Below are 72089 nucleotides of genomic sequence, written 5' to 3'. Positions count from 1 at the left end.
AAATAATAAATGTAATAATAATAGAGTAAAATAATAAATGTAATAATAATAGAATTAAATGATTAATGTAATAATAATAATAATAGAGTAAAATAATAAATGTAATAATAATAATAGAATAAAATGATTAATGTAATAATAATAGAGTAAAATAATAAATGTAATAAAAATAAAGAATAAAATAATAAATGTAATAATAACAATAATAAAGAATAAAATAATAAATGTAATAATAATAATAGAATAAAATAATAAATGTAATAATAATAATAATAGAGTAAAATAATAATGTAATAATAATAATAAAGAATAAAATAATAAATGTAGTAATAATAATAGAATAAATGATTAATGTAATAATAATAATAATAGAATAAAATAATAAATGTAATAATAATAATAATAGAGTAAAATAATAAATGTAATAATAACAATAATAAAGAATAAAATAATAAATATAATAATAATAGAATAAAATGATTAATGTAATAATAATAATAATAATAATAATAATAATAGAGTAAAATAATAAAAAACCTTGACTCGAGTATAAGCCGAGGGAGACATTTTCAGCCTTAAAAAAGGGCTGAAAAACTAGGCTTATACTCGAGTATATACAGTAATATGTATGTATGTATATATGCCTCCCTAGCTTAGTTTCCAACAGACTTCACAACCTCTGAGGATACCTGCCATAGATGTGGGCAAAACGTCAGGAGAGAATGCTTCCAGAACATGGCCAGACAGCCCGGAAAACTCACAGCAACCCAGTGATTCCGGCCATGAAAGCCTTTGACAACACAAATAACCTAAAATGCAGAAGGAAATGAAAGTGGGATACTCCCATTTTTTGCTAATGCAAAAGGGCACCGACCTCCCCAAAGGCAGAAATTTCTGGAGCAACAGGAAGCTGGAAAGAAGGAAGACTTTCCAAGAGTTTCCTGGTTATCATTTCACTTATGGTTTAATCCAACCGTTTCATGAAGCGTTTCATTTCCAAAGGAAGAGTGACACATTTCCACTGGGCTAATTTTAACTTCTGCAACCTGCCTTAACAGAGCAAAAGGTGGGATCATAATATTATGATGAGTAGTTGAAATCCCAGTTTGTTTGTTTGTTTGGTTATCCTGGAGGTTGGCAGCATTTCCTCTCTCCTTCCAACTCAGGTAACAGGTGATGCAACCTGAGCCTGGTTTTTAGATTTCTGCAGGAAGCCAGAAAGAAGGTTCGGAGAGGTTTAAGGGAAAGCTCTTCTAGGAAAAAGAAGAAAACAAGGCCATTGTTGACATCACAGCAGGTACTTAGAATCATAGAATCAAAGAGTTGGAAGAGACCTCCTGGGCCATCATCCAGTCCAACCCCATTCTGCCAAGAAGCACGAATGTTGCATTCAAATCACCCCTGACAGATGGCCATCCAGCCTCTGTTTAAAAGCTTCCAAAGAAGGAGCCTCCACCACACTCTGGGGCAGAGAGTTCCACTGCTGAACGGCTCTCACAGACAGGAAGTTCTTCCTCATGTTCAGTTGGAATCTCCTCTCTTTTCCGTCGGAAAGGGGTCACTCCCCTTCCTTTAGTATTCTTTGGAGCAGCGATTCCCAAACTGGGAGTCGCAACGGGGTGTTAGAGAAGTCACCAAAAACCATCAGAAAGCACACTATTTTCTATTGGTCTTGGGGGTTCTGTGTGGGAAGTTTGGCCCAATTATATTGTTGGTGGGGTTCAGAATGTTCTTTGATTGTATGTGAACTATAAATCCCAGCAACAACAACTCCGAAATGTCAAGGTCCCCAAACTCCACCAGGGTTCACATTTGGGCATATTGAGTATCTGTGCCAAGTTTGGTCCAGCTCCATCATTGTTTCACTCCACAGTGCTCTCTGGATCTTGGTGAACTACAACTCCAAAACTCAAGGTCAATGCCCATCAAACACTTCCAGTATTTTCTGTCGGTCATGGGAGTTCTGCGTGCCAAGTTTGGTTCAATTCCATCATTGTTCAAGTCCACAGTGCTCTCTGGATGTAGATGAACTACAACTCCCAAAGGTCAGTGCCCACCAAACCCTTCCAGTATTTTCTGTTTTGGTCATGGGAGTTCTGTGTGCCAAGTTTGGTTCAGTTCCATCGTTGGTGGAGTTCAGATTGTAGGTGAACTATAAATCCCAGCAACAACAACTCCCAAATGTCAAGGTCTATTTTCCCCAAACTCCACCAGTGTTCACATTTGGGCATATGGAGTATTCGTGCCAATTTTGGTCCAGATCCATCATTGTTTGAGTACACAGTGCTCTCTGGATGTAGGTGAACTACAACTCCAGAACTCAAGGTCTAAACCCTTCCAGTATTTTCTGTTTCTGTCATGGGAGTTGTGTGTGTCAAGTCTGGTTCAATTCCATCATTGGTGGAGTTCAGAATGCTCTTTGATTATAGGTGAACTATAAAACCCAGCAACTACTACCCCCAAATCTCAAGGTCTGTTTTCCCCAAACTCCACCAGTATTCACATTTGGGCATATTGAGTATTTGTCCTAACTTTGGTCCAGACCCCTCATTGTTTGAGTCCACAGTGCTCTCTGGATGTCGGTGAACTACAACTCCAAAACTCAAGTTCAATACCCACTAAACCCTTCCAGTATTTTCTGTTTCTGTCATGGGAGTTCTGTGTGGGAAGTTTGGTTTAATTCCATCGTTGGTGGAGTTCAGAATGCTGTTTGATTGTTGGTGAACCATAAATCCACGAACTACAACTCCCAAATGTCAAAATCTATTTTCCCCAAACTCCACCAGTGTTCACATTTGGGCATCTTGAGTATCTGTGCCAAGTTGGGTTCAAATCCATCATTGTTTGAGTCCACAGTGCTCTCTGGATGTAGGTGAACTACAACTCCAAAAATCAAGGTCAATGCCCACCAAAACCTTCCAGTATTTTCTGTTTCTGTCATGGGAGTTGTGTGTGTCAAGTTTGGTTCAATTCCATCGTTGGTGGAGTTCAGAATGCATTTTGATTGTAGGTGAACTATAAATCCCAGCAACTACAACCTCTAAATGTCAATGTCTGTTTTCCCCAAACTCCACCAGTGATCGCATTTGGGCATAATGAGTATCCGTCCTAACTTTGGTCTAGACCCCTCATTGTTTGAGTCCACAGTGCTCTCTGGATGTAGGTGAACTACAACTCCAAAACCCAAGGTCAATGCCAACCAAACCCTTCCTGTATTTTCTGTTTTGGTCATGGGAGTTCTGTGTGCCAAGTTTGGTTCAATTCCATCGTTGGTGGAGTTCAGAATGCTCTTTGATTGTAGATGAACTATAAATCCCAGCAACTGCAACTCCCAAGGGCGTAGTGGGTATTTCTGAAAATACATCCTGGTCCACAGCAATGCATGGCAGGGAACAGTTAGTTATTAATAATAAGAATAGATTTCAGAATAATGGTTTGTTATTATTGTTACTATTATTATTCAGGACCCCTTGAAGTGCGGAGGGTGGCCACATATTTATTTATTATTATTACAGTTGTCACAATTGGCCAGAGAAGCAACAACAAGAACGGAAGAGCGGCCTGTCTCAAGGGTCATCAATGTTTAACATGTACACAAATGATCAGCCACTGCCAGAAGGAATAGAGTGTTTCGTCTATGCTAACGATCATGCCATCACCACCCAAGTAAGGAGCTTTAAAATGGTTGAACAGAAGCTCTCTGAAGCTTTAGGTGCTCTTACTGCCTGTTACAGGGAAAACCAGCTGATTCCTAATCCATCTAAAATGCAGACATGTACTTTTTACCTTCAGAACAGACAAGCATCTTGAGCTCTGAGGATGACCTGGGAAAGAATCCCACTGGAGCATTGCAGCACATTCAATTACCTGGAAGTTACTGTGCTCTGACTTACAAGAAGCACTGTTTGAATATCAAGCCAAAAGTGGATGCTAGAAATAATATCGTACGAAAGCTGATTGGCACAACCTGGGGATCACAATCGGACACAGTGAAGACATATGCCCTTGTGCTATGCTACTGAGTAGGCATGCCCAGTGTGGAATACATCTCACCAGGCTAAAACAGTGGATGTGGCTCTTAATGAGACATGCCACATTATCGCAGGATGTCTACACCCTATACCACTGGAGAAATTATACAGTTTAGCTGGTATTGCACCACCACCTGACATCCGCTAGGAAGTAGCAGCCGGCAATGAAAGGACCAAGGCAGTGACATATCAGGCCCTGTTTGGGTATCAGCCAGCACGCCAACGGCTTAAATCAAGAAATAGCTTCCTAAGGTCTACAGAGATACTCAAAAGGAACACCTCAGCAAGCAAGAGTCCAAAAGTGGCAGGAGAAAACACAGAAGCAGAATCAGTGGCTGAGACCAGAGGAGAAACTCCCACCTGGGCACACAGAAGACTGGGCAACGTGGAAGGCGCTGAACAGATTGCGCTCTGGCACCACGAGATGCAGAGCCAACCTTAAGAAATGGGGCCACAAAGTGGAATCCACGACATGCGAGTGTGGAGAAGAGCAAACCACTGACCACCTGCTGCAATGCACCCTGAGCCCTGCCATATGCACAATGGAGGACCTTCTTGCGGCAACACCAGAGGCACTCCAAGTGGCCAGATACTGGTCAAAGGACATTTAATAGAATGCCAAGTTTTCTAAACTTTGTGTTTTGTAAATACATTACAACTCCATCCTCAGTTTGCTTCTGACACGATAAATAAAGGAAGCAAATGGGTTTGAGACAACCTCAAGTGGAGCTGTGCAGGTAAGATCCACAAAAAGAAGACAATTTGCCTTTAAGACAGTCCAATGAGACCACAGTTGGAAGGTAAAGATGGCCAGACAGATGGGACAGCTGGGAGGAAGCTTTTCCAGGTGGCTTGGTCAGCTCTCATCTCCAAAAGGAGGGAGTTTGTACCTTCTCCAAACAGGAGGCAAGGTCACAGGTGGCCCTCCTAGGAGCAAAGAGTAGCCACAGGTCTCTCAAGTAACCATATCTCCAACAAGTAGCTCAAGAGAGTGAAACCCCCAAGTAGCACCTGAAAGAGTGTCTTCAAGGAGCTCCAAATAATAATATTTCAATAACAACAATAGCAACGGAACCCCAAGTAGTATCTTTGATTAGCCCAGGATCCCCAAACAGTAATACCTTCACATAGTACCTCCAAGGAATCCTAAATGATAATACACCAGACACCCCAAAATAATACACCCAGAAGCCAAGGACCCTTGAATTACAATGCTTCTATGAACCCCAAAATACCTGTACGAGTCAAAGAGTAAATAACAATACGTCTAGGACGCCCCCAATAATAATACCTATAGAAACATCTGCAGGAGCCAAGAACTTTTCCAAACAGTAGTTTCTCAAGAAAGTCTCCTAAGAAGATCTCCAGGAGCCAAGGGCCTCTTAAAGTAATAATACTTCAAAGTACAAATATATCCCAAACTGTAATATTTTAAGAAAGTCCCCCAAAAACATCCAGGATCCTCAAATAGTCGTATCTCCAGAAGGTCCCAGATCACCTGTAGGAGTCAAGAACCCCCCAAATACATCTCCAAATCATACCCCCAAATGATACCTTCAGGAACATCTCTAAACACTTGCAGGAAACAAGGAATCCCCTCTCCCAATAGTATTTCCAAAGCCCCCAAAGCACCTGTAGGAGCCGAAGAACAGATAACAATACCTCCAGGACCCTCAAAATAATAATAATAATAATAATAATAATAATAATAATAATAATAATATCTCCAAAATAATACCCCCAGAAACACCCCCAAACACTTGTAGGAACTAAGGAATCCCTCCCTCCCAATAGTAGTATCTCCAAAGCCCCCAAATCACCTGTAGATGTCAAAGAGCAAATAACAATACACCCGGATCCCCAAAATAATCAAATATCCCCAAATAATAATACCTCCAGACACCTGCAGGAGCCAAAGACTTCCAAACAGTAGTTTCTCAAGAAAGTCCCCCAATAAGATCTCCAGGAGCCAAGGGCCCCTTAAAATAACAATAGCACAAAGTAAAAATATCCCCAAATTGTAATATTTTAAGAAAGTCCCCCAAAACACCTTCAAGGTCCTCAATTAGCAGTATATCCAGAAGCCCCCAGATCACCTGTAGGAGCCAAGAACCCCCTAAATACCTCTCCAAATAATATCCCCAAATAATAGCTCCAGAAACACCTGCAGGAACCAAGGAACCCTTAACGCTAATCTCTCCAAAAATCTCTAAATCAGATCTCAGGAGGCAAAGGCCCCCCAATAACAATACCTTTGGGACCCCCAACACTATAGTCTCCTCAACTAACAATATCTCCAGAAACCCTTCCCAACACCTGCAGGAGCCAAGGATCACCCAAATAGCAATATCTCCTGGACCCCCAAATAATAATAATATCTCCAGAAACACCTCCAAGCACCTGCAGAAACCAAGGAACATTAATCTCCAAATCTTGCCAAAGGAAAAATAATCTCTCCAAATCAGATCTCTAGGAGGCAAGAAATCCCCAATAACAATACCTCCAGGACCCCTCAATATAACAGTATTCATCCCCAACTAAATAATACCTCCAGAAACACCTCCAAACACCTGCAGACACCAAGGAACGTTAATCTCTCCAAATCAGATTTCTAGGAAGGAACCTCTCCCCCCCAATAACAAGATCTCTGGGACTTCTAATGGAATAGTCTCCCCAATGAACCATACCTCCAGAAATCCTTCCCAATACCTGCAGGAGCCAAGGATCCCCCAAATAAAAATACTTCTAGGATCCCCAAAATAATCATATCCCCAAATAATAATACCTCCAAACACCTGCAGAAACCAAGGAAAACTAATCTCTCCAATCTCTCCAAAGGAACATTAATCTCACCAAAGATATCCAAATCAGATCTCTAGGAAGCATAGAGCCCTGAACAACAAGATCTCTGGGACTTCCAACCAAATAGTCTCCCCAACTAAATAGTATCTCCAGAAACCCTTCCCAACACCTGCAGGAGCCAAGGATCCCCCAAATAACAATAGCTCCCCAATACATAATATTCCCAAATAATAATGCCTCCAGAAACACCTCCAGACACTTGCAGGAGCCAAGGACTTCCTACCAGTAGTTTCTCAAGATCCCCCAAATAACTCTCCAAATAATACCTCCAGAAACACCTGCAGGAACCAAGGAACCCTTAACCCTTTTGGTGATATTTTTGAATTTCTCCAAAAATCTCCAAAGCAGATCTCTAGGAGGCAAGAGCACCCCAATAACAATACCTCCTGGACCCCTCAATATTATAGTATTTATCCCCAACTAAATAATACCTCCAGAAACACCTGCAAACATCTGCAGAAACGAAGGAACATTAATCTCTCCAAATCTCACCAAAGGAACATTAATCTCTCCAAATCAGATTTCTAGGAAGCAAGCCCCCCCCCCCCCCCAAATAGCAAGACCTCCAGACTTCAAACATAATAGTCTCCCCAACGAAATAATATCTCCAGAAACCCTTCCCAACACCTGCAGGAGCCAAGGATCCCCCAAATAAACAATACCTTTAGGACCCCCAAAATAATAATATCCGTAAATAATAATACCTTCAAACACCTTCAGGAACCAAGGACACTAATCTCTCCAAAGGAACATTAATCTCGCCAAACATAAATACCTCCAAATCATATCTCTAGGAAGTAAGGACCCCCAAACAACAAGACCTCCAGGACTTCCAACCTAATAGTCTCCCCAACTAACCATACCTACAGAAACCCTTCCCAACACCCGCAGGAGCCAAGGGCCCCCAAATAACCATACCTCCAGGAGCACCCAAACAATAATAATAACAATATCCCCAAATAATAATACCTCCAGAAACACCCCCAGACACCTGCAGGAGCTGAGGACTTCCAAACAGTAGTTTCTCAAGATCCCCCAAATACCTCTCCAAATAATACCTCCAGAAACACCTGCGGGAACCAAGGAACCCTTAACCCTTTTGGTGATATTTTTGTATCTCTCCAAAAATCTCCAAAAATACTTCCAGAACCCCTAAACAAATGATAATACCTTCAAACACCTGCAGAAACCAAGGAACATTAATCTCTCCAAATCTCACCAAAGGAAGATTAATCTCACCAAACATAAATATCTCCAAACCAGATTTCTAGGAAGCAAGACCCCCCCCCCCCCCCATAACAAGACCTCTAGGACTTCAAACCTAACAGTCTCCCCAACTAAATAATACTCCAGAAACCCTTCCCAACACCTGCAAGTGCCAGGGATCCCCCAAAATAATAATATTCCCAAATAATAATACCTCCAAACACCTGCAGGAAGCATGGAACATTAATCTCACCAAACATAAATATCTCCAAATCAGATCTGTAGGAAGAAAGGACCCCCCAACAACAAGACCCCTCTGGGACTTTCAACCTAATAGTCTCCCCAACTAACCATACCTACAGAAACCCTTCCCAACACCTGCAGGAGCCAAAGATCCCCCAAATAACAATAGCTCCCCAATACATAATAATATTCCCAAATAATAATGCCTCCAGAAACACCTCCAGACACTTGCAGGAGTCAAGGACTTCCAAACAATAGTTTCTCAAGTGCCCCCAAATACCTCTCCAAATAATACCTCCAGAAACACCTGCGGGAACCAAGAAACCCTTAACCCTTTTGGTGATATTTTTGAATCTCTCCAAAAATCTCCAAATCATATCTCTAGGAGGCAAGAGGCCCCCTCCCCCAATAACAATACCTCCAGAACCCCTAAACACAATAGTATTTATCCCCAACTAAATAATACCTCCAGAAACACCTCCAAACACCTGCAGGAACCAAGAAACAATATTCTCACCAATCTCTCCAAATGAACATTAATCTCACCAAACATAAAGATGTACAAATCAGATTACTAGGAAGCAAACCCTCCCCTCCCCGATTACAAGACATCTGGGACTTCCAATCTGATAGTCTCCCCAACTAGTAACCATACCTCCAGAAACCCTTCCCAACACCTGCAGGTGCCAGGGATCCCCCAAAATAATAATATTCCCAAATAATAATACCTCCAAACACCTGCAGGAAGCATGGAACATTAATCTCACCAAACATAAATACCTCCAAATCAGATCTCTAGGAAGCAAGGACCCCCCAACAACAAGACGTCTGGGACTTCCAACCTAATAGTCTCCCCAACTAAATAATACCTCCAGAAACCCTTCCCAACACCTGCAGGATCCAAGGATCCCCCAAATAACAATACCTCCAGGACCACCCAATAATAATAATAATAATCCCAAATGATAATACCTTCAGAAACACCTCCAGACACTTGCAGGAGCCAAGGACCTCCAAACAGTAGTTTCTCAAGATCCCCCAAATACCTCTCCAAATAATATCTCCAGAAACACCTCCAGGAACCCTTTTGGTGATATTTTTTAATCTCTCCAAAATCTCTAAAGTAGATCTCTAGGAGGCAAGAGCCCACCCCCCCCCCACCCCCATAACAATACCTCCAGAACTTCTAAACGTAATAGTATTTGTCCCGCAACTAACAATACCTCCAGAAACCCTTCCCAACACCTGCAGGAGCCAAGGATCCCCCAAATAACAATACTTCTAGGACCCTCAAAATAATAATATCCCCAAATAATACCTCCAAACACCTGCAGGAAGCATAGAACATTAATTTCACCAAACATAAATATCTCCAAATCAGATCTCTAGGAAGAAAACATAAATACCTCCAAATCAGATTTCTAGGAAGCAAGACCCCCCCCCCCCCCCAATAACAAGACCTCTAGGACTTCCAACCTAATAGTCTCCCCAACTAAATAATATCTCCAGAAACCCTTCCCACCACCTGCAGGAGCCAAGGCTCCCCCAAATAACAATACCTCCAGGACCGCCCAAAAATAATAATAATCCCATGTAATAATATCTTCAGAAACACCTCCAAACACCTGCAGAAACCAAGGAACATTAAATCTCCAAATCTTGCCAAAGGAACATTAATCTCTCCAAACATTAATATCTCCAAATCAGATCTCTAGGAAGCAAGGCCCCCCCAATAACAATACCTCTGGGACTTCCAACATAATAACCATACCTCTCCAGAAATCCTTCCCAATACCTGCAGGAGCCAAGGATCCCCCAAATAAAAATACTTCTAGGATCCCCAAAATAATCATATCCCCAAATAATATTTATTTATTTAAAAAATTTATATACCCGCCTTCTCCCCTCTCCAAACACCTCCAAACATAATACCTCCAAAACACCTGCAGGAACCAAGGAAAACCAAGCTCTCCAAGCTCTCCAAAGGAACATTAATTTCACCAAAGATAAATCTCTCCAAATGAGATCTCTAGGAAGCATGGACCCCCCAACAACAACATCTCTGGGACTTCCAACCTAATAGTCTCCCCAACTAAATAGTATCTCCAGAAATCTTTCCCAACACCTGCAGGAGCCAAGGATCCCCCCAAATAACAATACCCCCAGGACCACCCAAATAATAATAGTAATAAACTTTATTTATATCAGATCTCTAGGAGGCAAGAGCCACCCCCCAATAGAAATACTTCCAGAACCCTAAACAAATAATAATACCTCCAAACACCTGCAGAAGTCAAGGAGCATTAATGTCTCCAAATCTCGCCAAAGGAACATTAATCTCTCCAAATCAGATTTCTTGGAAGCAACGCGCCCCCCCCCCCCCAAATAACAAGACCTCTAGGACTTCCAATCTAATAGTCTCCCCAACTAAATAATACCTCCAGAAACCCTTCCCAACTCCTGCAGGAGCCAAGGATCCCCCAAATAACAATAGCTCCAGGACCCTCAAAATAATAATATCCCCAAATAATAATACCTCCAAACACCTGCAGGAAGCATGGAACATTAATCTCACTAAACATAAATATCTCCAAATCAGATTTCTAGGAAGCAAGCCCCCCCCCCCCCCCCTTAATAACAAGATCTCTGGGACTTCCAACCTGATAGTCTCCCCAACTAAATCATACCTCCAGAAACCCTTCCCAACACCTGCAGGAGCCAAGCATCTCCCAAATAACAATACCCCCCAGGACCACCCAATAATAATAATAATAATAATAATAATAATAATAATCCCAAATAATAATACCTCCAGAAACACCTCCAGACACTTGCAGGAGTCAAGGACTTCCAAACAGTAACTTCTCAAGATCCCCCAAATACCTCTCCAAATAATACCTCCAGAAACACCTGCAGGAACCAAGGAACCCTTAACCCTTTCGGTGATATTTTTGAATTTCTCCAAAAATCTCCAAAACAGATCTCTAGGAGGCAAGCACCCCCATAACAATACCTCCAGGACCCCTCATCCTCAACTAAATAATACCTCCAGAAACCCTTCCCAACACCTGCAGGAGCCAAGGATCCCCCAAATAATAATACTTCTAGGACCCTCAAAATAATAATATCCCCAAATAATAATACCTCCAAACACCTGCAGAAACCAAGGAACAATATTCTCACAAATCTCTCCAAAGGAACATTAATCTCACCAAACATAAATATCTCCAAATCTAGGAAGCAACGCCCCCCCCCCCCCCAATAACAACAACTCCGACACTTCCAACCTGATAGTCTCCCCAACTAAATAATACCTGCATAAACCCTTCCCAACACCTGCAGGATCCAAGGCTCCCCCAAACACTCTCCAAAATACACCAACCCCTAAACAATGCCTCCACCCAGGAGAGAAGGCTCCCCCAAGAGGAATGCCCCCTCCTCCTCCTCCAGAGACACCCCCCCCCCCTTCCAAAAGATTCCCCTCCAAGGGGGAGAGGCGGGGGACCCCGCCCCAAAAGCCAGCCTCACCTTGGCGAAGTAGAGCATCCAGAGCTCGTAGAGGCGCTCCTTGGAAGCCATGCTCCCTCCCCGCAGGGTCTCCTCCTCCTTTCGCCTCTCCTCTTCCTGGGGTTCAAACGGCGGCTTTGGCCCGGTGCCTTCCTCCTCTTCTTCGCCTTCCTCCTCCTCCTCGTCCTCCTCTTCCTCCCTTCATGGCGTGCCTCGGAGGAGGAAGAAAGGAAGAAAGGAAAGAAAGAAAGAAGGCGGAGGAGGAAGGCAGGCGCGCCAAAGAAAGAAAGGAAGGAAGAAAGGAGACCTTTACGCACAGCGCGCGCGCAAAGGGAGGGAGGCAACTTTTACGCGCGACGAAAGCGGCTCTGTTCCTGGTCTCCGGGCTCCGGGGGAGGCGGCTAAGGCTGCCTCCGAGCTTCCTCCAATGCCTCCGGCTCCGAAGGCTCCTCCCCCGGCACCTGAGCCGCCTCCAAAGGCCGGGAAAGGCGGGCAGAGGCAGGCAGAGCCGTGCGCCCTGCTAGAGACAAACCTCTCCAAAAGGGAGAGAAGGGCAGAAGGAAGCCTTGACGCCTGGCCAGCCACGGCCAGAAGGGTCAGAGAGGTTCATCTATGCTGATGATCGTGCCATCACCGCTCAAGGGCCAAGGCATCCCAGTTCTCAGTGTCTATGCCAGGGTTTTTAAGGTTGGTCATCATGTTGATGGGAATCTTCCCACCGGAGTGGAAATCATCTATCACACAGATTTATTTATTTATCGTGTCATCCGCAACCAGAACATTGTATTACATTTCTAACAGAACAAAACAAACAGATTAAAAAAAAAAAACACAACAACACAAATTTTGCAAACGTGGTAGCTGGTTAAATGTCCTTTGAGCAGTATCTGGCCACTTGGAGTGCCTCTGGTGTTGCCGCAAGAAGCTCCTCCCTTGTGCATGTGGGAAAACAATCAGCTGCTGCAAGAAGACTGCACAGATGGACTATAAGCAGAGGCATAGTATTGTTGCTCAGATGATTCACTGGAACTTGTACCATCTTTATTTGTGCTTCTCTTTTAATCATACTGACAGCTCTTTGGGAAAGTTCTGGTGGAAAATCTCCTTATATCCATAAACACCCAGCTGCTCAGGTTGCATTGCAGCAGGTGGTCAGTGGTTTGCTCTTCTCCACACTCGGTCATGGATTCCACTTTGTGGCCCCATTTCTGAAGGTTGGCTCTGCATCTCGTGGTGCCAGAGCGCAGTCTGTTCAGCACCTTCCAAGTCGCCCAGTTTTCTGTGTGCCCAGGGGGGAGTCTCTCATTTGGTATCAGCCATTGGTTGAGGTTCTGGGTTTGAGCCTGCCACTTTTGGACTCTCGCTTGCTGAGGTGTTCCAGTGAGTGTCTCTGTAGACCTTAGAAAACTATTTCTAGATTTAAGTCGTTGACATGCTGGCTGATACCCAAACAGTGGATGAGCTGGAGATGTCTCTACCTTGGTCCTTTCACTATTGGTTGCTACTTCCCAGCGGATGTCAGGTGGTGCAATACCGGCTAAGCAGTGTAATTTCTCCAGTGGTGTGGGGCGCAGACACCCTGTGATAATGCGGCATGTCTCATTAAGAGCCACATCCACTGTTTGAGCGTGGTGAGATGTGTTCCACACTGGGCACACATCTCACCATGCTCAGCAGCAGAGTAGCACAGCGCAAGGGCAGATGTCTTCACTGTATCTGGTTGTGATCCCCAGGTTGTGCCAGTCAGCTTTCATATGATGTTGTTTCTAGCACCCACTTTTTGTTTGATGTTCAGGCAGTGCTTCTTGTCGGTCAGAGAATGGTCCAGAGTGACTCCCAGGTATTTGGGTGCGTTGCAATGCTCCAGTGGGATTCCTTCCCAGGTGATCCTCAGAGCCCGGGATGCTTGTCTGTTCTTGAGATGAAAGGCACATGTCTGTGTTTTAGATGGGTTGGGGATCAGCTGGTTTTCCCTGTAATAGGCAGTAAGAGCACCTAGAGCTTCGGAGAGCCTCTGTTCTACCATCTCAAAGCTTCCTGCTTGAGTGGTGATGGCACGATCATCAGCATAGATGAAACTCTCTGTCCCTTCTGGCAGTGGCTGGTCATTTGTGTAGATGTTGAACATGGATGGAGCAAGCACGCTCCCCTGAGGCAGGTCGTTCTTCTGTTTCCGCCATCTGCTTCTCTGGCCCTGGAACTCAACAAAAAAGCTCCTGTTTTGTAGCAGGTTTCCTATGAGGCGGGTGTGGTGGTCGTCCTTTGTGATATTAGACATTTTTCGCAGGAGGAGGCGGTGGTTCACAGTATCATAGGCTGCTGACAGGTCTATGAAGACAGCTCCTGTGGTCTGCTGTCTTTCAAAGCCATCTTCTATGTGCTGAGTCAGGTTCAGCACTTGCGATGTGCAGCTTTTGCCTTTCCTGAAGCCAGCTTGCTGTGGGATCAGACAGGGGTCTATTTTTTCCATAATTCTATGCAGAATGAGTCTCTCCAGAACTTTGTAGAGGTGGCACAGCAGAGAGATCACACAGATGACAAGCTATTTAACCTCCTCAGACTGAAACCCAAAACCAAGGTTACAACAACATCTGTTATAGAACTCCAGTATGCTGATGACAATGTCATCTGTTTGCATTCAGAAGAAGACCTACAAGCCACTCTAAACACCCTCGCAGAAGTCTGACTTGGCCACGGTAGTCCACGCTCTGGTTACATTCCGCATAGACTACTGCAACGCTCTCTACGTGGGGTTGCCTTTGAAGACTGCTCGGAAGCTTCAAATGGTCCAGCGCTCGGCAACCAGGTTGCTAACAGGAGCGGCACTCAGGGAGCACACCACTCCTCTGTTGCGCCAGCTCCACTGGCTACCTGTTTGCTATCGGGCACAATTCAAAGTGCTGCCGTTAGCCTATAAAGCCCTAAACGGTTCTGGCTCTACTTACCTCTCCAAACACATCTCCTCCTATGAACCGACTAGGACACTAAGATCATCTGGGGAGGCCCTGCTCTCGGTCCCGCCTGCATCACAGGCACGCTTGGCGGGGACGAGAGACAGGGCCTTCTCAGTGGTGGCCCCTCGGCTGTGGAACACCCTGCCTGCAGATATCAGATCGGCCCCCTCCCTGCTGGCGTTTCGGTGGAAAGTGAAGACCTGGCTGTTCGAACAAGCATTTGATTAAACAGTGTAATTGAACATAGGAATACGGAATAATGGATGACGAGACTGGATTCTGATTTTACTGTTGAAGCACTAATGATTGTTATTCTGATGTTTAATGATTTATGTTACAATTGTTTTTAATTGCCCTATACTTGTTTTGTGATATTTTGTATCAATGTTGTTCACCGCTTTGAGTCACCTGAGGGCTGAGAAAAACGGTATAGAAATAAAGTAAACAAACAAATAAATAAATAAATAAATACAAGAAGCTCGGTCTGTCATTGAACATCGAGAAAACCAAAGTGCTGTTCCAGCACTCACCAGCCAGCCCCTCTCCAATGTCAGAAATTCAGCTTATGGTGTAACATTAGAAAATGTTGACCATTTCTGCTCCCTTGGCAGCCACCTCTCCACCAAAGTTATCGTCAACACAGAAATACGACACCGCCCTGAGCTCTGTGAGTGCAGCTTTTTTCCAAATGAAGCAGAGAGTGTTTCAGGATGGGACATCCCTAGGGAGACCAAGGTGCTAGTCTATAAAGCCATAGTCCTCCCAACCCTGCTATATGCCTGTGAAACGTGGACTGTCTACAGACATCACACTCAGCTCCTGAAACGATTTCATCAGTGTTGCCTCCAGAAAATCCTGCAAATCTCTTGGGAAAACAAGTGGACATCGGTTCAATAGTACAGGTGCACCCAGAGAAAGCTAAGGACCTTGGGAAACTACAACTCCCATGATCCCATAGCATTGAGTCATGGCATCTCAATGCACCTTCACTATAGAGTTGATGCAGTTGGAAACCACTTTAACTGCCATGGCTTTTGTGGAATCCTGGCAGTTGTAGTTTCCCCAGGTCTAACTTCTCGAAGACTGTTGGTGCCTCGCCAAACTACAAATCCCAGGATTTTATAGCATTGAGTCAGGGCAGTTAAAGTAGTGTTAAACTGCATTAATTCTACAATGTAGTCGTGCACTCAGTGTATTCCTTGTTCTTGGATTAAGAGCCATTGGCTTTGCAAAAGACCCTTTCTGCTAGATCGGCGTTTCTCAACCTGGGGGTTGGGTTTCTGAATGCTCTTTGATTGTAGGTGAACTATAAATCCCAGCAATTACAACTCCGAATTGTCAAGGTCTATTTTCCCCAAACTCCACCAGTGTTCACATTTGGGCATATTGAGTATTCATGCCAAGTTTGGTCCAGATCCATCATTGTTTCAGTCCACAGTGCTTTGTGGATTTATTTATTTATTATTTATTGACAGTATTGATATTCCGCCCTTCTCACCCCTCAGGGGACTCAGGGCACATTACAATGTACATATATACATGGCAAACATTCAATGCCATAGACACACAACATATATAGACAGACACGCAAAAGCTATATAACATTCCAGCTTTTTCATGAGGGTATTCTGGCCACCAGGGGAGCTGTCGCTTCACCGTCCATTTGTGACACTGATGAAGTACTTCCTCATTCTTTGCATGCTTGCTGGAGATTTTTATGGCATTGTAAATTAGCCTCCCTAAATTTCCTACTTGACAGATGCAACTGTCTTTTGGGCTACAAAGGTTGACAACAAGCTACACAAATTGGTCGGAAGCTCACTCCAACCCGGGCTGGCTTCGAACTCATGACCTTTTGGTCAGTGGTGATCTTAATGCAGCTGACTCCCAGCCAACTGCGCCACAGTCCAGGATGTAGGTGAACTACAACTCCAAAACTCAAGTTCAATGCCCACCAAACCCTTCCATTATTTTCTGTTGGTCATTGGAGTTTTGTGTGTACCAAGTTTGGTTCATTTGAATTGTTGGTGGTGTTCAGAATGCTCTTTGATTGTACGTGAACTATAAATCCCAGCAACTACAACTCCCAAATGACAAAATCACACCCCTAACCCCAACACTATCCAAATTTGGCCATATCGGGTATTTGTGCCAAGTTTGAATGAAAATACATCCTTCCTGCACATCCAATATTTACATTACGATTCATACCAGTAGAGAAATGACAGTTATGAAGTAGCAACGAAAATGATTTTATGGTTGCGGGTCACCACAACATGAAGAACTGTGTTAAGGGGTTGCGACACTCGGAAGGTAATGCTACCCCTCTATTCTGCTTTGGTTAGACCACATCTGGAATATTGTGTCCAATTCTGGGCACCACAACTCAAGAGAGATATTGACAAGCTGGAATGTGTCCAGAGGAGGGCGACTCAAATGATCAAGGGTCTGGAGAACAAGCCCTATGAGGAGCGGCTTAAGGAGCTGGGCATGTTTAGCCTGAAGAAGAGAAGGCGGAGAGGAGATATGATAGCCGTGTATAAATATGTGAGAGGAAGCCACAGGGAGGAGGGAGCAAGCTTGTTTTCTGCTTCCTTGGAGACTAGGACAAAGAACAATGGCTTCAAACTACAAGAGAGGAGATTCCATCTGAACATTAGGAAGAACTTCCTGACTGTGAGAGCCGTTCAGCAGTGGAACTCTCTGCCCCGGAGTGTGGTGGAGGCTCCTTCTTTGGAAGCTTTTAAACAGAGGCTGGATGGCCATTTGTCAGGGGTGGTTTGAATGCAATATTCCTGCTTCTTGGCAGAATGGGGTTGGACTGGATGGCCCATGAGGTCTCTTCCAACTCTTTGATTCTATGATTCTATGATTCTAAGGTTGAGAAACACTGTGCTAGGTGGTTGTGACGGATCAATATAACTGTCCCACTGATATTTTTGGATAAATGTCAACATTTACCAGCATTTTTCTGTTTGAAACCTTGAGTGGCATTATTTATTTACTGAAGTGGGACTTCAGTGTTTCACATCCTCATGATCAACTCAAAAATGAATTCGATTTTTCTCCACGAGGCTTATTGCCAGATGAGTGGGCACGCACACTGCCGTGGCTGATGTCAACATCCAATTAAAATATATATATTTTAATTTTAATGTACTGTCAATATTTTAAAATAAATTAAAAATTAAAAATTATGAAACCCAATCAATCCATCAAGCGAAAATAAATTCCCCTCCTTCCCTGCTCGATATATTGGATTAATTAATGGATCCAAAAGGCAGATGGTGAACTGACAAAGACATTTTGAAATGTGACAGCTTGAACAGAGTTCAGTGCAACAGCTTCATGTCCTCGGAATTGTATGATTTCTGTTCCGAAATAGAAGATACAGCATGTCTGCTCTGACAAGTTTCGTGCCAAGTTTGGTTTTTGGAAACAGGATAGGGAAAGCCTCTTTTCCTAGCAAGGAATACTGAGTTTCTGCGCTCAGAGGCTTGGACTTCAGCTCCCATCAACAAGAAAGAAAGCAGGACTTTATAGACGTGAGTCAGGGATTATGGGAGTTGGAGTCCCAAACGTTATCTCAATGTTTCCTAACCTATTGGGGCCCCTGGTGGTGCAGTGGGTTAAACCACTAAGTTGCTAGGAAAAAGGGTTTATATATCTGTGGAATGACCAGGGTGGGGCAAAGGACTCTTGTCTGCTGGAGCTAGGTGTGAATGTTTCAACTGACCACCTTGATTAGCATAAAATGGGCTGACTGTGCCTGGAGCAAATTTTTGTTGAGAGGTAATTAGATGTCCCTGCCTGTTTCCTCTCTGCATTCAAAGCACCCCTGACAGATGGCCATCCAGCCTCTGTTTGAAAGCCTCCAGAGAAGGAGACTCCACCACACTCACAGATGCAACCCCATTGGCCTTCTATGCCTGACTAAAACTCCCAGGACTCCATAGCATTGAGACATGGCAGTTAAAGTAGTGACACACTACTTTCCTACTATAGCAGGAATGCACCCAGAGAAGGCTACAGACTATGGGAAACTACAATTCCCAGACCATTCCCAGGATCCCATAATAGCATTTTGCTGTTGCAATTTTAGAGTTTTTTTTAATACTGGTAGCCAGATTTTGTTCATTTTCATGGTTTCCTCCTTTCTGTTGAAATTGTCCACATGCTTGTGGATTTCAACCCCTTTTCCTAGTTCCAACAGACCTCACTATCTCTGAGGATGCTTGCCATTGATGCGGGCGAAACGTCAGGAGAGAATGCCTCTAGACCATGGCTATACAGCCCGAAAAAACCTACAACAACCCAGTAAGTACAGTTAAACAGGAATAGAAATGTCCTGTTATTTACTTCAAATTAGATTCCGTATATATGAAAACACAAGAATGGCCATCAGACTGGAAAAAATCAACTTCTATCCCCATACCAAAAAAGGGAAATGCGAAAGACTGCTCAAACTTCCGTACAGTGGCCCTTATTTCTCCTCATGCCAGTAAGGTAATGCTCAAGATCCTGCAAGGAAGACTCCAGCAAGACATGGAGCGAGAGTGGCCAGATGTTCAAGCTGGTTTTAGAAAAGGCAGAGGAACCAGAGACCCGATAGCCAATATTCGCTGGATAATGGAGAAAGGCAGGGAGTTTCAGAAAAACATCTATTTCTGGTTTACTGACTATTCTAAAGCCTTTGACCCTGTGGATCAGAATAAATGGTGGCAAGTTCTTGGTGGGAAGGGCATCCCAAGCCACCTTGTCTCTCTCCTGAGGAATCTGTACAAGGACCAAGTAGCAACAGTCAGAACTGACCACGGAACAGGAGACTGGTTCCAGATTGGGAAAGGCGTCCGGCAAGGCTGCATACTCTCACCCAACCTATTCAAGTATGCAGAACACATCATGCAATGTGCGGGGCTCGATGAATGCAAGGCTGGGGTGAAAATTGCTGGAAGAAACATTAACAACCTCAGATATGCAGATGACACCACCCTGATGGCCGAAAGCGAGGAGGAGCTGAGGAGCCTTCTAATCAAGGTGAAAGAAGAAAGCGCAAAAGCTGGGTTGCAGCTAAACGTCAAAAAAACCAAGATTATGGCAACAAGAATGATTGACAACTGGGAAATAGAGGGAGAAAACGTGGAGGCAGAGACAGACTTTGTATTTCTAGGTGCAAAGATGACTGCAGATGCAGACTGTGGCCAGGAAATCAGGAGACGCTTCCTTCTTGGGAGGAGAGCAAGGACCAATCTTGATAAAATAGTGAAGAGTAGAGATATCACACTGGCAACCATGATCCGCATAGTTAAAGCAATGGTATTCCCCGTAGTCACCTACAGATGTGAGAGCTAGACCACAAGAAAGGCTGAGCGAAGGAAGATTGATGCTTTTGAACTGTGGTGTTAGAGAAAAGTTTGAGAATGACTTGGACAGGGAGAAGATCCAACCAGTCCATACTTCAGGAAATAAAGCCCGACTGCTCATTGGAGGGAAGGATAGTAGAGGCCAAGATGAAGTCCTTTGGCCACATCACGAGAAGATAGGAAAGCTTGGAGAAGACAATGATGCTGGGGAAAATGGAAGGAAAAAGGAAGAGGGGATGACCAAGGGCAAGATGGATGGATGGCATCCTTGAAGTGACTGGATTGGCCTTGAAGGAGCTGAAGGTGGTGACGGCCGACAGGGAGCTCTATTGTGGGCTGGTCCGTGAGGTCACGAAGAGTCGGAAACGACTGAACGAATGAACAACAAAGATTCCATATATTGCAGTGTAGATGGAGCCCAAGCTGTGTGCCGTCAAGTCGTTCCTGATTTAGAAAGACTCATGGTGAGATTTCCAAGGAAAGCTGTCTTTATTTATTGGACATAATATGGAAATGCACCACGGCTGTTGTCAAGGAAAGGTTCAAACTTGGAGGGGCGGTGGATTTCCATCTGGTTTGGGATGCATAGTACAAAAGGAAATTCCTCAGTGGGTGGAAGGCAATTGTTTCCCCATGTGGCTCCGTCTCACGCTGTTCTTGCTCAAACTTCCAAACTCCATGGATAAATATAGCATTGCGCATGAGGCTCTTTGTGTATGATGTTCACCGCATGATACACAGAAAGCCCAAAACGTAGGAGTTGTTTTGCTGTGCCTTCCTTCTTTTCGCGTCCTTCTGGAGCCCTTTGGAACATCCCCGTGGTGCTATAAATGGATGTGAAACTTGCAATGCAATTTTGCGATGCTATTTTGAGCCTGATTAGGAAATGCAGCAGCTACACTATCTAATTAATGCACTTTGGCTTGGTATCACTTGAACTACGATGACTCAAAGCTATGAAGTCATGAGAGTTGTAGTTTGGGGAGACATCGGGGCCGTTCCGTGGTTCCCAAGCATTGAGTCATGCGAGTGGAAGCGGTGCCAAATTGCATCAATGCTACCATGTAGATGCACCCAAGGGCAGGCCTGCATATTCATGAGTCTCTTGCAGAAAATCTCTCCAACATCCAAGTAATTTATTCCTGGGAGAAGCCTTTAATCTGCCCTTCATCCTGGCTGTCACTTCCAACTTTGGTCTGGATTCGTCATTATTCCAGTTCTTGGCACTGACGCCACGATTGCCGCCTCTTTGCTTTGAAGCCGGCTTTGCACCATCGCTGCTCAATTATTCAAAGCGCAAACATCTGGATGGAAAGGACCCGACCTTGGGAATGGTTTGCACATCTATTTTTCTATCCCTTCTGGGCATGACATTATGCTCTCCTTTTCCACGGTTTGATATCCACAGTTTGATGCCCACACTGTAGAATTAATGTAGTTCAATACCAATTTACCTGCCATGGAATCCTTGGAGTTGTAGTTTAGCATGACATCAGGAAATGCTAAAAGCCATGTAAAGCTGCATCTCCCAGGATTCGATCACACTGAGTCATTGGAGTCAGAGCAAGATCAAACTGCATTAACTTTACAGTGTGGATGCACCCTACCTCCTTAGTGGGAAAGGAAAGTAAAGATTTCCTTTGACTTCTTTTGCTGCCTTATCTCTTCGGGAGAGATAAAGCAGGGGTATAAATAAACAAATAATAGTGGGTTGATGTAGTGTTTTTTTGCGCTATATAGTCCAAGAAACTTTGGATTCATCTGTATATACTGAAGAATGAATGAACGAATAAATGATAACTGCCACGTCTCAATAGCATAAGAATCTTGGGAGTTGCAGTTTTCCAAGGTCCAATAAACTTTGGGTCCATCTACACCATAGAAAGACGAAGAAGAACAACAACAGCGACAACAGCCACATCACAATGCTATGCAATCTTGGAAGTTGTAGTTTTCCAAGGACCAGGAAACTTTGGGTTCATCTACACTATAGAATGATGATGATGATGATGATGAAGAAGAAGAACAACAACAACTGCCACATCTTGATGCCATACAATCTTGGGAGTTGTAGCTTTTGAAGGTCCAAGAAGCTTTGGGTCCATCTACTCTGTAGACTGAAAGTTAATTAATAATAATAACTGCCATGTCTCGATGCCATAGAATCTTGGGAGGTGTAGTTTTCCAAGGCCCAAGAAGCTTTGGATCCATCTATATATACTGTAGAATGAATGAGTGAATGATAACTGGCACGTCTCAATAGCATAAGAATCTTGGGAGTTGTAGTTTTCCAAGGTCCAAGAAACTTTTGGTCCATTTATATGGTAGAATGAATAATAATGATGATGATTGGGTTGTTGTAGGTTTTTTCGGGCTATATGGTCATGTTCTGGAGGCATTCTCTCCTGACGTTTCGCCTGCATCAGGATTCCTATGGAGAGTGCAGTGTGCTTTTGGTCCTAAGAGACATCGATCGATGCCCTCGGCGCTCCGCTCGCCACCCCTCTCCGCGGCATAGATGGATCCAATCGATGTCTCGGCGCTCCGCTAGCTCTCCCCGGGCGAGTTCTCCGCGTCGCGCCTGCGCAGTGTGGTCGGGCAAGATGGCGGCTCCGCCGGGGGCGCTGCACGAAGAGGCTCTGAGGCGGAAGGAGCGCCTGAAGGCCTTGCGGGAGAGGACCGGGGCGGCGGCGAGGCAGGCGAGTGGGGGGCTTCCTTGGGGAAAGGGTGTATTAAGGGTTGGGGGGGGGGGGTTAATGAAGGGATTTAGAGTCCTTGGGCCCCGGATGTAAGGCCTTCCAAGGCAAGTGAAGGCCCCTTCATAGAATCCTAGAATCAAAGAGTTGGAAGAGACCTCCTGGGCCATCTAGTCCAACCCCATTCTGCCAAGAAGCAGGAATATTGCATTCAAATCACCCCTGACAAATGGCCATCCAGCCTCTGTTTAAAAGCTTCCAAAGAAGGAGCCTCCACCACACTCCGGGGCAGAGAGTTCCACTGCTGAACGGCTCTCACAGTCAGGAAGTTCTTCCTCATGTTCAGATGGAATCTCCTCTCTTGTAGTTTGAAGCCATTGCTCCATTGCGTCCTAGTCTCCAGGGAAGCAGAAAACAAGCTTGCTCCCTCCTCCTCCCTGTGGCTTCCTCTCACATATGTATACATGGCTATCATATCTCCTCTCAGCCTTCTCTTCTTCAGGCTAAACATGCCCAGTTCCCTAAGCCGCTCCTCATAGGGCTTGTTCTCCAGACCCTTGATCATTTTAGTCGCCCTCCTCTGGACACATTCCAGCTTGTCAATATCTCTCTTGAATTGTGGTGCCCAGAATTGGACACAATATTCCAGATGTGGTCTAACCAAAGCAGAATAGAGGGGTAGCATTACTTCCTTAGATCTAGACACTATGCTCCTATTGATGCAGGCCAAAATCCCATTGGCTTTTTTTGCCGCCACATCACATTGTTGGCTCATGTTTAACTTGTTGTCCACGAGGACTCCAAGATCTTGTTCACACGTACTGCTCTCGAGCCAGGCGTCCCCCATTCTGTATCTTTGCATTTCATTTTTTCTGCCAAAGTGGAGTATCTTGCATTTGAAGAGATTTGAAGAGAAGCTGAAGAGATCAAGAGAAGGTGGCGAGACTATACAGAAGATCTGTATAGGAAGGATAATAATATCGAGGATAGTTTTGACGGTGTGGTGAATGAATTAGAACCAGACATCCTGAGGAGTGAGGTTGAAGGGGCCTTAAGAAGCATTGCTAACAACAAGGCAGCAGGAGACGACGGGATCCCAGCTGAACTGTTTAAAATCTTAAAAGATGATGCTGTCAAGGTGATGCATGCCATATGCCAGCAAATATGGAAAACACAAGAATGGCCATCAGACTGGAAAAAATCAACTTATATCCCCATACCAAAAAAGGGAAATGCGAAAGACTGCTCAAACTTCCGTACAGTGGCCCTTATTTCTCATGCCAGGAAGGGAATGCTCAAGATCCTGCAAGGAAGACTCCAGCAATACATGGAGAGAGAGTTGCCAGATGTTCAAGCTGGGTTTAGAAAAGGTAGAGGAACGAGAGAGCAGATTGCCAATATCCGCTGGATAATGGAGAAAAGCAGGGAGTTTCAGAAAAACTTCTACTTCTGCTTCATTGACTATTCTAAAGCCTTTGACTGTGTGGATCATAATAAATTGTGGCAAGTTCTTAGTGAGATGGGCATCCCAAGCCCCCTTCCCTCTCTCCTGAGGAATCTGTACAAGGACCAAGTAGCCACAGTCAGAACTGACCACGGAACAGGAGACGGGTTCAAGATTGGGAAAGGCGTCCGGCAAGGCTGCATCCTCTCACCCAACCTTTTTAACTTGTATGCAGAACACATCATGCGAGGATGTGCGGGGCTTAAGGAATGCAAAGCTGGGGTGAAAATGGCTGGAAGAAACATTAACAACCTCAGATATGCAGATGACACCACTCTGATGGCCGAAAGCGAGGAGGCGCTGAGGAGCCTTCTAATCAAGGTGAAAGAAGAAAGCGCAAAAGCCGGGTTGCAGCTAAACGTCAAAAAAACCAAGATTATGGCAACAAGAATGATTGACAACTGGAAAATAGAGGTTGTTAATGTTTCTTCCAGCAATTTTCACCCCAGCTTTGCATTCCTCAAGCCCCACACATCCTCGCATGATGTGTTCTGCATACACGTTAAAAAGGTTGGGTGAGAGGATGCAGCCTTGCCGTACACCTTTCCCAATCTTGAACCAGTCTGTTGTTTATTTATTTATTTACTTTGCTTGTATACTGCAGTTTCTCAGCCCGTAGGCGACTCAACGCGGTTCACAACAGAGCAAAAAGACAGTCATATCAAAATAGCAATAACAATTTAAAACCATGAGAGCATAATATACAAGTAATGGCTCATCAATAACAACACAATAGAGTCTCGTAACTAGAATCGTGATCCAACTCGTCGTCTATAATTCCGTTCCTATATTCATCATATTCATTGCACTGTTTATCTGAATGCCTGTTTGAACAGCCAGGTTTTTAATTTTTTTCGAAACACCATTAACGTCGGAGCTGATCTTATGTCCATGGGAAGGGTGTTCCACAGCCGAGGGGCCACCACAGAGAAGGCCCTGTCTCTTGTCCCCGCCATCCGTGGTTAGTTCTGACTGTTGCTACTTGGTCCTTGTATTATTTTCTTTCTTTCTTCTATATATATAAAAATGCTCTGTGCATAATGAGTACCTTAAAAACAAAAGAACCAATGAATGAAATCACACCAAATTTGGCAACAAAATGTCTCACAACACAAGGAGTGACCATCACTCAAAAAATATGATTTTTGTCATATGGGAGTTGTAGTTGCTGGGATTTATAGTCCACCTACAATCAAAGAGCATTCTGAACTCCATCAATGACGGAATGTAACCAAACATGGCACACAGAACTCCCATGACCAACAGGAGTCAGGAGTCTTGTGCTCCAGAACACTGGTAGAGTTTAGGGAAAAATGGACCTTGATGTTTGGGAGTTGTAGTTGCCTGGATTTATAGTTCAGCTCCAATCAAATAGCACTCTACCAACAATGACATTGAACCAATCTTGGCATACAGAACTCCCACGACCAACAGAAAATACTGGAAGGGTTTGGTGGGCATTGACTTTGAGTTTGGGAGTTGTAATTCACCTATATCCAGAGAGCACTGTGGACTCAAACAATGATGGATCTGGACCAAACTTGGCACAAGCACTCAATACACCCAAATATGAACACAGATGGAGTTTGGGGGAAATAGACCTTGGCATTTGGGAGTTGTAGTTACTGGGATTTATAGTTCACCTATAATCAAAGAATGTTCTGAACCCCACCAACGACAGAATGGGGTCAAACCCACACAGAACTTCCATGACCAACGGAAAATACTCAAGGTCATCCAGTCCAACTCCCTTCATCAGGGCAAGAAAACGTAATCAAAGCCCTCCTGACAAAGAGCCATCCAGTCATAGATATAGATAGATAGATATGATTCACACACAGTGAGATATAGTATCATAGATTTGAAAGGGACCCCTAAAGAAGGATAATTATATGTTGCCTGTTCCAGAGTAGGCAAACCAGACCATCTCCACATCAACACTGACAAAGAAACAGCAAGAAATACAGTTTATCCACAAGCAGAAAGTCATTACATAGATTAGAAACCAACACTTTCTCATTACTTTATTTTCCAGATCAACAGACTGGGCCACAGCAACACAGAGTCCCCTTCGGGGTGAGAAGGACAGCATATAAATGCCGCTAATAAATAAATAAATAAATAGAGGGAGAATAATGGTCTTTGGGCTTTATAATGTCAGGATCGTAGAGCGGAAGGCCATGCTAAAGTGCCGGAACTTAGGTATTAAAGGGCCAATTCTTTGGGACTACCTAATCAAAGGCACACAGACATCCCTACTTCGCGGATTTTTACTTTTCGCGGGTGGCCCTGGAACATAACACCCGCAATAAATGAGGGAACACTGTATAAGAAATGTAGCTTGACATTACTTTAACTACTCGACATAGTGATATGTAATCATGGGAATTGTGTTTTTACAAAGTCTTGAGCTTTCACTGTCAATGAGTGCTGTGCCACTTCTGAATACTCCTAACAGAGCCCATTGCGCAACATAGGCTGCATCCACACTGTAGAATTAAAGCAGTTTGGCACTACTTTAACTGCTGTGGCTGAATGCAATGGAGCCCCATTTTCTTTTCTTACTTGCTGGAGGGAGGCAAAGGAGCACAACTATAAGAAGGCTTGGCTCTGTGGGGAAACTCCATTGCTTCTCCAGCTTTCCTTCTTCCTTATCATGGAGCACCAATAAGATTTCCATAATATTCAAATCTAATTTTCACGATGTAATCTGGGTTGCGCACCAGAATCGCGTAAATACGGTGATTCGAAGGAGGAATGCCCTGGGGTCACTCTCAGCGGAGGCTGCTTCCTGTCTTCCTTGTCATTGTTTGTTTCAAAGCAGAGAAGGGTTGCTCTGCTCCGTCCGAAGCCTTTTGTCTTTTAATTAGGAAGAAAGATGATCGCCGAAGCTTTGCCGGCGTTCTCCTTGCCGCCGGTGCCCCTGAGGAGCTACGGCCCTATGAATTATCCATGATGAGAATAAAGTGATATGTCTGGCCCATCTGGCAAGATAAACCGCCTGCCCCACAGCTCATGCTTTATTAATAGTGCAACTAATATAGTTTTTTAGCGGCTACGGAGGGAAAAAAATTCCTTCAATGAGGAGGCTGGATTCCGGGAGTTTGCTATGCTTTGCTTTAGAGAAACAGCATTTGGACTGATGCAATTGGTGGGTTTTGTGCAAGTCCTATTGGAATAAATAGTTTTTGGAAATATAATTCCTATGTAGCAAGACCCATGTCATTCTGGAAGCCATATCTGTGGCTTCACTTGGTGGAGGAAATGGTTTCTAGGCATTCTCCAGGTCCTCCAGGAATTTCTATGTCCTCCAAAACAGCTGCCTGGTGGCGCAGCGGGTTAAACCACTGAGTTGCTGAACTTGTTGTCAAAAAGGTCAGTGGTTCGAATCTAGGAAGCGGGGCAAGCTCCTGCTGTTAGGCCCACCTTCTGCCAACCTACCAGTTGAAAATATGCAAATGTGAGTACTGTATATACTCGAGTATAAGCCAACCCGAATATAACAATAATAATAAAAAGAGTGAAATAATGAATGTGGCAATAACAACAATTATACAGTAAAATAATAAATGTACAATAATAGAGTAAAACGATAAATGTAACAATAATAAATAGAATAAAATAATAAGTGAAATAATAATAATAATAATAATAATAATAATAATAATAACAAGAGAGTAAAATAATAAATAACCTTGACTCGAGTATAAGCCGAGGGGGACTTTTTCAGCCTAAAAAAGGGCTGAAAAACTGAAAAACTTCCCGGTGGATGTCAGGTGGTGCAATACCAGCTAAGCAGTGTAATTTCTCCAGTGGTGTAGGGCGCAGACAGTGGTGTAGGGTGCAGATTTCTGCTGTTATGGGGGCTCTTTATACTTTCATCCAAGTATAAGGTGGAAGAGATTTTAAGAGGGAAATTGATTTTTAAAAAATGCAGATCCTTTGAAATTTAAATCCGTTTTTCCAAAAGCAAACATTAAAAAATAACTAAAATTACTTTGGTTAAAATGATACCTGAATTTAATGTTATAGTCTGGTGCAGTAAAGTTTTCCTAATCTCTTAAACAGAAAGCGCAATCCTCCCTTGGAAAAAAACAAAAACACCCAACCTTGCCTTGATAGGGTTAAGCACTTTGAAACCCAATGAAGTTGGGAGAGATTTAGGCGCATGCTTTGGTTTCAAGTAGCAGAGCAAAGAGTGCTTAAACCTTTCCATGGAAACCGGCTTGTTTAACTTTCCTCAGATCTTATCTGTGGAAGACAGAATTAGGATTCAAGGTGACCGTAGCAGACCAAAATAAAGTGGGTTTAAGCAGGAATAAATGTGATGAATTGCATTATGCATGAATGCGCATGCATATGAGATAGGAGGCACATCGCTAGGCAGCAGTACAGCCGGACTCCATATCCACAAGTTCTGTATCCATAGATTTAATCATCCATGACTTGAAATTATTTAAGAAAAAAATCCTAAAGGCAAGAAAAAAAATCCTTTGATTTAATATGAGAAGCACCGTTTTACTGTGTATATTGAGTATCCATGGATTTTTGTATCTAAGGGGGGTTCTGAAACCAACCCCAGCAGGTATAAAAAGATCTTGGGGTCTTCGTAGATCCCAAGATAAATATGAGTGTGTAGCATGAAACAGAACAAACCCGTGCAATTCCTAAAATACTAGCATTTCTTTTATGGCTTTGGTCAGACCTTATGTTTTATGAGAGACCACTGAAAGAGTTGGGTACAATTACGTTTGGAGAACAGAAGGTAGAGAGGTGACATGATAGCCATCTCTAAATACCTGAAGGGATGTCATGTAAAAGGTGGAGTCAGCTTCAAAGTACATGGAGCAACAGAATCACGAGAAAAGACATTCCTCCTAAACAAGCCCTATGAGGAGCAGCTTAAGGAGGTGGGTATGTTGAAGAAGAATCATAGAATCAAAGAGCTGGAAGAGACCTCATGGGCCATCCAGTCCAACCCCATTCTGCCGAGAAGCAGGAATATTGCATTCAAATCACCCCTGACAGATGGCCATCCAGCCTCTGTTTAAAAGCTTCCAAAGAAGGAGCCTCCACCACACTCTGGGGCAGAGAGTTCCATTGGTGACTGGCTCTCACAGTCAGGAAGTTCTTCCTCATGTTCAGATGGAATCTCCTCTCTTGTAGTTTGAAGCCATTGTTCCATTGCGTCCTAGTCTCCAGGGAAGCAGAAAACAAGCTTGCTCCCTCCTCCCTGTGGCTTCAGAAAGCTGAGAGGAGACATGATAGCCATGTATAAATATGTGAAAAGAAGTCATAGGGACGAGGGAGCAAGTTTGTTTTCTGCTTCCCTGGAGACTAGCACACGGGACATTGGCTTCAAACTACAAGAAAGGAGATTCCATCTGAACATTAGGAAGAACTTCCTGACTGTGAGAGCCGTTCAGCAGTGGAACTCTCTGCCCCAGAGTGTGGTGGAGGCTCCTTCTTTGGAGGCTTTTAAACAGAGGCTGGATGGCCATCTGTCGGGGGTGCTTTGGATGCAATATTCCTGCTTCTTGGCAGAATGGGGTTGGACTGGATGGCCTACGAAGTCTCTTTCAACTCTAGGATTCTATAAACATTAGAAATAATTCATATACTGTTCTGTTGTGGAGATTTATTTACTTAGGCAATCCCTCGTTGTCCGAGTATGATGGCCTTCCAAGCGTAGTTGTCTTGATGGTGGATACGTAGGTAGCTGTTTAGCCCTATTCTTGACTTGCATGTTCTTCTCCACTGAGGACATCGATTTCCAGATGGAAGGCAATCCTGGTCAGGGTTGACTTGATGAGTCTTCCTCTTGGCACATTTCTCCCTTTTGCCCTCCATTCGTGCCTCTTTGAATTCCTCAGCACTGCTGGATACAGCTGACCTCCAGTTAGAGCATTCAAGGGCTTCCCAGTTTTAAAGTTAGCTTTAAGCCCATCTGTCAATCTTTTTTCCTGTCCACCAATATTCCTTTTTCTGTTCTTGAGATGGGAATACAGTAACTGCTTTGGGAGACGGTGATCGGGCATTCAGACAACGTGGCTAGTCCCACGGAGTTGATGGCATAGGAGCATCGCTTCAATGCTAGTGGTCTTTTCTTCTTCCAGCACGCTGACATTTGTCTGCCTGTCATCCCAAGAGATTTGCAGGAGTTTTTGGAGGCACCACTAATGGAATCGTTTCAGGAGTTGCATATGATGTCTGTAGACAGTCCATGTTTCGTAGGTGTATAGCATGGTTGGGAGGACAATAGCTTCATAAACAAGTACCTTGGTCTCCTTACAGATGTCCCGATCCTCAAATATTCTCTGCTTCATTCGGAAAATGCTGCGCTCGCAGAGCTCAGGCGGTGTTGTATTTCAATGTCAATGTTGACTTTTGTGGAGTGGGGAAATGGTCAACATTTTATAATGTTATGCCATTAAGCTGTATTTCTGGCATTGCAGAGGGATTGGCTGGTGACTGCTGGAAGAGCGCTGGTTTTCTCAGGCTGCTTTAGAAGTGGAGTGGACTTTCTTGCTTTATGCCAAAATTCCATGTACACCTTTCAAGCAAGGAGTTGGATGCCCTTATAGTTCATTCCAGCTCTTAGATCCATGATGCTAAGAATTCGCCCAGAGAAGGGTGACTCTAAATTGTGAATATTCTGGAAACCGGGCATTGTAAGGAATGAATTATTTAGCCTGTAGATGAGAGGACTAAAAATGGAATATCAGTAATCTTCAAATACCTAAGCTGTCAGATGAGAGATAGAGCTGTTGTGCTTTCTAATGTCTCAGAAATTGGACCGACAGAGGAATGAAAAGGAAGGATGTTTTGGGGAAATTGTGATGTTTGCCAAAGTGGCATTGATGTATTTCCTTCTCCACAGAAACACCCTTGACTTGTCCGCAGGTCATATAAAAATCCACAATTTTGGCCCCAAAACCTGTCCTTGAATTATACATGGGGTTGGCTTATACATGAATACATACATTAACTCTTCTCTGGGCTAGTCAGTGACCTATAGTTATGAGGATGACACATATGAAAACACGGTCTGTTTGAATGGCCCTGGGGATGATGGGAGTTCCAGTCCACACAGCCTTCAAGGTACCATGTTTTGAGTTCAAGATGACCATCATTTCCTCTGATGCAGTGGTTCTCAACCTTTCTAAAGCCATGACCCCCAAATAGAGTTCCTCATGTTATGGTGACCCCCAACCATAAAATTATTTTCATTATTTTCATTGCTACTTTAGAACTGTAATTTCACAACTGTTATGAATCATAACGTAAATATCTGATATGCAGGCTGTATTTTAATTGTTACAAATTGAACCTAATTAAAGCATAGTGATTAATCCCAAAAACAATACGTTTGAGGAATATGGACAATGGTTGATGGGATTTGCAGTACCTTCAACTGATTCAGCTCTGACTTCCACAGACCACTGAGACCCCCCCCCCCTCAAATTACAGAACTGGACCAAACTTGGCACAGAGAACCCACATGACCAACAGAAAATACTGGAGGGGCCTGGCCGCTATTTCGGGAGTCGGAGAGGGTGGGGCCAAAGGAGGCAACCTCGTGACCCCTCTGAAATGGCCAGGCGACCCCTCGGGGAGTCGCGACCCCCAGGTTGAGAACCGCTTGTCTGATGGGTGGCTATTTCTAAGGTTTTCACCAATCTCTTTGGTGGGAAACAACTTCTAAACCAGCGGTTTCCAATTTTATTTCTTGAACAGCCCCACAAAAGCAGAATTTAATGGCACCTTTCCCCATCCTTTGCAAACTGATTTCTTGGAAATGAGGCGTTGTTTGGAGTTGAGAAACTCAGGCCCGCACTTTGCTCTTTGCAAAGATTGTAGGAGGTGTTGGGGAAGTGACAGCTCGGAAGGCTTGCACTTGTATTTTTAAACCTGTCGGCGCCAGTCGGTACAGTGGTATAAATAACAGAAAGTGGAAGGGGATTAATTGCAGATAACAAGCGCTGAGCCAGCCCAGAAGAGGAGGAGGGTTTTCTAAACACTTTCTGCAAGTATTTGGGAAATGTGGGATTCATCGCAGAGTATGAATGTGGGATTCTTCCTCTGTCACTGTGCCATGGCAAGCTCTTTACTTAGTGCGCTGGTCTTGGCTGTTTCCCCCATTCTTGTATTTACTTTGGAGGATTTCTTTCTTGGAACCAAAGATGGGGAAATAGTATTTCCTTTACACCAGGCAGGTGCAGCGGGTTAAAGCTGCTGAACTTGCTGACTGAAAGGTCGGCAGTTCGAATCCAGACAGTAGGGTGAGCTCCTGCTGTTAGGCCCGGCTTCTGCTAAACTAGCAGTTCAAAAACATGCAAATGTGAGATCAATAGGTAATGCTTCTGCGGGAAGGTAACGGTGCTCCATGCAGTCATGCTGGCCACATGACCTTGGTGGTGTCTATGGACAATGCTGGCTCTTCTATGGACAGTGCGGTCTATGGACAATGCTGACTTAGAAATGGAGATGAGCACCACCCACCAGAGTCAGACACAACTAGACTTATTTCAGGGGAAACTTTTATCTTACCTTAGACCAGGCATGGGCAAACTTCGACCCTCCAGGTGTTTTGGACTCCAACTCCCGGCTGTTGGGAATTGTGGGAATTGAAGTTCATAACATCTGGAGGGGTGAAGTTTGCCCATGCCTGCTTTAGACCTTTTCTCTTCTTCATGGAACCCACAACTTGTGGGACGTATAGACTATCAGGTGATGGGCAGCGTGGCATAATGGCAGGCAGTATGATTGCCCATTTAAGAAACCTTCCAATTTAGCAGAGTTTTGGGGTTTGTTTACATTGGACAGAAACTCAAATTGACGCAGAATTCATGCCTGATTTCAATATCCAGGACCTTCTGGGGATGATCTGGACCCTGGGAGTTGTAGTTTTACAAGGTCTTTCACCTTCCCTGCCAAAGAGTGCTGGGGCCTCACCAAACTACAACTCCCATGAACCCATAGTGTTGCATTAAAGTGATGTAAAACCTGCATGCATTTTATAGTATAGATCAGTGGATCTCAACTGTGGGTCCCCAAGTGTTTTGGCCTAGAACTCCCAGAAATCCCAGCCAGTTTACCAGGTCTTGGGATTTTTGGGAGTTGAAGGCCAAAACATCTGGGGACCCACAGGTTGAGAACCACTGGTATAGATCCATTGTTAGGTCTATGAAATCTTATGCTATCAGCTGCTTTCTCTTGGACTCAAAGGTTGCTGTGAGATATATTTGCGTATTATACCTGGCTTGATTCTGAAAACAGAAGTCAACAGGAGAAAAGCCATTTTAATTTGCCTTTTCCTCTCCCTAAGAAGGATTTTCTGCAATTCGAATTCATCTTTGTTGGATTCCTGACCAAGTTCCCCTCTTGTTTCCAAGCTTATCTTCCACACGATAACAGCAAGGACTGGGGGTTTCACAGTTCCTTTTTGTGCAAAATAGAATTTTTTTCAAGGATCTTCCGGTTTGGAAAGGGCAAACGAAATGCGTGATTAAAGTCTGCTTTTATTTTTAGTTAAGATTCGGCTTGGAAGCTGTGCTATTTGAACTTTCCCTTGTTGAACAGCAATCCTTTCTTCTAAACTCGCCGGAGATCGTAGTGTTTTGTGTGTGCGTGTGTGTGTGTGTGTGTGCTTTTTAAAACATTTATAAAAAGATGGAGCTCAGGGAAACTAGGCTAATGATCAACTCCAAAAACGCGCCGTTAGATTTGTCTTGCCCCCGCTTGGGAATGCTTCATTAGTATGGGCAAAACATGCCATTTACATCTCCAAACAGCTCCCTGATGTTTTTTTTCCCTGAAATTAACCTGCTTGTTCTATAAATTTTCCTTCTGACTTAAATATTGTCGTGGTAAATAGCCTAAGTTTAAAAAAAAGGGCAGGCGAGGAGCTTGCAAGACTGGATATTTCTAGAATTTGGACCATTTGCTTTTCAAGTAGGGGAAAAATTGAAATTAATCACAGACCACTCTGGTTGGCTTATATATTCAAAAGGAAAGGATTGTCATTTCTAATTGTGAATGAGAGAGAAATGGTTTCTTCATTTCTCCTTTTTGAAACACTAGCTGTACCTGCCACGCGTTGCTGTGGCCAACCTTCCCTCTTTCTCTCCTTCTTTTCCTCCTTCCTTCATTCCCTCTTTCCTTCCTTCCCATCTTTCCTTCTCTTCTTCCTTCCTTCTCTATCTCTTTCCTTCCTTCCCCCTTTTTCTTTCTCTTCTGCTGTCTCTCTTTTCTTCCTTCTCTCTTTCCTTCTTTCCTTCCCTCCCTCTTTCTCTGAATCTTCCCCCTTCCTTCACTCCCTCTTTCCTTCCTTCTTTCCCTTTTTTCTTTCCTTCTCTCCTTCCTTCCTTCTCCAACTTTGCTTCCTTCCCCCTTTTTCTTTCCCTCCCTCTCTCTCTCCTTTCTTCCTTCTCTACCTCCTTCCTTCCTTCCTTCCTTCCTTCTCTCTTTGCTTCCAAGCTGCCTTCTCCCTTTCCTTCTTTCTTTCCTTCCCTCTTTCTTTTCTTTTCTTTCTTCTCTCTTTCCTTCTTTCCTTCCCTCCCTCTTTCTCTGAATCTTCCCCCTTCCTTCACTCCCCCTTTCCTTACTTCTTTCCCTTTTTTCTTTCCTTTTCTCCTTCCTTCCTTCTCCAACTTTACTTCCTTCCCCCTTTTTCTTTCCCTCCCTCCCTCTTTCTCTCCTTTCTTCCTTCTCTACCTCTTTCCTTCCTTCTCTCTTTGCTTCCATGCTTCCTTCTCCCTTTCCTTTCTTTCTCTCCCTCTTTCTTTTCTTTCTTTTTTTTCCTCCCCTTCCCTCCCTCCTTCTTCCCTTTTTTCTGTATTGTCATTTAGCTTTTTGTCATTTACCTTTTTGGGGCTTTTAAAATCCCTTCTGCTGTGTTTTTCAGTGTTTTTATGAGTGAAGGACATACATTGGGTTGTTAGGTGTATTGTGTCCAAATTTGGTGTCAATTCCCCCAGTGGTTTTTGAGTTTTGTTAATCCCACAAACAAACATTATATTTTTATTTACATAGATACGAGGTGAAAGGGTAGAACAGCTGAGGCTGAGGGGTTGCAGTTCAAATGCATAGAGGAGCTGCTTGGATTTTGTAAATTTGGGGGTTTGAGTCTCATTTAAAAGAGAGGGAAGATGGGTATTCATAATGTCAATAATAATAATAATAATAATAATAATAATAATAGAAGACCTGGTGATGGTTCTCGAATGGAACTCTGAAGAAGGAGTCAGAAGGCCCGATTCTTGCAGCCCAGGAACAAGCCATCAGAACCAATGCCATTAAGGCCAGGATTGAAAAATCAGTGGATAACCCAAAATGCAGACCGTGCAAGGAAGCTGATGGAACCATGGATCATCTCCTCAGCTGCTGCAAGAAAATAACATAGACGGACTACAAACAGAGGCACAACTCTGTGGTCCAAATAATTCATTGGAACTTATGTCACAAGTACCACCTGCCAGCAGTAAAGAATTGGTGGGATCATAAACCTGCAAAGGGAGTGGAGAATGAACACGCAAAAATACTGTGGGACTTTTGGATCCAGACTGACAAAGTTTTGGAACACAATACACCAGACATCATGATTGTGGAAAAGAAAAAAGTTTGGATTATTGATGTCGCCATACCTGGTGAGAGTCGCATTGACGAAAAGCAACAGGAAAAACTCAGCCGTGATCAGGACCTCAAAATCGAACTGCAAAGGCTCTGGCATAAACCAGTCCAGGTGGTCCCAGTGGTCATCGGCACACTGATGGCCGTGCTAAAAGATCTCAGCTGGCATTTGGAAACAGTAAACATTGGCAAAATCACGATCTGTCAACTGCAAAAGGCCACCTGACTTGAATCTGTGCGCATCATTCAAAAATACTTCACACAGTCCTAGACGCTTGGGAAGTGTTTGACTTGTGATTTTGCTGTGTCATGGTGTTTTTTTGTGTCAGTATAATAATAATAATAATAATAATAATAATAATTTTAAAAATTACAGATTTGGCAAAAGCTCTAAGATGTATGTTTGTTTATTTCCTCCTTCAACTTTCCTACGGTTCCCTTTGCAAGAGGATGCAAATTATTTTGAAATTAGGTAGTAGCGCTGGTACCTCGTCTTGAGTCACACAGAGAGGCGGGAAATAAATGATTTATTAATAAACACATTATTAATTATTATCATTAATAAAGAGATTGTGTATGAATACATTATGATGATGATAATGTATTGTACAACACCTCCCTTCTCAATAGAGGAAATAGCATTTCCTATTATTACAGCCCTTCAGAGAAGTCTACAGAAACGGTTGTTGTTGTTGTGTGCCTTCACATCATTTCCAGCTTATGGGCAACACTAAGAGTTTCCTTGAGGCTGGGAGCGTGTGATTTGCTTAAAATCAACCAAAGGGTTTCCATGTTCTACAAAAAATAACTTGTAGGCTCATATACAGGATTTGACCTTGATTCCTAGTAAGCCCCTTTTAACTCATAGGAATGTTTTATCATTTTTATTGTTAATGCTGTTTACTTGTGTTTTGGTTTATCTTGTTTGTCTGTATATTGATTTGTGTATTATTATTTGCCCTGAGTCCCTTGAGAGATGGGGTGGGGTACAAATAAAGTTGGTTGTTGTTGTTGTTGTTTTGGTTTCCCCCCCTGAAAAGCTGCAGGCTAGAATGTCCAGATTCAGAGTGTGGGGAAAAGTGCCTTTTGAACTAACACTCCCAGAATCCACCAAGTTGGGGATTCTGGGGGTGTCAATCCAAAATGAAGAACCTTCCCCAAGCCTGAAAGAACTGCCAAGGAATTCCAGGTAGTATAAGTTATATTTTAGGAGGATAGAATTCCTGAGATCTCCATGAATCAAACACACACACACATTGTGTTTTAAAGAGGGGGTAAAACATCAAAATGACTTATTTTCTCACTTTCATCCTCTCCATGTTCTGGTCCAAAATCTGAGTGATGAGAAAATCCCAGGGAGCTCTTTCATTTTTTGGAAGCTCCAGAAAGGAAATGTGCAAAATGCATTTGTCATCTGTTGGGGATCCTTTGAACGGATTTTCCTGTTTTTTGGCAGAGGGTTGGACTGAATGACCCATGAGGTCTCTTCCAACTTTATGATTCTATGATGAGGTCCAACCCACTTCTGCCAGAGAGGTCCAGGCTTCCAAGATTGCATGAAGACCCGATCCCCAATCAAAAAGACGTGAACAGGAGCATCCAAAGGGATAGGAAGATGGGACAGTAGATACTTGTTTAAAGAAGAGAGAATAGAGGTGAGAGAAGATAATCTTTCCCTAATACTATCGGACCCTGTCTCGTGCAGATGGGCAGCTTTCAGAGGAACCTGTGAGGAAGGAAAAGGTCTACCATATAAAATTTCAAAAGGACTCAGCTTCAGCCCCTAATCCTAGTCAAGGCGAGGGGTGGGGGGGGGGGTGTCTCTGGCTACGGCAGGTTCGTTTCCTGGCAAAGTTTTACTAACTGTCTCTTGATGGTCTGATTCATTCTCTCCACCTACTCACTGGCCTTCAGATGCCAGCTGGTATGCCATCTGATCTTGAGGGCTGTGGAGATCTGTTCGATCGTGGAGATGAAAGAGGCCCCATTGTCCAAAGAGATGCAGATGGGCAGTCCACAAACACCAACAAGTACATGAGCTTCTTACTAGCTGGCAGTTTGGCGAAGTCCACCTGCCATACCTGGTCTGGCTGCAGCTCAGTTCTGGCCGCCTCTGGGTCTTTAGGTTGTTCTTAAGGCACAGCAGGCAGCAACGACAAGCTCAGATGGACTCCTGGACCATGTGAGGACCATTGAAGAGGGTCGTCAAGTGTTCAACCATTGCATAATGACCCCAGTGGGTGCTCTTGTGGAGTCGATGGGCGACTTCTCGCATCAGAGGGTCCGTGAGCAGTAGACGACCATGACCATCCTTCCACCAGCCCCCCTCCTGTGTTAGACCCTACTTGTGAGCTAAGTCGTCATCCAGTGTCCCGTACACCACATTCATCTTGACCTTTTGGGCTAGGTAGTGAATGGAATAGACATGCCGCATTATCACGGGGTGTCTGCACCCTACACCACTGGAGAAATTACACTGTTTAGCCGATATTGCACCACCTGACATCTGCCGGGAAGTAGCAGCCAATAGTTAAAGGACCAAGGCAGTGACATCTTCATCTCATCCCTTGTTTGGGTATCAGCCAGCGCGTCAATGACTTAAATCAAGAAATAGTTTTCTAAGATCTATAGAGACACTCGCTGGAACACCTCAGCAAGCGAGAGTCCAAAAGTGGCAGGCTCAAACCCAGAACCTCAACCAATGGCTGATACCAAATGAGAGACTCCCCCCTGGGCACACAGAAGTCTGGGCGACTTGGAATGCGCTGAACAGACTGCACTCTGGCACCATGAGATGCAGAGCCATCCTTAAGAAATGGGGCCATAAAGTGGAATCCACGACATGCGAGTGCAGAGAAGCGCAAACCACAGACCACCTGCTGCAATGCAACCTGAGCCCTGCCACATGCACAAGGGAGGACCTTCTTGTGGCAACACCAGAGGCACTCCAAGTGGCCAGATACTGGTCAAAGGCCATTTAATCAACTACCAATCTCACAAATTTTGCATTTTGTCTGTTTGCTTGCTTTGTTTCTGTTAGAAATGTAATATAATTGACTGGTTGCCCTGACACGATAAATAAATAAAATACTTTCTGGATGGTGTGTTCATCAATAGTCGAGTGGGATTGTCTTGGAATTGGAGCTGTTTGCACCGAAATCTGACCACAATGGAATGGATGATGCCAGTTCTTGACTCCCATCATATGATGGCGAATCCCCACCATAAATTTCTTTCATCTCATCGAACGTCTCCTTGGGTGTGCGGCCTTTCAAGGAAAGGAACTTGAGGACTGTGCTGTATTCCACTGGGTTTATTATCAAACCTCACACCACGTCAGCATCTGTACAACCAAGACCATTATCAATTCTGAGTTGTAAATTGGCGCATAAACTAGAGAGACTTATATCATGACACATGTGCAGTTTCAGCGTCCTGTGATAAATAGAAGTGGGTCAGGGGAAATCTTTAATGAACGCCCCTCGTACCTTGCCAGATAATTTAAAGGCATGTGTTTGTGCGTGAGTGTGTGTGTCCTTCAGATGTCCTGGCACTATATAGGACTTCATAGATCATCACAGCACTTGGGACTGTGCCCTTGAATTGAATGCCTCCTTCTGTGGCCTTTTACCATTGCATTGACTAAGTGGCAGCGCTTTGATAGAATGGTAATTTCCTTTCTTTTTGTTTGACTCCGCGTCTTCTGCTAGAATTGTGCAACCTTGGTCTTTCACTTCAGAAGCCTGCCTCCATTTTGCCCCAACTTACCTGCCTGTGTTCCTGTAGCAGAGGGAACGGATGCTTTATTGATTTGGAGCGCTGAGGGGTATTTGGGTTTTTGAAGCCCTGTCCCTTGCCTCTTTGTTTTTTTTCTTTTCCCTGTGTGCCTGGAGCCATAATATTCCGGCTACGACTTCCATCATTTCCATAGCAACCCTCAGCGGAAGATTATGGCTTCAATGACTTCAATGAGGAGTGAGCGGCGGCTTTAGAATTCGCTCCCGGGCAAGATGGGGAAAACAGTGGAAGAGATAAGCACATTTGCTCCGTGTAGGATGTCAGAAAGATCTTTAAATCCTGCATGTCCTGACAAGAGGACTGTGAGAGGAAAGTGGGCGTTTTCCCGTCTCTTCTTGCAAGCGTATTCCTGCAGAAATTGGGAAGCAAAATACACACTCACTGGGGTTAAGGGCACAGGGAGCCCTGCTAAAGTGAACATTGCAAACAATAAAATTGCTTTGTTTATTTATTTATTGTGTCAGTAGCAACCAGGCAGTTGTATTACATTTTTAACAATTTTTTTAACAAACAGACAAATAGAGTTTGCAAGCCTGGTAGTTGATTAAATGTCCTTTGACCAGTATCTGGTCCCTTGGAGTGCCTCTGGTGTTGCCGCAAGAAGGTCCTCCATTGTGCATGTGGCTGGGCTCAGGTTGCATTGCAGCAGGTGGTCAGTGGTTTGCTCTTCTCCGCACTCGCATGTCATGGATTCCACTTTGTGGCCCTATTTCTTAAGATTGGCTCAGCATCTCGTGGTGCCAGAGCGCAGTGTCATACAGTATCTTGTCTTGGTTGCGGCCACCTATTCAAGTATTGGACCCCCTGGTGACGCAATGGGTTAAACCCTTGTGCTATCAGGACTGAAGACTGACAGGTTGCAGGTTCGAATCTGGGGAGATTGCGGATGAGCTCCCTCTGTTAGCTCCAGCTCCCCATGCGGGGACATGAGAGAAGTCTCCCACAAAGATGATAAAACATCAAAACATCTGGCAGAGGACCATCGCTTCAATGCTGGTGGTCTTTGCTTCTTCCAGCACGGTGACATTTGTCTGCTTGTCCTCTGGGCAACGTCCTTGCAGACGGCCAATTCTCTCACACCAGAAGTGACTTTAGTCTCAAGTCACTCCTGATATGAAAAAAAAAATCAAGTATTATCCAGGGCTGACCCTGCTTAGAGTCCAAGGTGAAGCAGAGTATGCCTAGGTTTACTCAAACATGTGGGTTGCAATGGAAATGATGGAAGTGGCAGTCCAGAAAATTGTTCTAGAATTAAACCTTTAGTTTTTTAAAAAACCTGCTGCCCAATAATGCAATTCAGACTGGTAGTTTGAGCATCACTGTTTTGGAGGATTGATTCAATTACATAAAAAAGGTTCCCTCTTATGCCGCCCTTCTATAGGGCATCTGCTGGGTCTTTCTCCTGACTCTGGCCTGTTGCTTGATTTGAACCCGGTCGAGGAACGGCGATAATGAAAGTATAGCAACTGAAAAGCACAACCGCTCTGCACGTCCCGTTTGCCACCGCAGAGCTCATTCATTTCCCCCTTGCTGCGTCTTGCCTTTACAATTTCTTTTGCTCGGGCAACTCACAGCGGAAAATTGCAGGGAAAGAGAGCACTTTAGGAGCGAAATAAGATTTAAGCCCAAGCACCGAAGGGTTGCAGGTGCAGCGTGGACACCATTGATGTGCAGTTTTTGTGGCCTGCCTTGTATATGCCTTTTCCTTTCCAATCAACAAAACTCCAGGCCTGATGCAGTCTTTTATTTACTTTAGTGGTTCCCAACCTTTTTTTAAACCAGGGACCACTTTCCAACATTAGTACCGAAAGGGTTACCAATACGTTTTTTCTCAACTTTAGATTCGATTTGTTTATTAAGGGAGGTGATTCAGAAAATTGCATTGGATAGACCACATCAGCTCTAGTTTCTGATACAGAACATATGCCATCCAGTTGTTGGCATCTACTTGCCCACAGAAAACCTTATTTAATAAGCCTCGGCAGGCCTGTAGCGAGAGGGTGGTTTTAGGGGTTCAAACCCCCCCTGAAATGTTTCAGATTTTTTTTTTAAAAAACTGGTTTACTCATGAATTTTAACTGGTTAACCAAATCCCCATGTTAAGTCTATGAGATGCAAAAAATTAAGAGTCCCTCCAGAACTGCAAGCACGATCTCAAGCAAATATTGACAATTTATTCACACTGTCATTACTTGCAGCAATAGCTGATGTAGCGAAGCAACTAAGTTGGGAGTGTGCATGTTGAATGCTCTCATTAAGGAGGCCAGACTTGGTGGAGGTGGTTGACAGGGACGGAGCTGCAGGCTATGGAAGGCTGCTCTGCCCCCTGCTGTGCTCTTTGCTTCAGCGTGAGCTAGGAGGCAGGTTTCAACCCTCCCCCCCGGCCGAAAATTTCAACACTCCCCCTCCCCCCGAAAATTTCAACTCCTCCCGAAATTTTTTTCTGGCTACGGCCCTGAGCCTCGGCACTATTTATTTATTATTTATTTATTTACAGTATTTGTATACCGCCCCTCTCAGTCTTCCGGCGACTTGAGGTGATTTACAATTTACAATGTCCAATCTTGTAGTTGATTCCATTCTTTTGTCCGTTACTCAGAATTTGCAAATGCCTGCTCGAATAGCCATGTCTTGAATGCTAAAAATGAAGAAGCCGATCTAATCTCCATAGGAAGGGCGTTCCATAGCTGAGGGGCCACTACTGAGAAGGCCTTGTCTCTCATCCCTGCCAACCGTGCTTGTAATGATGGCGGGACTGAGAGCAGGGCCTCTCCAGATGATCTTAAGGTCCTTGAAGGTTCATAAGGGGAGATGCGTTCGGACAGGTAAGTTGGGCCAGAACCGTTTAGGGCTTTATAGGCCAAGGCCAGCACTTTGAATTGTGCCCAGTAGCAGACTGGCAGCCAATGGAGCTGGCGCAACAGGGGGGTTGTATGCTCCCTGAGGATTTCACGAGACCAGTCACTGTTGTTGCAACTGTGTAGTAACAGTGAGCCCATGGACCATATTTTAGTTCTTCTGGACCATTGGTGGTCCATGGACCACAGTTGGGAACCACCTATTTACACGAATTCTCCATCTCTTCTCTCACCAGAACAAAGAGGATGGTGCACCTGAGGCCAAACAGTCCAGAAACGACAACGAAGAGGAAGAGGCACCAAAACACAAGTAGGTTTCTGACTATTCTCTACAGCTGGGATAGGGGTGGGAATCTTCACAAATGTCATTCTTGCAGGCAACAATGAATATTTTTATTATTTATTATTTGCATTATTTCTACCCCGCTCATATCAGCCCGAAGGCGACTCAGAGCGGCTGAGAATGGATTCAAAACTCTCTTTTTATCCAAGAGAGTTTTGAATCCATTCTGTTTGGAACATTGAGTTTGGAACTCATGATTTCCCCTCCAAAAGCCTGAATGTGGCTTTTTATTTGCACAGAAAATGTCATTTAATGGACCAAAAGTTACATTTCCCTCACAGGAAACTTGGTTTCTGCACCAAAAATGGCATTTTATGCATGTTTTTCTCCCTCACATGGAATAAATCCTAAGCATAGCCTGATTTGAGGAACGCATATTTTCAGCTAGCATATTTACCTATATTCCTGCCATCCCTAATCCAGCCTAGCTCCATACAAATTTGCGGCTGCAAATCTGGAGCCAAGTTTTGGTCTGAGGAAGGAAAAACCAGCTTGTTTATAAGGAGGAAATTAGCTCTTCCTGTTAACGAGGCAACAAGGAAAATGAGCTGCGACATGTCATGTTACGTGATCCCAAAGGTGGTGAATAATGAATGCCCTGGATATTGTCTTCCTTGTTCTCTGCTGATCAGGGCGAAATGTGGAGCACGCAATGAAAATGAGGACCCCAAGTGGCTGGCCATTGTCTTCTTCTCAGCATAAGGAATAAGAGGGAATAGAAGGCATGCTCATTGAGTCTGAAGATGACTCCACATTGGGAGGGATAGCTAAGGCCCCAGAGGACAGGGTCAGAATTCAGAATGACCTCAAGATTGGAGAAGACTAGCAAAAAGAATTTTTGAAATTAAAGGGACTACACTTGGGAAATGAAAATGAAATGCAGAGATACAGGATGGGTGACACTTGGGTTGAAAACAGGCCATGATAAAAAAGGATCTAGGGGTCCTAGCAGACCACAAGCTGAAGATGAATCAACAGTGTGATATGGCAGCTAAAAAACACCAATGTGATTCTACTTACTTAGGCGATCCCTCGTAGTCCGAGGTTGATGGTCCTCCCAAGTGTAGTATCCTGGCGGTGGGTCCGTAGGTGACTGTGGAGTCCTATTCTTGATCTGCTCCCGCAGTGGGGGCATCAGTTTCCAGTGGAAGGCGGTCCCAGTCGCGGTTGGCTTGATGCGCCTTCCTCTTGGCACGTTTCTCTCTTTCGTCCTCCATTCATGCCTCTTCAGATTCTACAGCACTGCTGGTCACAACTGACCTCTAGCTGGAGTGCTCAAGGGCCAGGGCTTCCCAGTTCTCAGTGTCTATGCCAGAGTTTTTAAGCTTGGCTTTGAACCCATCTTTAAATCTCTTTCCCTGTCCCCACACATTCCGTTTTCCAGTCTTGAGTTCGGAGTAGAGCAACTGCTTTGGGAGACGGTGGTCGGGCATCCGGACAACAAGGCCGGTCCAGCGGAGTTGATGGTGGAGGACCTGCCCACCAACATTCCGTTTTCCATTCTTGAGTTTGGAATAGAGCAACTGCTTTGGGAGATGGTGGTCGGGCATCCGGACAACATGGCCAGTCCAACGGGGTTGATGGCAGAGGACCATTGCTTAAATGCTGGTGGTCTTTGCTTCTTCCAGCACGCTGACATTTGTCCTCCTGTCTTCCAAAGAGATTTGCAGGATTTTCCAGAGGCAGCACTGATGGAATCGTTCCAGGAGTTGCATGTGATGTCTGTAGATTGTCCAGGTTTCGCTGGCGTATAGCAGGGTTGGGAGGACAATAGCTTTATAAACAAGCACTTTGGTCTCCCTACGGATGTCCCGGTCCTCAAACACTGACTGCTTCATTCAGAAAAATGCTGCACTCGCAGAGCTCAGGCGGTATTGAATTTCAATGTCAATGTTGACTTTGGTGGAGAGGTGGCTGCCAAGGGAGTGGAAATGGTCCACGTTTTCTAATGTTACGCCATAAGCTGTATCTCTGGCATTGGAGAGGGATGGCTGGTGACTGCTGGAAGAGCATTTTGGTTTTCTCGATGTTCAATGACAGACCGAGCTTCCGCGAAGGTGTTTAGAGTGGCTTGTAGGTCTTCTTCTGAAGACCTACTGAAGTTCTATAACAGATGTTCTTGAAACCTTGGTTTTGGCATTCAGTGGGAGGCCATAGTTCTACTCTATACTGCTTTGGTCAGGCCTGGCCTGGAATAACCCTGTGTTTGATTCTGGGCAAAACAATTCAAGAAGGAGATGGACCAGAAGGAAGGTGTCCAAAGAAGGGTGGCCAAAGTGGCCAAAGCTCTGGAAACCATTAATCCCCTCTGAAAATTAGGGAGCTGGGGATGTTTAACTTGGAGAAGAGAAGGCTGAGGGAAGTGTTTTAAGTTTGTTTTTTTGTTTTTTTGAAAGGGTGTCTCATTGAGGAGGGGACCAGCTTGTTTTCTGCTTCTCTGGATATTAGCACATGGTGCAGTGGATCCAAACAGCAGGAAATGAGATGCCACCTAAAAATTGGGGAAAACGTCTTGACAGTAATATCTGTTCAGTAGTGGAATCTGCTTCTATCTGGTGAAATTTTCTTCTCCTGAGGTGTTTTTAACAGTAGCTGAATGGCCATCTGTTGGGAGTGCTTGGAGTGTGTCTTCTTGCATGGAAGAATGGGTTGGACTAGATAGACCTTGGGGTCTCTTCCAGCTCTAGGATCTATGAACCCCTCTGGCTGGGACTGCTGAGGGATTCTTCTCTGTAGAAGCCAAGCATCATCCTCTTTCTTCCACCAGTGCTTCTCTATAGCAGTGCAAAGCTTTTCCAAGCGTGGCCCTATTAGTTCTAGGCTGCATCCCGATAATGGAGCATTCCTACCATGACATGCTTTGAAGATGAGTTGCAGATAAAATCTCACAGCTGTCTTGACCTTAAGTGTGCCTTGATGTCAGCCATTGTTGTTATGGTTGACTGGGGATGTGGGGCAACATCTCCTAATGGTTTGGACCATGAATGAGATGCTTCTTGTGATCAGTTTTATGTATGGAGATGGGCCATTAAACTGGAAGTGAAAGGATTGGTGGTCCTCCTGGTGGCCAATTTGGAAGAAGGTCTTCCAATTTGGAAGAAGGTCATCTTCTTGATGAGTTTTATGACTGTCAGTCTTGAATCTGCTCTCTTTGGGGAAGCTAAGAGAGACCCACATGGTGGCTGATCAGCTAAGACGGCCATGATTGCATAGACTTGCTCATGTGTGGATTTGGGGCAGAAAACTGCTTGTTTGTGCCGGTGTGCAAATTTTGCAAGAAGATAAGATTTCAGAAGTCTTCAGCCTCCTTCACCATTATATCCTGGTTGAAAAGAATTGGAGGCATTGCTTTGTAGGGCTTGTCCAGGCAAGATCTACAATGAGGTATCATGTAGTTGAGGAGGCATCCATCTTGTTTGTTGCTGCTCTGGGGACAATGACACAACGGAACAGCGGCTTACAGAAAATTACAGAAAAAGAGATGCCACCTAAATATGAGGAAGTACTTCCTGATGGTTAGAGGTATTTGGCAGGAGAATATTTTTCCTGGGAATCCAAACAGTTTTCTTCTCTGGAGGCTTTGAAATAGAGGTCATCTGCTGGGATTATTTCAATGTTATGTTCCTGCGAGGCAGAATTGAATTGGATTGGATGAGCTCTCCACAATTCCCTGGAGACTTCTGCTTCTCCACTTAAACACTGTAAGGGATATTACAAGGCTCTGGTTGTCTTTCCAGCACCTAAATGGCTCCTTCAAAAGGTCACCAAGTGGTTTGCAAATCGTGTGTGCTAATGTTCCTGTAGTTATCTTTCTGGCATTCCTGTAAAGCTTTGGAGACTCTTATCACAGGTCTGGCATTAGTAACTGGCTGACGCTCAGTCCAGATAAGACAGGTTTTGATGTGGAGGCAGGGAGAGTGAGGTGGAAAGCATGCCACGAGTGGGGTCACACTCCTTCTGAAGGACTTCTTTGATGCTCTGGGTCTGGTTCAGTTGCCTGTTGACATCCCTTTCCAGTCAGTCTGCCCTCTCTTCTGGGTACATGGGATAGAATCGTACCCAGTGGGAGGAGACCCCAAGAACTATCCAGTCTAACCACTTTCTACCAGAGTTTGCTTTTCTAATGGGTTCTGTAGTCACATCTCAATTAGGTTCTTGGGGCCTGTTTTGAAGGCATAGCACTGGTTTTTGAGCCTTGTTTTGCTTCAGAAACTTGCCTAGGTATCTCCCAGCACTTAGGGTCTGTGTGAGTGCCTAATGGACTTTGGAGAGCCACAGACCTTGAGGAAGAGTTGGGCTCCACATCCACCTAGAAGAAGGTCTTGGAGAGCCACCTCACCATGTTTTGGCCTCCTTTGGGCTTTTGCCTGAAGGAAGCATGTTTTTATCAACAGGGAGTGGTCTGGAAGGCCATTTCCGATTAGAAAAATAGTCTCTCCAGGACCTAAAATAGACTGGAAGTGAAAGGCTTCCAGTATCTCAAAGAAGACTGCCTTTTCTAGATGTCCTAGTCATCCGTAAGCCAGATCAGCAATTGGGTCACACTGTTTACAGAAAACCCACACACACACAGATAGATATCTACATAAAAACTCCAACCATCACCCAAGTCAAAAAAGAAGCACAATTAAAGCCTTGGCAGACGATGCAAATAGGATCTGCAAAGCCCACCTCCTCCAAGTTGAACTGAACCACCTCAACTGGGCTCACCAGGCCAATGGAGACTCCACCTCAGACATCAGAAGAGCGGCAAGACCGAGAAGAAGCCATGAGTGTAAAGATGAAGCTCCACCCAGAGGAAAAGTGTTCCTGCCATACATCAAGGGAACCACTGACCGCATAGGGAAGCTGATGAGGAAACACAACGTACAAACTATCTACAAACCCATCAAGAAAATCTAACAAATGCTCAGTTCAGCAAAGGACAAGAGGGATCCTCTCACCTCTGCAGGAGTCTGCCGTATACCATGCAGCTGTGGACAAGAAATCTCCATAGGGACCACCAAACACAGCAGCATTGCCCAGACACGAATCAAGGAACATGAAAGGCACTGTAGACTACTTCAGCCAGAGAAGTCAGCCATAGCAGAGCACCTGATGAACCAACCTGGACATAGTATATTATTTGAGAACACAGAAATTCTGGACCGCTCTCACAACCACTATGTCAGACTCCACAGAGAAGCCATTGAAATCCACAAGCATGTGGACAATTTCAACAGAAAGGAGGAAACCATGAAAATGAACAAAATCTGGCTACCAGCACAACAACAGAAAGGAAGCAGGCAGGGACATCTAATTACCTCTTAACAAAAGTTTGCTCTAGGCACTGTCAGGCCATTGTATGCTAATCAAGGTAATCAGTTGAAACATTCACCTCTAGCTCCAGCAGACAAGAGTCCTTTGTCCCATCCTGGTTATTCCACAGATATATAAACTCTTTTTCCTAGTTCCAACAGACCTCACTACCTCTGAGGATGCTTGGCATAGATGCAGGCGAAACATCAGGAGAAAATGCCTCTAGAACATGGCCCTATAGCCTGAAAAAACCTACAACAACCCAGTGATTCCTGCCATGAAAGCTTTCGTTTCTACAATATAGGTAAAGGTTAAGGTTGTCCCCTGGCATTAAGTCCAGTCATGTCTGACTCTGGGGTGTGGTGCTCATCTCCATTTCTAAGCCAAAGAGCCGGCATTGTCCGTAGACATCTCCAAGGTCATGTGGCTGGCATGACTGCATGGAGCGCCGTTACCTTCCCGTCGGAACGGTGCCTATTGATCTACTCACATTTGCATGTTTTCGAACTGCTAGGTTGGTAGAAGCTAGGGCTGACAGCGGAAGCTCTATCTCAAAGTAATTTTTGGAAGGCAATTCCTTTTCTGGGAAAAAATATAGTGTGGCTAGGTAAAATCACAAAAATGGGAGCGACATCTGATCCATGGAGTTCATTTCCCCCACTTTTGTTAAATCTAGATATCTCCTGTATGTTGGGTGTTTTTCTACTGTGTTTGCTTGTGATTTAGAGAGGCCTGGATCAACCTTTGGCCTTGGTGGTGATGGGTTTCTGGGATCTGAGGTCCAAATAAGTAACTTGAGGGAGAAGTCGCCAGTTAAGATATTGGATAGCATATCCTGCAGAGCTCAGTGTGTACAACATTTTGAAAAACAAATGGATTTGAAAGGCTGGGGTTTTGGAATTGTTAACATCTTTGGGAGACTAGCTGGGATGGGGCTCAGATTTCTGAGTTTGTTGATTTTTCTGGTGTTCTTTCTCGTAGCCCTGGGAACCGTGGGAAATACAAATATTCAGAGAGGGGATTGGATCGTTCAGTGCTGAACAGATCTTGGTGCCAAGCTAATTTCTAGAACTACAACTTTTTGGGTGCACCATTGACTGTGCTGGGTAGGGGATGGGGGGGTTTGGAATCTGAAAAGTACCTTTTCCCAGGATCTGGTGCGGAGTAGGAAGCTGGATTCTCCTCCCTCTTGTTTCCTGGATCATATGCTGTGTATCCCGTGAACTTTCCCAGGGGACATCTTGCCAGTAACAGCCGCTGCGAACTAATTGCTCATGGCACATTTGGGGGAGTGAGAGCATCGCGTCTAGTGTTTAATGAAACGGGTTGAGAGCTTTTCATTAGAAACGTAATAAGTTGCAAGGTCGAGTGGGAACCGGGAGTCGCCTAGAGAGCGTCCGTCCATTTCTGACGCTGCGGAACTCAACAAAAGCCTGGCGGGGAGGCCAATTTTTATTGTCGGAACAAAGGAAGACAAACCTTCCCTGGAGACAGACGCACAGGCTGTGTTATGTATGTATTGCCAGCCCTCCATATCCATGGATTTTGCCCTCTGTGGCTTGAAAATATTGCCATCCCCACCTCCACTATTTCTCTTAAAGCAAACCAAAATACCATAACCGATTAGAGTTTCAGGTCCAAACATAATTCATTTCAAAAGGGAGAAATGTTTGGTACTATTTATTAGGCATGGGTAACCACGGAAAAATTTGGTTCTAAACTCGTTTTGTTTTTAGGGGGCCCTTGCGTTTCGTTTTTTTTTTTAAGAATTCCGAAATTTTCCTTTTAAAAATTTCAAAATATACGAAATTTTGTAAAATTACGAATCGATTCGTTAATGGCGGACGCGATTGCGCAATATGCTAAAAAAAAAATCTCCAAATGGGACAGGGGGAACTTCTGAAGCTTCCCTCTCCCTCTGTTGTTGACTGTTGGTGTGAGAAAACAAACAACAACTATATTATATTATATTATTATAATATTATTATATTATATTGTTGTATATTATATTATTATAATATATTATATTATAATATTATTATATTATATATATTATATTATATTATATTATAATATACAATTATAATATAATATAATAATAATATAGTAATATAATATATAATAATATAATATAATATAATATAATTATTATAATATAATATAATATATATATATATTATAATATTATTATAATTGTATATTATATTATATTATATTTTATACTAGCTGTACCTGGCAACGCATTCCTGTGGCATAGAGTGAGGGTATGAAAAATAAAGTAATGAGAAATTTTGGGCAAGAAGGATGCCAGGAGAAAGAGGAGGGAGGGGGGAATGTGGGATTTGCCAGCTGGAAGGAAGGAAGGAAGGAAGGAAGGAAGGAAGGAAGGAAGGAAGGTAGCCCAGTGCAGCCCAGAGTGAGGCAAGAAGAAGCATGAGGAAAAAGGAGGGAAGCAGCAGAACAAAGGGACCGGAAGTGGGGTAAATGCGAGATTGTAAAACTTGCATCAGACATACGAAAATAATTACGAAATAAATACAAAATAATTACGAAATAATTATGAAAATTGGAAAAATTGTTTCGATTCTGAATTACTCCTCACACTATTCCTGCATGGCTCAATATTGGATCATAAGCTAATTTAAATACGAATTAATAATGAATAACGAAATTAACGAACTGGATCGCCCAAGCCTACTATTTATTTATTTAGAGCATTTATACCTCTTCCTTCTCAACCTGCAAAGAGGGACTCAGGACGGCTTCCAACAGGTAACTATTCAACACTAACACAATATAAACACATAACATAAAATACAATTAGCATACATTAAAAACAGTTATACATATACATTACAACAGTTTGCTGGTTCAAATCGTCATCCAAATCGGTCCATTGCGGTCCACTACAACCTTATCTTCACCAGTAAATTTTCTAAGTCTTCCAGCACAATTTGCAGTCTGTTCTGCAAATACTTGATCCCACAACTAGGATTTGGGTTTCTTCCAGAAGATCAGGAGGATGGGGCAGATATAATCTCACAAGGGAGGGAGAGACACAGTTGAGGGGCCACTACAGAGAAGGCCCTGTCCCTCGTCCCCACCAAATGCAACTGCGCTGGCAGTGGGAACGAGAGCAGGGCCTCGCCAGATGATCTTAAGGTCCTTGGTGGTATGAGGGTTGAATGAAAAGTAATGCCTCCACCTTCCTAACTCCTCAACAGATGGCAGTACTGGTATGTGGCAGATACTGGCTTGTTCAGTAGACTCTCCTCTATAGTTCCATTTCGGTGGGAAGCCTTAGCATTGAACGGTTGTGTTGTTAAAGTGCAAAGTATGGAACCCTGCGCAATTCGACTTAAGCAACGTGCAGTCATTGAATTCTTGACCGCAGAAGGTGTCACCCCAAAGGAGATTGATCAGCGAATGCAAGCTGTTTATAGTGATTGTGTTGATATGATTACTGTGTGTCGTTGGGTGAGTAAGTTTAAAGATGTTGAGGTGGGAACATCTGACTTGTGTGACAAACAAAGAGTTGGATGTCCTGTGACAGCAACCACCGAGTTTCACAAGCAAAAGGTTGACAGATTGATCCATGATGATCGTCGTTTCACTCAGAGAGAAATTTCAAGCATAATCAGCATTTCACAAGAACATGTGGGTCTAGCTGAAGCTTCCGAGCAGTCTTCAGAGGCAACCCCATGTAGAGTGCGTTGCAGTAATCTATTAGGGATAAGGGTACTACACTTAGGTAGAAAAAGGAAATGCATAGGATGGGTGACCCTTGGCTTGAAAACATGACACGTGAAAGGTTTTTAGCTTTCTAATTTCTCCACTTTCCCTTTCTAGGGAGCTGAAGTTGCGGAATTATACTCCCGAAGATGAAGAACTCAAGGGACGGATGGTGCCTCCGGCCAAGCCGGCCTCAGGTAAAGCCACACCCGGGATGGAGAGCTCTGCCAAAACGGAGCAGGGTTCAGTCTCACCTGGAAATGCTGAAACATTTGGAGCATAACTTACAGATTCCTCCAGATAGCACCTTGAGGGCATCTAAGGGCTTAGGCAGAGAGAAATGTGAGACAAAGGATTCTTGTCTGCTGGAGCTAGGTGTGAATGTGGACAATTTCAACAGAAAGGAGGAAACCATGAAAATGAACAAAATCTGGCTACCAGTATTAAAAAACTAAAATTGCAACAGCACAACAACATAGAGGAAGCAGGCAGGGACATCTAATTACCTCTCAACAAAAGTTTGCTCCAGGCACAGTCAGCCCATTGCATGCTAATCAAGGTGGTGAGTTGAAACATTCACACCTAGCTCCAGCAGACAAGAGTCCTTTGTCTCACCCTGGTCATTCCACAGATATATAAGCCCTTTTTCCTACTTCCAAGAGACCTCCCTACCTCTGAGGATGCTTGCCATAGATGCAGGCGAAACGTCAGGAGAGAATGCCTCTAGACCATGACCATACAGCCCGAAAAAACCTACAACTACCCAGTGATTCCGGCCATGAAAGCCTTCGACAATACATCAAATTCAGTTAATCTAATTTAATTAGATTTCTAGTTAATCTAGAAATCTAATCTGAGTTCTACAATCAACAACTTGGTCCAAAGCCTGTCTGTAGTCCATTTACCATAGCATTGTCATCATTTATCAACCTACTATCCAAATGCCTAGTCCCATAGCCACGTTTTCAACTTTTTCCTGAAGGACAGGAGGGAAGCAGTTGACCTAATTTCGCTGGGGAGCGAGTTCCACAGGTGATGTGGGGGGGGGGGGGGCAACACTGAGAAGGCCCTGTCTCTTGTCCCCACCAAGCGCGTTTGCGACAGAGGTGGGATTGAGAGCAGGGTCTCCCCGGAAGATCGTAAGCTTTGTGGTGGGTCTTAGGGGGATATGCGTTTGGACAAGTAAGCTGGGCCGGAACCATAGAAGGCTTTATAGGTCAAGACCAGCACTTTGAATTGTGCTTGGAACTGGACCAGCAGCCAGTGGAGCTGACATAACAGGGAGGTGATATGTTCCCTATATGCCGCTCCAGTAAGTAATCCAGCTGCCGCTCGTTGGACTAGTTGAAGTTTCCAAACAGTCTTCAAAGGCAACCCTACGTAGAGCATGTTTCAGTAATCAATTCAGGATGTAACAAGAGCATGGACCACTGTGGCCAGATCAGACTTCCCAAGGTACGGGCTTTGGCATGAGTGTCAGGAAGGAGAGACATACTTCAATGGCCCTCCCATAGTCCCAGCCTGGGGTTTCCCCGCTATTTCTTTGCTGATTTCAACCTGCAGGTAAAGTTTCCTTGTCTCTTTCTGCCCTCCAGTGGAAGACAAGGTGAAGGACCAGCTGGAAGCAGCCAAGCCTGAACCCATCATTGAAGAAGTGGTAGGTGGCTCCCTGCCTTTCCTATGCATATTAGTGGGAGATCTTTTCATGATATTATTTTGGAATTTTTTTGGTGTCAGGAGTGTCTTGAGAAACCTCAAGTCACTTCTGGTGTGAGAGGATTGACCATCTGCAAGGATAACGCCCAGGGACGGCTGTATGTTTTACCATCCTATGGGAGGCTTCTCTTATGTCCCAGCATGAGAAGCTGGAGCTGACAGATGGGAGCTCACCGCAGTCACCAGATTTATAATAACAAAAACAACAGTGGGAACAACAAAAACAACAATTTATTTGTTACTTACCTCTTGTGGTAGCTTGAGGCAGGGTACAACCTAGTTAAAATACATCAATAAAACAAGGGATCATAAAAAACATACATTACAAACAGACCAGTGTTTAAAACTCCAGTATTAATAATATGTAAATTGAAAAGTGATAGTTTCCTGATAGGCCTACAGGAAAATTACCCCAGACTTTTATGTTGCCTTGGTGGTTTGGGTCATCTGGAGTGATTTCCAGATTATTTTATATTTGATTTTGTTTCTTTTTTTGGAAGAATCTGGGAACTTTGAGTGGATTTTGGGAGGAATGTGGGAAAAGGACACGTGGGGCGAATGCATTCATGAAACTACAGTGTTCCAGCCCTTAAATGAAACTCTTGGGCCTGCTTTGTCACATACATAATTGGGAGTTGTTAGGAAAGGATTAGTATCCTGCTATATTATTGTTATCGTTATCTTCCTCCTCCTCCTCCTCCTCCTCCTCCTCCTCCTCCTCCTCCTCCTCCTCCTCCTCTTCTTCTTCTTCTTCTCCTCCTTCTTCTCTTTCTCTTTCTCCTTCTTCTCTTCCTCCTCCTCCTCCTCTTCTTCTTCTCCTTCTCTTTCTCCTTCTTCTCTTCCTCCTCCTCTTCTTCTTCTTCTTCTTCTTCTTCTTATTTTTCTCCTTCTTCTCTTCCTCCTCCTCCTCTTCCTTCTTCAATAATAATAATAATAATAATTTGCTTCCTCTATTCCTAGGATTTGGCAAACCTTGCACCTAGAAAACCTGATTGGTAAGTATAGCAGTAATCTATATAAATAAAAATGTAATGTTCATTTGTGGGTTTCACATAACCCCAAAACCACTGGACGAATTGACACCAAATTTGGACACAAGACACCTCTCAGGCCAACAAGTGACCATCACTCATAAAAACACTGAAAAACACAGCAGAAGAGACTTAAAAAGCCAAAAAAATTACATTACAATGCATGCACAAAACCACACACACACATATATATACACACACACAAACAAACACATATACACATACACACAAATATATACACATAGATAACACACAAAACACATATACAGAGACTGGGCAACTAGCCGTCCACCGCGGCTAACAGTGGGAGCTCACCCAGTCCCACAGATTAGAACTGCCAAACTGGGCAAGTTCAGCAGTTCAGCAGCACAAAGGTTTAACCCATTGCACCACTGCAAAACACCTGGGAGTCTTTTATTCTCTCTTTTTTAAAAGAATTAATACAATTAATTAAGGATTTCCTAGGGAAGGTGCAGCCGATTAATATGCAATTAATAAGGCTTTGGAGGGATTGCAGGAATTAGTGAGCCTCAGGAGAGATTGCAAAACAGTGGTTTGGTTTTCTGCCTGTTCAACTACAATTTCCAACTGATGGTGATGTTAAGGTGGGTTTTGGGGGCAAGATTAGTTCAGAGGGAGTTTACCTTTGCCTTCCCCTTACCTGGGATCACCCAGTTTCAATTTCCTCCTCTTCCTTTGCAGGGATTTGAAGCGAGACGTAGCCAAAAAGCTGGAGAAACTAGAGAAGCGGACACAGCGGGCAATCGCCGAGCTAATACGTGAGTGATGCGCTGGCAGATGGAAAGGTTGCGCTTTTACATTTGGTCAATGCCCACCAAACCCTTCTAATGTTTTCTGTTGGTCATGGGAGTCCTGTCTGCCATATTTGGTTCAATTCCATCATTGGTGGAGTTCAGAATGCTCATTGATTATAGGTCAACTATAAATCCCAGGAACTACAACTCCCAAATGACAAAATCAATTTTTTTGAGTGATGGTCACTCCTTGGGTTAGTAGGTATCTTGTGGCCAAATTTGACTGCAATTTGTCCAGTGGTTTTTGAGTTATGTTAATCCCACAAACGAACATTACGTTTTTATTTATATAGATAAATCACTTTCAGACTTTGTGTATGACGTGGATATGAAATGTGAATGCATTCTGTATTTATTTAGGCTTAAATTCCATCTCAAAGGTATGTGCAAATGTAGTTATTCCAGTCTGGAAGGGGGGAAAAACCCTCAAAATCCCAAACTGGACCCAAGTATTTTGGATAAAGGATACTCCACCTATACTACAGTCAAAGGCTATGAAAAATGTCAGACTTCTGAGGCTGGATCTACACTGCCATATAATGCAGTTTCAGAGTGCAGTTGAACTCCATTGAACTGGATTATGTGGCAAGTTAGATCAGGCCTGGCCAAACTTTTTGCCCTCCAGTTGTTTTGGACTCTTAACTTCCTACCGGTTGTTAGGAATTGTGGGAGCTGAAGTTCAAAACACCTGGAAGGACAGCTGAAGTTTGCCCATACCTGCTCTCACTGCCTACTTACTTAGGCAATCCCTCGTAGTCCGAGGATGATGGTCCTCCAAGTGTAGTATCCTGGCGGTGGTGACTGTGACTGTGACTGTGGAGCCCTATTCTTGATCTGCCACACAGTGAGGGCATCGGTTTCCAGGTGGAGGGTGGTCCTGGTCAGGGTTGGCTTGATGTGTCTTCCTCTTGGCACATTTCTCTCTTTTGCCCTCAAATCATGCCTCCTCAAATTCTACAGCACTGCTGGTCACAGCTGACCTCCAGCTGGAGTGATCAAGGGCCACGGCTTCCCAGTTCTCAGTGTCTATGCCAGAGTTTTTAAGGCTGGCTTTGATCCTGTCTTTTAATCTCTTTTCCTGTCCATCAACATTCCGTTTTCCGTTCTTGAGTTCGGAGTAGAGCAACTGCTTTGGGAGACGGTGGTCAGGCATCCAGACAACGTAGCCGGTCCAGTGGAGTTGATGGCGGAGGACCATCACCTCAGTGCTGGTGGTCTTTGCTTCTTCCAGCGCGCTGACATTTGTCCGCTTGTCTTCCCAAGAGATTTGCAGGACTTTTCGGAGGCAGCGCTGATGGAATCATTCCAGGAGTTGCATGTGGCGTTTGTAGACTGTCCACGACTCGCAGGCATATAGCAGAGTTGGGAGGACAATAGCTTTATAAACAAGCACCTTGGTATCCCTATGGATGTCCCGGTCCTCAAACACTCTGCTTCATTCAGAAAAATGCTGCACTTGCAGAGCTCAGGCGGTGTTGAATTTCAGTGTCGATGTTGACTTTGGTGGAGAGGTGTCTGCCAAGGGAGCAGAAATGGTCAACATTTTCTAATGTTACGCCATTAAGCTGTATCTCTGGCATTTGAGAGGGGTTGGCCGGTGACTGCTGAAAGAGCAGGGATGGAAGCTTGCATATCTAGCATATACTTTCCAGTGCTTGCACAGGGCTAAAATGGTGCCGTAACAATGTGCCTTTCTCTTCTAGGAGAAAGGCTAAGAGGCCAAGAGGAGAACCTGGCATCGGCGGTCGAGACTGCAAAACAAGAGGACAGTGATTCGGACTGAAATGCTCTTGTGTGTGGTTCAGGCGGTCTGCGAAGACACATCCTTCACCTTTTTGGACATATAGGATGCAAATCCACAAGACAATGCAGCGTTGGACACAAAGGAATTTCTCCATATATGTGGGATGAGCCATTGCAGAGAAGAATTAAGAGGAAAGGGAAGAGGTGAATTGCAGTCACGTGCAGACCTGTCTCCATGGAGGTAATATCTCTCCACTCAAGTGACAGTGAAACCATCTGAACAATAACAGAAGAGAACCTTAATTAATATTCATTGCAAAAATAGCAGGCCTAAATTGAGAAATTGCAAGGTGGATGAGAAAGTGTAGCAAGTAATTTGCAAGCTTAACAACTCTGGAACGTTTCCTTTGGAGCACCACAACTCCCAGAAAACTCTGAGCCTTGAAATAACCTCTCTCTTGCATTGTTTAGTTTGCAACTTTTTGTTTTTCATTTTTTACATGTTTTCCTTTTGAAAACAAAATATTGCCACTCCTAATTTTTATTCTCAGATTATACTGATAAATATGGTATTATTTTTTTAAGAATAAAAAGATCTAAAAGCAACGAATGAAAATCTTTTGTGTTTTTTTTTATACCGGTGTGTGTGTGTGTGTGTGTGTGTGTGAGAAAGCCATAGTAGCTTATCTTATTGAGAAAACCAAAATCTCGACAGGCTTTTGCAAGCATGACCCTTTTGGAGATTATTTATGCATTTATTTTATTTATTTACAGTATTTATATTCCGCCCTTCTCACCCCGCAGGGGACTCAGGGCAGATTACAATGCACATATACATGGCTGTTGTACTCCAGGTCAGGAAAAAGCCCTCTGACTTTAAAACACACCACACAAAGAGTGAAGAAACAAATCTTCTTTTATTGAAGCTTAGTAAATAGCCAGAAGAAATAAATGCTTGTAAGAAAATAAGAAAGTTCCAAAAAGTAATAAATCCATAAAAAGGTAGTAACACAAAGCAATGTCCACACCAGATATAAAGGCAATCCAAGACAGCATTTAACCAGACAGGAATCAAACAGGATGCAAAGACAATCAAAAAGGCTAAAAAAACTCCACAGGAACAAGACCCCTTGAACAGGATTTCCATGGCACATGAACTTGATTTCCAAATGATGCCTGATCTAACAGGTTTCCCCTTGAGGCAAACCTTATATCCCAAAACTCAGGAATTGGTTTTGCTTTCCCCCACTTTTACCCCTTATCAGACGAAGCCTTTCAGAGCGATGTAAACACGGAGTTTGCTGTCGATCCTGGCTAATCTGCAGCCACCTATTCTTCAATTCCCTATCTGGCTGCCTATTAAAATTCCCAGGTTTCAGATTGTTTTCCAAACCCAAATCTTGAGAGCTCACAGAGAGAGGGAGTGAACTATCATTGCTAGGCCCAGCAGGAATATTCTCATGAGAAACTGCTCTTTGCACTGGGGCCTCTCTGTCATTGTCTGCCTGAAAATCATTGACCAAGCCATTTCCATCTTGTACCTCAGCCTCATCATTTCCCACATCAGGATCCTGAAACACAAACACAGGCTGATTCCCAACGTTCAATGTCATTAGTCATACAGCATATATAGATAGACACAGAGGCAATTTAATATCTGGCTTTCCGGCTTCATGGGGATATGCTCGATTCCGGCCACAGAGGGAGCTGCCGCTTCACCATCAACTTGTGATACCGAGTCTGCACGCATTATTGGCCAATAATCACACAGTCCTGGACACTTGGGAAGTGTCCGACGTGCGATCCAATACAACAGCCACCAGAGTAATCTTTGCTGTGGATTCATCTGTCAGAGTGTGACAGAAGCTTTGAAGCTTAGAAGAATGGACACTTTGAGACTTCAGTAAAAGCAAACATATAGCTTTACTGAGTATACAGCACACACTCACATTGACACCCAGCCAAAAAGACAGAAACAAGACAAAAGCACGGAAGTAAGAAGGAGGAACGAAATCTTATCTCTGGATCCTCCCTACGCATTCCAGGCACACTCAGGGTCACAACTTCACAGTTCATTAGAGGCTTGACTGATTAATCCTTTCAGAGTCAATACACTCTCCGCTAATGCAATCAGGTTACATTCACAGGCATTACACAAAATTACATTTAAACATTCACATTACACTAATTTTACATTAACATCATCTTGTTGTGTTTCTAATAATAATAATAATAATAATAATAATAATAATCCTGAACAATAGCTTTATGGGATTCTTAAGCTTTAGTGTATTTTTCATCTAAAGCTTGATCGGGCCTTTGCTTTTTTTCACTTTTAGAAGCAATCTGAAATCAAAATTGCATTCACCAATGAGAAGCTATGTTCTGCTAAATATATATGGACACTTCAGGAGATGTATTTTTGGTATGCAATGCATTGCTCTCAGTAATATAGCATCCACTTCAGTGGTTCTCAACCTGTGGGTCCCCGGTGTTTTGGGCTACAACTCCCAGAAATCCCATGCAGTTTACCAGCTGTTAGGATTTCTGAGAGTTGAAGGTCAAAACATTTGGGGACTCACAGTTTGAGAACCACTTATCTACTTGGATTTCTGTATGGCAGGATGGGGTTGGACTGGATGACCCTTGGGGTCTCCTTCAAACTCTAGATATTGACAAGCTGGAATGTGTCCAGAGGAGGGCGACTAAAATGATCAAGGGTCTGGAGAACAAGCCCTATGAGGAGTGGCTTAGGGAGCTGGGCATGTTTAGCCTGAAGAAGAGAAGGCTGAGAGGAGAAATGATAGCCATGTATAAATATGTGAGAGGAAGCCACAGGGAGGAGGGAGCAAGCTTGTTTTCTGCTTCCTTGGAGACTAGGACGCGGAACAATGGCTTCAAACTACAAGAGAGGAGATTCCATCTGAACATTAGGAAGAACTTCCTGACTGTGAGAGCCGTTCAGCAGTGGAACTCTCTGCCCCGGAGTGTGGTGGAGGCTCCTTCTTTGGAAGCTTTTAAACAGAGGCTGGATGGCCATCTGTCAGGGGTGATTTGAATGCAATATTCCTGCTTCCTGGTAGGGGGTTGGACTGGATGGCCCATGAGGTCTCTTCCAACTCTTTGATTCTATGATTCTATGATTCTATGTCTCTGCTATTCTTCATTCAGTTTTCAGTGCCATATATCTCCCTTAGTCCTTCAAATTCTATGATTCTATGATAATACATATGCTCAATGTATTGTCGAAGGCTTTCATGGCCGGGATCACTGGGTTGTTGTAGGTTTTTCTGGGCTATATGGCCATGTTCTGGAGGCAATTTTTCTCCTGACGTTTCGCCTGCATCTGTGGCAAGCATCCTCAGAGGTAGTGAGGTCTACCTCTGAGGATGCTTGCCATAGATGCAGGCGAAACGTCAGGAGAAAAATTGCCTCCAGAACATGGCCATATAGCCCGGAAAAACCTACAACAACCCAATACATATGCTGCTATTTAAAAGATGAGTTGTTGGATATGAAAACAAAAGATAAGTCTTTGCTCAATTGATTTTCATCCATTTCTGATGGGATGACCATCTTTGGTTCAACTGCTCCTCAATTTTCAAATTGGAAAGGCCTAAAGTCCATCTTTGCTTTGCTTTTACGTTTAAAAGGTGCAGCACGGTTAATTGTTTTGCATTCATTTACATGGTTTCCTCCTGATTTGTTAGCCATTTGCTGGAGTCATTTCAAGCCATGCCTTTCCATGTTCCATCCCACATTTGTGGCCAAGGATGTGACCTCAAACGGCATTTCCCCAAATGTCACAATGTCACTTTTACTTCCTTTTTGGGCAGCACATTCCTGTATGGCAACATCTGCTTTTGGTGCAATGACAGGGATTACTATGTTTGTATTTCTTTTGCAGAGTGTGGTTGGCAAGAGTCGGGGTTGCTTTACACAGTTCTAGTTTGTATTTCTAAACTGCGTCGAAGTTCCATCTAAGTCTGTACCGGCTTGGTTGGGACCTGGATGGGAAACATTTGTGGAGCTGTATGTTGAATTCACTAGAGGTGAAAGGAAACAACAAAAATAATTATGTTGTGTGTCATAAAAAGGTCGAGAGGTGACTTTGGTGGCATCTACACTGTAAAATTAATGCAGTTTAATACCACTTTAAGGCTCCTTGGTTAAACCATTGAGCTGCTGAACTTGCCAACCGATAGGTCAGCGGTTCAAATCTGGGAAGCAGGGTGAGCTCCCGCTGTTAGCTCCAGCTTCATAGAATCATAGAATCAAAGAGTTGGAAGAGACCTCATGGGCCATCCAGTCGAACCCCATTCTGCCAAGAAGCAGGAATATTGCATTCAAATCACCCCTGACAGATGGCCACCCAGCCTCTCTTTAAAAGCTTCCAAAGAAGGAGCCTCCAACACACTCCCTCTGGGGCAGAGAGTTCCACTGCTGAACGGCTCTCACAGTCAGGAAGTTCTTCCTCATGTTCTGCCAACCTAGCAGGTTTTAAAACATGCAAATGTGAGTAGATCAATAGGTATCGCTTCTGTGGAAAGGTAACAGCACTCCATGCAGTCATGTCGGCCAAATAACTAGGTGGTGTCTATGGACAATGCCGGCTCTTAGAAATGGAGATGAGCACCACCCCCCAGAGTCGGATTTGACTTCGACTAGACTTAATGACAGGGGAAACCTTTACCTTTACTTTGAATACCACTTTAACTGCCATGGAATCCAGGGACGTGTGGTTCGATGAGGCAAAGAAGGCTAAAGACCTTGTAAAACTACAACTCCCAGGATTCCATCATATTCAGCTATGGCAGTTCAAGTAGTATGAAACTGCCACTTAGGCATCAGGAGTTAAGACACATGATATTTTGCAGTGTCTTTGGTTGCATCTACATTGTAGAATTAATGCAGTTTGGCACCACTTTAACGATCATTGTTTACATTGGCAGGCATATCAATATAGAATCATAGAGTTGGAAGAGACCTCATGGGCCATCCAGGCCAACCCCATTCTGCCAAGAAGCAGGAATATTGCATTCAAAGCACCCCTGACAGATGGCCATCCAGTCTCTGTTTAAAATCCGCCAAAGAAGGAGACTCCACCACACTCCGGGGCAGGGAGTTCCACTGCTGAACGGCTCTCACAGTCAGGAAGTTCTTCCTCATGTTCAGATGGAATCTCCTTTATAATACCTTTATTATAAGTTCCCTTGTGGAGAGAAAAAGTGAGGTATAAATAAACATAAACATTAATAATAATAATAATAATAATAATAATAATAGTTGTTGTTGTTGTTGGTGGTGGTGGTGGTGGTGATTGGCACACTGTGTGCAGTGCCTAATAATTATTATTGGTGGTGATGATCGGCACACTGGGTGCAGTGCCTAAAGACCTTGGCCTGCACTTAAACACAATCGGCGCTGACAAAATTACCATCTGCCAGCTGCAGAAGGCCACCTTACTGGGATCTGCACGCGTTATTCATTGATACATTACATAGTCCTAGACCAGTGATGGGCAACCTTTTGAGCTTGGTGTGTCAACATTTGCCAAAAACCTGAGCATAACTTGGGTGGCGTGTCAACTTCGAGAAAAAAATAAATATAATTTTGCAAAATTTATAGTTTAAATAAGAAAAAAATGTATATTCCATGCTGAGTTATGGAGTGAACCTTGCTCAAACATGCAAGGATGGAATTAGATAATAATAATAATAATAATAATAATAATAATAATAATCCTTTATTTGTACCCCGCTACCATCTCCCGAAGGACTTGGTGCGGTTTACAAGAGGCTGAGCCCAAAAACAATAGTAAAACAGCAACAACAAACAGCAAAATAACTCAGAAAACAAAGCAATAACATTGACAACACACAATGACACAATTAAAAACAATGGCAGGGCCAAATGTAATAATTAAAATTAAAAGTGCTGATTGGCTCTTATAAGGTGTACTTTTCTGTATGCGGCCGCATGTGACTGCGTGTCATCAAAAATAGCCATGTGTGTCAGTGCTGACATGCGTGTCATAGGTTCACCATCACGGTCCTAGACACTTGGGAAGTGTCAGACGTGTGATCCAATACAACAGCCAGCAGAGTGAACTTGTTTGCTGTGTACTAATCCTGTTGTGTATCTAATACTACTACTACTACTACTACTACTACTTGGGAAGTATCCAACGTGTGATCCAATACAACAGCCAGCAGAGTGAACTTGTTTGCTGTGTACTAATCCTGTTGTGTATCTAATACTACTACTACTACTTGGGAAGTATCCAACGTGTGATCCAATACAACAGCCAGCAGAGTGAACTTGTTTGCTGTGTACTAATCCTGTTGTGTATCTAATACTACTACTACTACTACTACTACTACTACTTGGGAAGTATCCAACGTGTGATCCAATACAACAGCCAGCAGAGTGAACTTGTTTGCTGTGTACTAATCCTGTTGTGTATCTAATACTACTACTACTACTGCTACTACTACTTGGGAAGTATCCAACGTGTGATCCAATACAACAGCCAGCAGAGTGAACTTGTTTGCTGTGTAATAAATACTACTACTACTGCTACTACTACTTGGGAAGTATCTGACGTGTGATCCAATACAACAGCCAGCAGAGTGAACTTGTTTGCTGTGTAATAAATACTACTACTACTGCTACTACTACTTGGGAAGTATCTGACGTGTGATCCAATACAACAGCCAGCAGAGTGAACTTGTTTGCTGTGTACTAATCCTGTTGTGTATCTAATACTACTACTACTGCTTGGGAAGTATCCAACGTGTGATCCAATACAACAGCCAGCAGAGTGAACTTGTTTGCTGTGTACTAATCCTGTTGTGTATCTAATACTACTACTACTACTACTACTACTTGGGAAGTATCCAACGTGTGATCCAATACAACAGCCAGCAGAGTGAACTTGTTTGCTGTGTACTAATCCTGTTGTGTATCTACTACTACTACTACTACTTGGGAAGTATCCAACGTGTGATCCAATACAACAGCCAGCAGAGTGAACTTGTTTGCTGTGTACTAATCCTGTTGTGTATCTAATACTACTACTACTACTACTTGGGAAGTATCCAACGTGTGATCCAATACAACAGCCAGCAGAGTGAACTTGTTTGCTGTGTACTAATCCTGTTGTGTATCTAATACTACTACTACTACTACTACTACTTGGGAAGTATCCAACGTGTGATCCAATACAACAGCCAGCAGAGTGAACTTGTTTGCTGTGTACTAATCCTGTTGTGTATCTAATACTACTACTACTACTACTACTACTACTTGGGAAGTATCCAACGTGTGATCCAATACAACAGCCAGCAGAGTGAACTTGTTTGCTGTGTACTAATCCTGTTGTGTATCTACTACTACTACTACTACTACTACTTGGGAAGTATCCAACGTGTGATCCAATACAACAGCCAGCAGAGTGAACTTGTTTGCTGTGTACTAATCCTGTTGTGTATCTAATACTACTACTACTACTACTACTACTTGGGAAGTATCCAACGTGTGATCCAATACAACAGCCAGCAGAGTGAACTTGTTTGCTGTGTACTAATCCTGTTGTGTATCTACTACTACTACTACTACTTGGGAAGTATCCAACGTGTGATCCAATACAACAGCCAGCAGAGTGAACTTGTTTGCTGTGTACTAATCCTGTTGTGTATCTAATACTACTACTACTACTACTTGGGAAGTATCCAACGTGTGATCCAATACAACAGCCAGCAGAGTGAACTTGTTTGCTGTGTACTAATCCTGTTGTGTATCTAATACTACTACTACTACTACTACTACTTGGGAAGTATCCAACGTGTGATCCAATACAACAGCCAGCAGAGTGAACTTGTTTGCTGTGTACTAATCCTGTTGTGTATCTAATACTACTACTACTACTACTACTACTTGGGAAGTATCCAACGTGTGATCCAATACAACAGCCAGCAGAGTGAACTTGTTTGCTGTGTACTAATCCTGTTGTGTATCTACTACTACTACTACTACTACTACTTGGGAAGTATCCAACGTGTGATCCAATACAACAGCCAGCAGAGTGAACTTGTTTGCTGTGTACTAATCCTGTTGTGTATCTAATACTACTACTACTACTACTACTACTTGGGAAGTATCCAACGTGTGATCCAATACAACAGCCAGCAGAGTGAACTTGTTTGCTGTGTACTAATCCTGTTGTGTATCTAATACTACTACTACTACTACTACTACTTGGGAAGTATCCAACGTGTGATCCAATACAACAGCCAGCAGAGTGAACTTGTTTGCTGTGTACTAATCCTGTTGTGTATCTACTACTACTACTACTACTACTACTTGGGAAGTATCCAACGTGTGATCCAATACAACAGCCAGCAGAGTGAACTTGTTTGCTGTGTACTAATCCTGTTGTGTATCTAATACTACTACTACTACTACTACTACTACTTGGGAAGTATCCAACGTGTGATCCAATACAACAGCCAGCAGAGTGAACTTGTTTGTTGTGTACTAATCCTGTTGTGTATCTAATACTACTACTACTACTACTACTACTACTTGGGAAGTATCCAACGTGTGATCCAATACAACAGCCAGCAGAGTGAACTTGTTTGCTGTGTACTAATCCTGTTGTGTATCTAATACTACTACTACTACTTGGGAAGTATCCAACGTGTGATCCAATACAACAGCCAGCAGAGTGAACTTGTTTGCTGTGTACTAATCCTGTTGTGTATCTAATACTACTACTACTACTACTACTACTACTGCTATACTACTTGGGAACTATCCGACATGTGATCCAATACAACAGCCAGCAGAGTGAACTTGTTTGCTGTGCACTAATCCTGTTGTGTATCTAATAATAATAATAATAATAATAATAATAATAATAATACTTGGGAAGTGTCCGACGTGTGATCCAATACAACAGCCAGCAGAGTGTCTGCTGGGGATTCATCTTGTGTTTCAAATAATACTAATAATACTACTAATAATAATAGTAATAATAAAACAATGCATGAAAGAATTGGGACGGACGGTTGAACTATGCAGACGGTTGAGCTATGCGCAACAGTGGTTTGTGGTTTGTGAGAGCCATGTGTTGGGAAATTCCAATTTTGAAATTTTGGGCAAACGTCTTTCCAGTTTCCTGACAAAAGGGCAAAGCAAAGAGGTGGAAGGCTGCCTTAGAGTCAGCTTCAGGAGGCATCAAAAGCATCTTTCTCTGCGTGCAGAGGGATTGGAAACCATGGGAAGGTTCTGGCTGGTGTTTCTGGCTAGTTATCTCCTCCTGGTGGCTACCATTTCTGGGAATGTAGCTCCAGGGCCACCGTCTGCAAAAGCAACCCCGGCTTCGATCTCCGCTCCTGCATTGGAGGGGACAGCATCCAAAAACCTTGCTGTGAGTAGTGAGTGTGCATCCATGGATTAAATTTGGAAGGGCTCCAGATAGGGATAGGGATCATAGATGAAGGTATTGCTGAAACGTATTTATTGTGGCAGAGGCAAATTGAGAATATATATTTTAAAAAACCACAAAGTTTAAAAACTTGGCACTATACTAGGTTTTCTTGACCAGAAGCTGGCCATTTGGAGTGCCTCTCGTGTCACTGTAAAAAGGTCCTCCGTTGTGCATGTGGCGGGGCCCAGACAACACTGTAGTCAGTGGTCTGTGGTTTTCTCTTCTCCCCACTCGCATGTCGTGGATTCCACTTTGTGGCCCCATTTCTGAAGGTTGGCTCTGCATCTCGTGGTGCCAGAGCGCAGTCTGTTCAGCACCTTCCAAGTTGCCCAGTCATCTGCGTGCCCAGGAGGTAGTTTCTCATCTGGTCTCCATCACTGGTTGAGGTTCTGGGTTTTACCCTGCCACTTTTGGACTCTGGATTGCTGAGTTGTTCCTGCAAGTATCTCTGTAGATCAGTGTTTCTCAACCTGGGGGTCGGGACCCCTGAGGGGGTCATGAGAGGGTGTCAAAGGGGTCGCCAAAGACCATCAGAAAACATAGTATTTTCTGTTGGCCATTGGATTCTGTGTGGGAAGTTTGACCCAATTCTATTGTTGATCGAGTTCAGAATGCTCTTTGATTGTGGGTGAACTATAAATCCCAACAACTACAACTCCCAAATGTCAAGGTTTATTTTCCCCAGACTCCACCAATGTTCACATTTGGGCATATTGAGTATTCGTGCTAAGTTTGGTCCAGATTCATCATTGCATGAATCCACAGCATTCCTCTGGATGTAGGTGAACTATAACTCTCAAACTCAAGGTCAATGCCACAAAACCCTTCCAGTGTTTTCTGTTGGTCATGGGAGTTCTGTGTGCCAAGTTTGGTTTAAATCCATCGCTGGTGGAGTTTAGAATGCTCTTTGATTGTAGGTGAACTATAAATCCCAGCAATTACAACTCCCAAATTACAAAATCAATCCCCCCCCCAACCCCATTAGCATTCACATTTGGTCATATTGGGTATTTGTGCTCAATTTAGTCCAGTGAATGAAAATACATCCTGCATATCGGATATTTACATTACGATTTATAACAGTAGTAAAATGACAGGTATCAAGTAGCAACGAAAACAATATTATGGTTGGGGGTCACCACAACATAGGGAACGGCATTAAGGGGTCACGGCATTAGCAAGGTTGAGAACCACTGCTGTAGATCTTAAGAAGCTGTTTTTTGATTTAAGGCATTGGCATGTTGGCTGATATCTGAACAGAGGAACAGAGGATGAGCCAGGGATGTCACTGCCTTGGTCCTTGGTCCTGTTTTAATACTGTTTTAATATTAAATTTTAATTTAATATTAATCTTAAATATTTGTATACTTAAAGTTGTATTGTAATGCTTTTAATTGTGATCCACTTTGAGTCTTTGTATGGAGAGAAAAAGTGGGATAATCTATATAAATAAAAACGTAATGTTCGTTTGTGGGATTGACATAACTCATAAACAACTGGGCGAATTGACACCAGATTTGGACACAAGACACCTCTCAGGCCAACGAGTGACCATCACTCATAAAAACACTGAAAAACGCAGCAGAGGAGACTTAAAAAGCCCAAAAAATACATTACAACACATGCGCAAAACCACATAGGTTTCCCCCCCTGACATTAAGTCCAGTCGTATGCCTTTTTAGTGCCGATGGAAGCTGGAGTCTAGCAATAGTTGTGAGTTTTGGACTGCAGCTCCCATAATCCACCACTCAGTTCAAGTCTATGAAAAGTCATTCTTATTTGGGGCCAATGGGAGTTGGAGTCCAAAACACTCAAAAGACTGTAGTTTGGGAAAGTTAAAGGTTTCCCTTTGACATTAAGTCCAATCGCGTCTGACTCTGCAGGTTGGTGCTCATCTCCATATCTAAGCCAAAGAGCTGGCATTGTCCATAGACACCTCCCAGGTCATGTGGCCAGCATGACTGCATGGAGCGCCGTTACCTTCCTGCCGGAGCGGTACCTAGTGATCTACTCACATTTGCATGTTTTCGAACTGCTAGGTTGGCAGAAACTGGGGCTAACAGTGGGAGCTCACACCTCTCCCTGGATTCGAACCTGCGACCTTCTGGTCAACCAGCTCAACGGTTTAACCCACTGTGCCACCGGGGGCTCCTTCTATCTATCTATACACATAATAAAAGTGAAAATATGTATATGTGTATATGTATGTGTGTATGTGGCTGGAGGGTCTACCTACACAGATAAGTTCCTGCCTCCACAAACAGCTATAGATCACACTAGGTTATAGAGTGCCATGAACACATATCCAAGAGCCCTGCTAATGTCCTCCACTGTGCCACCGGTAAAATACATTACAACACATGCGCAAAACCACATATTTATATGCAAATACACATATACACATATGTACACACACATATGGGAGCCCCCGGTGGCGCAGTGGGTTAAAGCACCGAGCTGCTAAGCTTGTTGATCGAAAGGTCGCAGGTTCGATTCTGGGGAGCGGCGTGAGCTTCCGCTGTCAGCCCTAGCAGTTTGAAAACATGCAAATGTGAGTAGATCAATAGGTACCGCTCCGGCGGGAAGGTAACGGCGCTCCGTGCAGTCATGCCGGCCACATGACCTTGGAGGTGTCTACGGACAACGCTGGCTCTTCGGCTTAGGAATGGAGATGAGCACCACACCCCAGAGTCAGACATGACTGGACTTAATGTCAGGGGACTATCTTTACCTTTACCTACACACACATATAAACATATATATACACACAAAACACATATACACAGACTAGGCCACAGCAACGTGTGGCAGGGGACAGCTAATAATAATAATAATAATCATCATCATCATCATCATCATCATCCAGTGGAGCCTTCTTCTCTGGAAATTTTGGAAGCAGAGGTTGGATGGCTATATGTAGGGAGGGCTTGGATGGTGTCTTCCTGCCTGGCTGAAGTGGAGTTGGACTAGATGGCCTTTGGGGGTCCCTTCTCATAGAATCATAGAATCAAAGAGTTGGAAGAGACCTCATGGGCCATCTAGTCCAACCCCATTCTGCCAAGAAGCAGGAATATTGCATTCAAATCACCCCTGACAAATGGCCATCCAGCCTCTGCTTAAAACCTTCCAAAGAAGGAGCCTCCACTACACTCCGGGGCAGAGAGTTCCACTGCTGAACGGCTCTCACAGTCAGGAAGTTCTTCCTAATGTTCAGATGGAATCTCCTCTCTTGTAGTTTGAAGCCATTGTTCCGCGTCCTAGTCTCCAGGGAAGCAGAAAACAAGTTTGCTCCCTCCTCCCTGTGACTTCCTCTCATGTATTTATGGCTATCATATCTCCTCTCAGCCTTCTCTTCTTCAGGCTAAACATGCCCAGCTCCTTAAGCCGCTCCTCATAGGGCTTGTTCTCCAGACCCTTGATCATTTTAGTCGCCCTCCTCTGGACACATTCCAGCTTGTCAATATCTCTCTTGAATTGTGGTGCCCAGAATTGGACACAATATTCCAGATGTGGTCTAACCAAAGCAGAATAGAGGGGTAGCATTACTTCCTTAGATCTAGACTTCTATCTCTATGATTCTATACAAAGGCTCCAGCTCTTCTCTTCCTCCTTTCGCCCACTTTTGGCATCATCTTCTTGTTTCCTTCTTATCTCTTTGAAGGATGCCAACGTACCTGTGTTGGTGCCAAGATCAAGGCTCTATAAGCCCTGGTGGGAAAGGCAGAAACCGAAGAGGCCGCCGTATAGGATTGGAGCATACTCCGCTCTGAGGAAGGTCAACGCCACCTCCATCTTCTCCTCTGCCTCAATCCGGCCGTCTTCCTGAGACCCACGATTCATCGGACACCTTTCCTGCCGAACGCCTTGCTTCTGCTCCTTTCCTTTGTAGGAACCTTTTTCTTGACCCAAGTTCGTTTCATGGGGGTTGGAGTTCAGCCTGTGGTTGTGTTTCAGGCTCAGGGTGCTTTGGATGTGGGAAGGGATGCCAATGAATTTCAAGATGGAAATGGTTTGGTCCATGATACTGATGCAGAGAAGGACGAAGAGACCCCTGTGCAAAGTGTAGTTTCCCATGAGAATGTCCCTGAAGGGTGTGGGAATGATGGGGCACTCCAGTGGTTCTCAACCTTCTTAATGCTGCGACCCCTTAATACAGTTCCTCATGTTGTGGTGACCCCCAACCATAACATTGTTTTCGTTGCTGCTTCATAATTGTAATTTTGCTTCTGTTATGAGTCGTCATGTAAATATCTGATATGCAGGATGTCTTTTCATTCACTGGACCAAATTTGGCACAAATACCCGATACGCCCCAATTGGAATACTGGGTGGAGGGGTGGGGGGTGATTTTGTCATTTGGGAGTTGTAGTTGCTGGGATTTATAGTTCTTTGTAACATGCACAGATATCTATAACAACAATTACAAAAACTGTAGACTGCCAATCACAATTTCTATATTCTCAGAATTTCTACATTGAATGTAACATGAGAACATTCACATGATTAATTAAAGACTGTTTATAATCATGTTACATTCAATGTAGAAATTCTTAGAATATAGAAATTGTGATTGGCAATCTACAGTTTTTGTAATAATTGGGATTTATAGTTCACCTACAATCAAAGAGCATTCTGAACTCCACCAACAATAGAACTGAACCAAAGTTGGCACACAGAACTCCCATGACTAGAAAATACAGGAAGGGTTTTGTGGGCGTTGACCTTGAGTTTGGGAGTTGTAGTTCACCTACATCCAGAGAGCACTGTGGATTCAGACAATGATGGATCTGGACCAAACTTGACATGAATACTCAATATGCCCAAATGTGAACACTGGTGGAGTTTTTGGGGAAAATAGACCTTGACATTTGGGAGTTGTAGTTGCTGGGATTTATAGTTCACCTGCAGTCAAAGAGCATTCTGAACCCCACCAACGATAGAATTGGGCCAGACTTGGCACACAGAACTCCCATGACAGAAACAGACAATACTGGAAGTGTTTGGTGGGAACTGACCTTGAGTTTTGGAGTTGTAGTATTTACATTATGAGTTATGAATCATAATGTAAATATCTGATATGCAGGATGTATTTGCATTCACTGTATAGTTCACCTACAGTCAAAGAGCATACTGAACTCCACCAACAATAGAATTGAACCAAGCTTCCCACACAGAACCCTCATGACCAATAGAAAATACTGTATTTTTGATGGTCTTTGGAGACCCCTCTGACACCCCCACATGACCCCCTCAGGGGTCCCGACC

General features: G+C 43.7%; 2 protein-coding genes across 2 annotated transcripts in view; one reads left to right on the top strand and one right to left on the bottom strand.

Moving 5' to 3' along the window:
* Positions 1-12309, bottom strand: part of NBEAL2 (neurobeachin like 2) — a 248250-nt gene extending 235941 nt beyond the window's left edge. Inside the window, exon 1 of the mRNA XM_060782698.2 lies at positions 11871-12309. Coding sequence (XP_060638681.2) covers positions 11871-11921 — 51 coding nt within the window. The 5' untranslated portion in view covers positions 11922-12309. The remainder of the gene's footprint in view (positions 1-11870) is intronic.
* Positions 12310-22749: 10440 nt separating this feature from the next.
* CCDC12 (coiled-coil domain containing 12) lies at positions 22750-57937 on the top strand. The gene is made up of 7 exons (XM_067470408.1): positions 22750-22865; positions 42890-42963; positions 52144-52223; positions 53622-53683; positions 54703-54737; positions 55476-55552; positions 57292-57937. The coding sequence occupies exons 1-7, from the start codon at positions 22770-22772 to the stop codon at positions 57369-57371; spliced, it is 504 nt and encodes a 167-aa protein (XP_067326509.1). The 5' UTR covers positions 22750-22769; the 3' UTR covers positions 57372-57937.
* Positions 57938-72089: the final 14152 nt, after the last annotated feature.

The sequence above is a fragment of the Anolis sagrei genome, chromosome 6 (assembly GCF_037176765.1).
Source record: "Anolis sagrei isolate rAnoSag1 chromosome 6, rAnoSag1.mat, whole genome shotgun sequence".
In the NCBI taxonomy this organism is placed as follows: Eukaryota; Metazoa; Chordata; class Lepidosauria; order Squamata; family Dactyloidae; genus Anolis; species Anolis sagrei.
The sequence above is the reverse complement of the archived record's forward strand: the minus strand, read 5'-3'. Positions and strand labels throughout refer to the sequence as shown.

Coding starts and splice junctions, on each gene's coding strand:
- CCDC12 (XM_067470408.1), top strand. CDS start 22,770: ATGGCGGCTCCGCCGGGGGCGCTGCACGAAGAGGCTCTGAGGCGGAAG. Junction 42,964..52,143: donor GAAGAGGCACCAAAACACAA/GTAGGTTTCTGA, acceptor TTCCCTTTCTAG/GGAGCTGAAGTTGCGGAATT. Junction 54,738..55,475: donor GCACCTAGAAAACCTGATTG/GTAAGTATAGCA, acceptor CTTCCTTTGCAG/GGATTTGAAGCGAGACGTAG.